Here is a 72,089-nt window from a genome sequence, read left to right as displayed (position 1 = left end):
GACATAGAATGCCCACCCCATATCACACCCTGACCTAACCAAACAGAGAAAAATGGCTCTCTCAGGTCAGGGTGTGAAATTATAGCTGACCTGGAGCCAGTGGGTTTGGCGACGAATATGAAGCGAGGGCCAGCCAACGAGAGCATACAGGTCGCAGTGGTGGGTAGTATATGGGGCTTTGTATATGTATATGGCACTGTGATAGACTGCATCCAATTTGCTGAGTAGAGGGTTGGAGGCTATTTTGTAAATGAAATCGCCGAAGTCAAGGATCGGTAGGATAGTCAGTTTTTTACGAGGGTATGTTTGGCAGCATGAGTGAAGGATGCTTTGTTGCGAAATAGGATGCCGATTCTAGATTTAATGTTGGATTGGAAATGCTTAATGTGAGTTTGGAAGGAGAGTTTACAGTCTAACCAGACACCTAGGTATTTGTAATTGTCCACATATTCTAAGTCAGAACCATCCAGATTTTGATGCTGGACGGGCGGGCAGGTACTGGCAGCGATCGGTTGAAGAGCATGCATTTAGTTTTACTTGCATTTAAGAGCAGTTGTAGGCCACGGAAGGAGAGTTGTATGGCATTGAAGCTCGACTGGAGGTTAGTTAACACAGTGTCCAAAGAAGGGCCAGAAGTATACAGAATGGTGTCGTCTGCGTAGAGGTGGATCAGAGAATCAAGGCTGTTGAGTCTGCCAATAAGAATGTGGTAATTGACAGAGTCGAAAGAATGGGCCAGGTCGATGAATACGGCTGCACAGTATTGTCTTTTATCGATGGCGGTTATGATATCGTTTAGGACCTTGAGCGTGGCTGAGGTGCACCCATGACCAGCTCAGAAACCAGATTGCATAGTGGAGAAGGTACGGTGGGATTCGAAATGGTCGGTGATCTGTTTGTTAACTTGGCATTCGAAGACCTTAGAAAGGCAGGGTAGGATAGATATAGGTCTGTAACAGTTTGGGTCTAGAGTGTCTCCCCCTTTGAAGAGGGGGATGACCGCGGAAGCTTTCCAATCTTTGGGGATCTCAGACAATACAAAAGAGAAGTTGAACAGGCTAGTAATAGGGGTTGCAACAATTGCGGCGGATAATTTTAGAAAGAGAGGGTCCAGATTGTCTAGCCCAGCTGATTTGAATGGGGTCCAGATTTTGCCGCTGTTTCAGAACATTAGCTATTTGGATTTGGGTGAAAGAGAAATGGGGGAGGCTTGGGCAAGTTGCTGTGGGGGGTGCATGGCTGTTGACCGGGGTAGGGGTAGCCAGGTGGAAAGCATGGCCAGCCGTAGAAAAATGTTGGATGTTTTTGTGCAGGTCAAGGGCAGTCTGGTCTGGAGTGAACCAAGGGCTATATCTGTTCCGGGTTCTACATTTTTTGAATGGGGCTTGCTTATTTAAATAAGATGGTGAGGAAAGCACTTTTAAAGAATAACCAGGCATCCTCTACTAACGGAATGAGGTCAATATTCTTCCAGGATACCCGGGCCAGGTCGATTAGAAAGGCCTACTCTCTGAAGTGTTTTAGGGAGCGTTTGACAGTGATGAGAGGTGGTCGTTTGACCGCGGACCCATTACGGACGCAGTCAATGAGGCAGTGATCACTGAGATCCTGGTTGAAAACAGCAGAGGTGTATTTAGAGGGCAGGTTGGTCAGGATGATATCTATGAGGGTGCCCGTGTTTACGGATTTGGGGTTGTACCTTGTAGGTTCATTGATCATTTGTTCGAGATTGAGGGCATCAAGCTTAGATTGTAGGATGACTGGGGTGTTAAGCATATCCAAGTTTAGGTCACCTAACAGTACGAGCTTTGAAGATCAATGGGGGGCAATCAATTCATACATGGTGGCAGGGCACAGCTGGGGGCAGAAGGTGGTCTAAAACAAGTTTCTCGTACACATCACAGACAAACTGAAATGGTCCACCCACACAGACAGCGCGGTGAAGAAGGCGCAGTAGCGCCTCTTAAACCTCAGGAGGCTGAAGAAATTTGGCTTTTCACCAAAAACACACAAACTTTTACAGATGCACAATCGAGAGCATCCTGTCGGGCTGTATCACCGCCTGGTACGGCAACTGCTCCGCCCACAACCGTAAGGCTCTCCAGAGGGTAGTGAGGTCTGCACAACGCATCACCGGGGGCAAACTACCTGCCCTCCAGGACACCTACACCACCCGATGTCACAGGAAGGTCAAAAATATCATCAAGGACAACAACCACCCGAGCCACTGCCTGTTCACCCCGCTATCATCCAGAAGGCGAGGTCAGTACAGGTGCATCAAAGCAGGGACCGAGAGACTGAAAACAGCTTCTATCTCAAGGCCATCAGACTGTTAAACAGCCATCACTAACATTGAGTGGCTGCTGCCAACATACTGACTCAAATCTCTAGCCACTTTAATAATAAAAAATTGGATGTAATAAATGTATCACTAGTCACTTTAATAAACAATGCGACTTTATATAATGTTTACATACCCTACATTACTCATCTCATATGTACAGTGGGGAGAACAAGTATTTGATAGACTGACGATTTTGCAGGTTTTCCTACTTGCAAAGCATGTAGAGGTCTGTAATTTTTATCATAGGTACACTTCAACTGTAAGAGACGGAATCTAAAACAAAAATCCAGAAAATCACATTGTATGATTTTTAAGTAATCAATTTGCATTTTATTGCATGACACTAGTATTTGATCACTGACGTTTAGCTGATCTGAACATTTTAAATTGAATTATTCTCTAGGAGGACTAACATCCATCAGTATCCATGACTACTGTCCACATGCAATTAACCACCAGTTTTCTAATGACCACTACTCCTCAATCAGCATATTGGACACGGAACAACAACGTTTTCTAAGTATTTATTATTAACATTCCCTTTTGTCAATAAAATCTTCTACACATCACGGCAACATGCTTGACTGAACATCTTTAAACATGTCTTTAGACTTTACGGAGGTTATTGGGGGGGTGATGCTGTTGCCCATCAGATTTCATATTTTATTCCAATATGTCAAATTTATCAATTAGGAAGATGGTACTGTTCAAAATACCGTGTTGATGACTGTTGATGTCCACAGGACATGCTATGATCATCATGGATGAAGCAAAGGGGAAAGAAAACAGACAACTTCTCTCTACCTTCACCGAGTCATCCAATATTTGCTTCATGAACAAATGTTGCATCTTCTAAAATAAATACAGAATTCATATTGTTCATTTTGTTAGATGTGAGTAATTTAGCGTGTCTATAATATAATGTATTTGTTTTGAAATGTTTAATAAATATTTATCCAGTCACAAGATTATTGAATGTTTTTAAATGTTAAATGTATTTTTTTTGTATTATTACTTTGCACACGCCTCCTGTGGTGTAACCGTGGCAACGCATGTACAGCTCCTTTATTCCCGCCCCTTGACTTTTTCTACATTTGGATTTAATTGTAATTTATTTGTTAACGATTTACACAAAATATTCTATAATGTCAAAGTGGAAAAACACTTCTATATATATATATTTTTTTACAAATAGAAAATAAAACACTAATTTAACTTGATTAGACAAGTATTCAACCCCCTGAGTGAATACATGTTAGAATTCATGCTTCAGCGGAGGCTTCGTATGGAGAGTGTGACGCAACAGAGCAGAGGCCAAATTGAGCTCTCAAAGTTTGTAACAATGCGGAGGGCTCCGTATAGCTCTGCATGGACATGATTGGTTGACGGTAGGTGGGGGGGGCAGTACGACCTGTATAAACACAAATTCACTTCCTTGACAACTTCCTTCACAATAGCTCTGCTCTGCTAAGTACGAGAAGTATGAAAGCTCCGACGTCTGCAGAGGCTGCATCACAGTAAATGCTGTACAGCAAACTTCAGACATCAGCTTGACCATGCAGAGCCTTTAATTCTCTAACACTTTTTGTACAATATTTGCAGATTATTCTTTTCACAATCCTTCACAAGCTCTGTCAAGTTTGGTTGCTGATCATTGCTAGACAGCCATTTTCAAGTCTTGCCATAGATATTCAAGCAGATTCAAGTCAAAACTGTAACTAGGCCACTCAGGAATATTCAGTGTCGTCTTGGTAACCAACTCCAGTGTATATCTGGCCTTGTGTTTTAGGTTATTGTCTTTCTGAAAGGTGAATTTGTCTCCCAGTGTCTGTTGGAAAGCAGACAAGCAGGTTTTCCTCTAGGATTTTGCCTGTGCTTAGGTCTTTTTTGAATCCTAAACAACTGCCTACTCCTTGCTGATGACGAGCATACCCATAACATGATGCATCCATCAATATGCTTGACAATATGAAGAGTGGTACTCAGTGATGTGTTGTGTTGGATTTGCCCCAAACATAATACTTTGTATTCCGAAAAATATATATTTGTCAATTTGTCATATTTTATGCAGTTTTCCTTTAGTGCCTTGTTTACAAACAGGATACATTTTTTGGAATGTTTTGATTCTGTACAGGCTTCCTTCTTTTCACTCTGTCATTTAGGTTAGTATTGTGGAGTAACTACAATGTTGTTGATCCATCCTCAGTTTTCTCCTATCACAGCCATTAAACTCTATAACTGCTTTAAAATCACCAATGGCCTCATGGTAAAATCCCTGAGCGGTTTCTTTCCTCTCCAGCAACTGAGTTAGGAAGGACGCCTGTATCTTTGTAGTGACTGGGTGTATTGATACATCATCCAAAGTGTAATTAATAACTTCACCATGCTCAAAGGGATATTCAATATATGCTTATATTTTTACCCATCTACCAATAGGTGCCTTGTTTGCGAACCATAGGAAAACCTCCCTGGTCTTTATAGTTGAATCTGTAATTGAAATTCACTGCTCGACTTAGGGACCTTACAGATAATTGTATCTGTTGGGTACAGAGATGGCGTAGTCATTTAAAAATGACACCATACAACTTGTTAAGCATATTTTTACTCCTGAATTTATTTAGGCTTACCATAACAAAGGTGTGGCATACCTATTGGCTCAAGAGATTTCAGCTCTTCACTTTTTATTATTTTGTAAACATTTCTAAAAACATACTTCTATTTTGACATTATGGGGTATTTTGTGTAGATCAGTGAGACAAAATCTCAATTGAATCCATTTTAAATGCAGGCTGTAACACAACAAAATGTGGGAAAAAATCATGGGGTGTGAATAATTTCTGAACATGCTGAAACAGTTTTTATTCATTTTGGGCTAGACTATAATCTATAAAAATTTTACTAACCTTTTTAAAAAGATGTTGAGTGAATATTCGTTTTTTTGATACTGTCTGATGAGGAAGTGGGCAATATGGAATACATCGGAGGAAGGGAGAATTAATGAGTAATCAGTTTATGAATGTATAAACGGAGGGCATCCATTAAAGAACATGGACAACATCAGGGAATAAGCAGGTACATGTAGAGTCTATCAATGCCAAAATAAATGGTACAGAGAAGTAACATTAGCTTGGATAACTTTAGATATTTGCATGTTATGTACTGGAGAGGGGGCTAGCAAACTGTTTTCAAAACATTGGATTGTCAATTTGAGCAATGAGTTCTCAGCTTGCTAGATAGCAAAGCCAATCAAATATTACACCTTAGCAAACAATCATCGCGTAAACTAATGTTAGCTTCAACTAACATGACAAGTACATAGACCTACAGTTGAAGTCAGAAGTTTACTTGGGTCAAACGTTTCGGGTAGTTTTCCACAAGCTTCCCACAATAAGTTAGGTGAATTTTGGCCCATTCCTCCTGACAGAGCTGGTGTAACTGAGTCAGGTTTGTAGGCCTCCTTGCACGCACATGCTTTTTCAGTTCTGCCCACAAATGTTCTATAGGCTTGAGGTCAGGGCTTTGTGATGGCCACTCCAATACCTTGACTTTGTTGTCCTTAAAACATTTTGCCACAACTTTGGAAGTATGCTTGAGGTCATCGTCCATTTGGAAGACCCATTTGCGACCAAGCTTTAACTTCCTGACTGAGATGTCTTGAGATGTTGCTTCAATATATCCACGTAACTTTCCTCCCTCATGATGCCATCTATTTTGTGATGTGCACCAGTCCCTCCTAAAGCAAAGCACCCCCACAACATGATGCTGCTACCCCCATGCTTCACCCCCCATGCTTCACCTGATCTGTGGTGTGGAGACCACTACTGTTAACACATGTACCCGATCTGATCTGTGGTGTGGAGACCACTACTGTTAACAGATCTGATCTGTGGTGTGGAGACCACTACTGTTAACAGATCTGATCTGTGGTGTGGAGACTACTACTGTTAACACGTGTACCTGATCTGATCTGTGGTGTGGAGACCACTACTGTTAACAGATCTGATCTGTGTTGTGGAGACCACTACTGTTAACAGATCTGATCTGTGGTGTGGAGAACACTACTTTTAACAGATCTGATCTGTGGTGTGGAGACCACTACTTTTAACAGATATGATCTGTGTCGTGCCGACCACTACTGTTAACAGATATTATCTGTGTTGTGGAGACCACTACTGTTAACAGATCTGATCTGTGGTGTGGAGATCACTACTGTTAACAGATCTGATCTGTGGTGTGGAGACCTCTACTTTTAACAGATCTGATCTGTGTTGTGGAGACTACTATTGTTAACCGATCTGATCTGTGTTGTGGAGACCACTACTGTTAACAGATCTGATCTGTGGTGTGGAGACCACTACTGTTAACAGATCTGATCTGTGGTGTGGAGACCACTACTGTTCATAGATCTGATCTGTGGTGTGGAGACCACTACTGTTAACAGATCTGATCTGTGGTGTGGAGACCACTACCATTAACAGATCTGATCTGTGGTGTGGAGACCACTACTGTTCACAGTTCTGATCTGTGGTGTGGAGACCACTACCGTTAACAGATCTGATCTGTGTTGTGGTGACCACTACTGTTAACACATGTACCTGATCTGATCTGTGTTGTGGAGACCACTACTGTTCACAGATCTGATCTGTGGTGTGGAGACCACTACCGTTAACAGATCTGATCTGTGGTGTGGAGAACCACTACTGTTATTAACATGTCTACCTGTGGATTAGTGACAGATAGTTTTAGTATTATCTATCCTACGGAGACCACTAAAGCAACTGTACCCACCTGAATGTAGCCTATTGTTTTCTCTCCTCACACTGCGACAGCAGAAGTCATTCCGTTCAAGTTGACATTGGATAATTCCTTTTTTTTTTTTTGAAAATAATTGTAATCCTACGTCATTTGGTTTCTTTCTTCTTTGACCCCCCCCCCCCAACAAAAAAAATCATAATCCCAATTGTAATACAAATAGTAGAGAATTTGTGAGTGACTTTTGGAAGCCCCTTTCTGTGGTATCTTCAGCACCATAGACAGACGGCGCGCGGTAACAGGAGATTATCAACCGTGCTGTCTGCCAGGAGGCGGAGCCACACGGTGCTCAACTTATGAATATTCAACAGGCAAAGAAACTGTATTTTTCTATCAAGGATGCTCTGCCATTTATGTGTCATTTTAAGTCATACGAAAGGTTAAACAAAAAGGGTTAGGGTTTCGTTTCATATTTTTGTTTCCTGTCATCTATTGAGTACAAATAGTGAACAAAAACAATGCACCCAGATCAACGGTGGACTTATTTAATTTCCAAATCATTTCATAAGTTAATACTGAGCATTACAGGCCCTAAAGCTTCATTTAAATGTCAAGATAACATTTCAAGTCGTTTTAATTTGGAGATTTGATTTTGAGAAATCAAAATTCTCACTGATCACCAAATACCAAATTTAAGCTTTATAAAAACAGATTCAAATTAAGTTATTGTCAATGTATGATGTCTGTCACTACATCAACTGAAGAGGCTGATCACACATAAATATATTAATATCCGTGTTAACGTGGTACCTCTCCCCCTACTCATGGTACCTCTCCTCCTGCTCATGGTTCCTCTCCTCCTGCTCATGGTACCTCTCCTCCTACTCATGACACCTCTCCCCCTACTCATGGTACCTCTCCCCTACTCATTGTACCTCTCCTCCTACTCATGGTACCTCTCCTCCTACTCATGGTACCTCTCCCCCTACTCATGATACCTCTCCCCCTACTCATGGTACCTCTCCCCCTACTCATGGTACCTCTCCCCCTACTCATGATACCTCTCCCCCTACTCATGGTACCTCTCCCCCTACTCATGATACCTCTCCTCCTACTCATGGTACCTCTCCCCCTACTCATTGTACCTCTCCCCCTACTCATGGTACCTCTCCTCCTACTCATGGTACCTCTCCCCCTACTCATGGTACCTCTCCTCCTGCTCATGGTACCTCTCCTCCTGCTCATGGTACCTCTCCTTCTGCTCATGGTACCTCTCCTCCTGCTCATGGTACCTCTCCTCCTGCTCATGGTACCTCTCCTCCTGCTCATGGTACCTCTCCTTCTGCTCATGGTACCTCTCCTCCTGCTCATGGTACCTCTCCTCCCGCTCATGGTACCTCTCCTCCCGTTCATGGTACCTCTCCTCCCGCTCATGGTACCTCTCCTCCTACTCATGGTACCTCTCCTCCTGCTCATGGTACCTCTCCTCCTGCTCATGGTACCTCTCCTCCTGCTCATGGTACCTCTCCTCCTGCTCATGGTACCGCTCCTCCTACTCATGGTACCTCTCCTCCTACTCATGATACCTCTCCTCCTACTCATGGTACCTCTCCTCCTACTCATGGTACCTCTCCTCCTACTCATGATACCTCTCCTCCTACTCATGGTACCTCTCCTCCTACTCATGGTACCTCTCCTCCTACTCAGGATACCTCTCCTCCTACTCAGGATACCTCTCCTCCTACTCATGATACCTCTCCTCCTACTCATGATACCTCTCCTCCTACTCATGATACCTCTACTCCTAAAATGTTCGTGTCGAGCCCTGCTCCTAATGCTGCTGCTTGGACCCTGTCACTTAGAGAGGCGTACCAATTACTAACCTCAGAGATGGACTGGAGAGCTCTTCTCCTATCTTTGTAATTGCCGTTTCTGTGATCCTTACTCTAACCCATAGCAAGTCCCGCCCAGTTGACTACTTGTGTATGTCTCACCTAGCTACCTTAAGATGAATGCACTAACTGTAAGTCACTCTGGATAAGACCATCTGCTAAATGACTAAAATGTAAATGTACTTGAAAATAGTGACACCCAATGGTGAATGGTGCTGCCCATGGTAAAACAAAAAAGGTTTTGGGACAATTGTGCCCTCTATCCAACTCTATGTGTAACCTCAGGTAGGTATCATAGTGGTCAGTCCTGAATAGACAGCAAACAGACTTTGTAACATAGACAGTGTAAAAAAAACAGATCAGAATATAGCCTTGGGTTGTTTCCAAAGGAAGTGGGTTGATTCAACAGGTCTACTGTCCAGAGTCTATAGGAGGTGGATTCAACAGGTCTACTGTCCAGAGTCTATAGGGGGTGGGTTCAACAGGTCTACTGTCCAGAGTGTATAGGGGGTGGGTTCAACAGGTCTACTGTCCAGAGTCTATAGGGGGTGGGTTCAACAGGTCTACTGTCCAGAGTCTATAGGGGGTGGGTTCAACAGGTCTACTGTCCAGAGTGTATAGGGGGTGGGTTCAACAGGTCTACTGTCTAGAGTCTATAGGGGGTGGGTTCAACAGGTCTACTGTCCAGAGTCTATAGGGGGTGGGTTCAACAGGTCTACTGTCCAGAGTCTATAGGGGGTGGGTTCAACAGGTCTACTGTCCAGAGTGTATAGGGGGTGGGTTCAACAGGTCTACTGTCTAGAGTCTATAGGGGGTGGGTTCAACAGGTCTACTGTCCAGAGTCTATAGGGGTTGAGTTCAACAGGTCTACTGTCCAGAGTCTATAGGGGGTGGGTTCAACAGGTCTACTGTCTAGAGTCTATAGGAGGTGGGTTCAACAGGTCTACTGTCCAGAGTCTATAGGGGGTGGGTTCAACAGGTCTACTGTCCAGAGTCATGACCGCTGACATGACCACCGCTGACATGACCACTACTGGGAAACCAGGGGAGACTGAAGTACTAACACTAATTTCCTAGTAGAAGGGAAGAGCACACCTCTCTGAACTAATTACTGATTGTCTAGGAGAGGAGAAACCACACCCCCTTCAATACAGCAACTGATTACCATTACAAGTCACAAATTGCCCTGCCCCTTGATCCTGGTTGATGTGTCAGTAATCATCTACAAGTTATGAGCAGGCAGCAGTTCCCACACCAACTAGACTACAGGGAAGACAGGAAGCAGTTCACACACCAACTAGACTACAGGGAAGACAGGAAGCAGTTCACACACCAACTAGACTACAGGGAAGACAGGAAGCAGTTCACACACCAACTAGACTACAGGGAAGACAGGAAGCAGTTCACACACCAACTAGACTACAGGGAAGACAGGAAGTAGTTCACACACCAACTAGACTACAGGGAAGACAGGAAGTAGTTCACACACCAACTAGACTACAGGGAAGACAGGAAGCAGTTCACACACCAACTAGACTACAGGGAAGACAGGAAGCAGTTCACACACCAACTAGGCTACAGGGAAGACAGGAAGTAGTTCACACACCAACTAGACTACAGGGAAGACAGGAAGCAGTTCACACACCAACTAGGCTACAGGGAAGACAGGAAGTAGTTCACACACCAACTAGACTACAGGGAAGACAGGAAGCAGTTCACACACCAACTAGACTACAGGGAAGACAGGAAGTAGTTCACACACCAACTAGACTACAGGGAAGACAGTCAGCAGTTCACACACCAACTAGACTACAGGGAAGACAGGAAGTAGTTCACACACCAACTAGACTACAGGGAAGACAGGAAGTAGTTCACACACCAACTAGACTACAGGGAAGACAGGAAGCAGTTCACACACCAACTAGACTACAGGGAAGACAGGAAGCAGTTCACACACCAACTAGGCTACAGGGAAGACAGGAAGTAGTTCACACACCAACTAGACTACAGGGAAGACAGGAAGCAGTTCACACACCAACTAGGCTACAGGGAAGACAGGAAGTAGTTCACACACCAACTAGACTACAGGGAAGACAGGAAGCAGTTCACACACCAACTAGACTACAGGGAAGACAGGAAGTAGTTCACACACCAACTAGACTACAGGGAAGACAGTCAGCAGTTCACACACCAACTAGACTACAGAGAAGACAGGAAGTAGTTCACGCACCAACTAGGCTACAGGGAAGACAGGAAGCACTTAAAGTAGATGGCCCTAGCTAGCAAAAAGACAGTACTAGACCACAACAGATAAAGGCAAAATTGTGTATGTGTGCCATTCAGAGGGTGAATTGGCAAAACAAAAGATTAAAGTGCCTTTGAATGGGGTATGGTAGTAGGTGCCATGCGAACCGGTGTCCAAGAACTGCAACGCTGCTGGTCTTATACCACAAGTAACAATTCAATGAGTTGAATTCATTAATTCAATGAGTTAACTAAATTACATAATTGCACTTGAGCAGTCGTTCCCAATCACCAGCTGATTACAACTGTGTGTGTGTGTGTGTGTGTGTCTATATAATAGAGGCTTGTGATACTCTGCTTGATTACACTGCTGAGGAGTGATTGGCTTTCCAACCTCTTCACCAATAGAAAGCTTTCCATGTCAGCAGCCAAAGGAGAGCAGAGTAATTATTACACAGCAGTCTATGAACCACTCATTAATCCGAATCCCTACAACAATAACTGCAATCACATTTGAGCAGCTTCATAGTTAATGTCATCACCTAATCCATAAAAAAAAAAAATAATAATAACATTTTGCCATTTTAAAATAAACACACAGTGACACTAATTCCATCGCAATTTTGGGAAAATGGCAGAGGTGGAAAGAGTACTGAAATATATTACTCAAGAAGAATTACAAGTTACTGGTGTAAAAAAAAAAACAACTCAAGTAAAAGTACCTAATTTAAAATGTACATCAGAGTAAAAGTAATTGACTTACTTTAAAAATTAAAAACAATCTTGATAATTAACAGATTTCACTAACATTACCTGAACGTTGTTAACCATGATCTTATTAATGGTTTATGATTGTTTTCTCCCATGAACGTACTGTAGGAACTAAGTCCATTTATTTTATGAGATGCTACAAGGCTACAATCTCAACGCAAAAAAATATACTATTTAATATAAAATTTATATTCGAAAATAAATTAAAGCAATTCATTAATAGAGTACTGAAATATTTTACTCAAGTACAAGTACTGAAAAATACTAGATTCTACTCAAGTAGAAGTACAATTACTGACTTAGAAAAATACTAGATTCTACTGAAGTAGAAGTACAAGTACTGACTTAGAAAAATACTAGATTCTACTCAAGTACAAGTACAATTACTGACTTAGAAAAATATTCAAACAAGTATGAGCACTTGGAAATGTTACTCAATTACAGTAACGAGAGTACAACAGCGAGTCCACAACATCGAGTCCACAACATGGAGGCTGCTAGACACCACACTTCTCACTGTGTAGCGGTTCAGCCTGTTGAAGGAAGGTGTTGTCCCGTGGTAATCTGGTCCTCCAGGAGAGCCAGGTCTTCCTGGTCTACAGGCCAGCTTAGAGAATCCAGAACATGGGTCAGGGAGGCATGATGATCCCCGAAAAACATGGGCTCACCTCCAAACCTCCGGCGGACAAGAGCCAGACAGGCAGGCAGACATTTTCTGTTTACCGTAATCCACCAAAGAATCAGGAATTGGGCAACTCAAGAGTGTATAATCAACAGTCTTTGGGTGCAGAGTTAAAAATACATATTCCAAACCTTATTCCACTAAACAGAACTATTTTAGCCTGGTTGACATCTTTATTGAAAAAGACTGTGATGCTGTCTATCTCCTCCTGTCATAGGCGTCGTAAGGATTGGACCAAAGCGCAGCGGGTAAAGTGCTCATCTTCTTAATTTATTAGAAATAAGACTTAAACAAAAGAAACAAACGACGAAACAGTCCCATAAGGTGCACAGACTATACAGGAAATAACCACCCACAAAACAAAAGTGAAACAAACCTCAACTAAATATGGCCTCCATTTAGAGACAACGACAACCAGCTGACTCTAATTGGAGGTCCTACCAAAAACCCAACATAGAAATAGAAAACTAGATTTAAACATAGAAATAGAAAACATAGAACCTAAACCAAAAACACACAAAACAAACACCCCCTGCCACACCCTGACCAAACTACAATGACAAATAACCCCTTTTACTGGTCAGGACGTGACAGTACCACCCCCCCCCGGGTGCAGAACCCGAATTTATTGAAAAAGATTGTAATGCTGTCTATCACCTCCAGAGTCAACGCTCTCCATACAATACTATGCTGACGTCTGGGGAATAGTCAAAGTACACAGTTATTCTGTTAGGTATTCTGCAAAGCTAGGGATAGTACAGTCATCTGGTATATAATACTGTGGTGGAGGTGGACATACAACGACAGCAGTACTAAACATCTATTTAGCCTGTGACCTTTCATAGGTTACACAGAGAGACTGTGACCTTTCATAGGTTACACAGAGAGACTGTGACCTTTTCATAAATTACACAGAGAGACTGTGACCTTTTCATAGGCTACACAGAGAGACTGTGACCTTTTCATAGGTTACACAGAGCGACTGTGACCTTTCATAGGTTACACAGAGAGACTGTGACCTTTCATAGGTTACACAGAGAGACTGTGACCTTTTCATAAATTACACAGAGAGACTGTGACCTTTTCATAAATTACACAGAGAGACTGTGACCTTTTCATAGGTTACACAGAGAGACTGTGACCTTTACATAAATTACACAGAGAGACTGTGACCTTTTCATAGGTTACACAGAGAGACTGTGACCTTTCATAGGTTACACAGAGAGACTATGACCTTTCATAGGTTACATAGAGAGACTGTGACTTTTCATAGGTTAGCAGAATCTCCTATAGTCTGCTTTTGTTGTCCTCAAGGTTGACTGATCAGAGGACTGACCAGAGGACTGACCAGAGGACTGACCAGAGAATTGATCAGAGGACTGACCAGAGGACTGACCAGAGAATTGATCAGAGGACTGACCAGAGAATTGACCAGAGGACTGACGAGAGAATTCATCAGAGGACTGACCAGAGGACTGACCAGAGAACTGACCAGAGGACTGACCAGAGAATTCATCAGAGGACTGATCAGATGACTGACCAGAGAATTGATCAGAGGACTGACCAGAGGACTGACCAGAGAATTGATCAGAGGACTGATCAGAGGACTGACCAGAGAATTGATCAGAGAATTGATCAGAGGACTGACCAGAGGACTGACCAGAGAATTGATCAGAGGACTGACCAGAGGACTGACCAGAGGACTGACCAGAGAATTGATCAGAGGACTGACCAGAGAATTGATCAGAGGACTGACCAGAGGACTGACCAGAGAATTGACCAGAGGACTGACGAGAGAATTCATCAGAGGACTGACCAGAGGACTGACCTGGTGTGACTGTAAAGTGTTCTGCTACTGATGTGGACCAGGAGAAGAACCTGGGTATGGAAACAAACACATGCATCCAGTAATCACATTACCCATGAACACCTGGAGGTGCGCGTGCTTTTACCTTCTCCTGTTGTGTTCTCAGCAGAACAACAGAAATGAACTCAATGCGTACTCCGGCTGAGTTACCATGGCAGCATCTTTTGTCCTCTCTCCAACCCATTGAGGATAGAGTGGTGTGTTCTCGAACCCACACAATCATCAGCACTCAACATACTCATGTATTGTTTAAAAGCCTTGTTCAGACACACCTCTCGCCTCTGCTTCATTTCTGCCTGAGCTGAATGATAGGCCTGCAGTAGTTTACAATGTACACTATATATATATATATATATATATATATATATATATATATATATATATATATATATATATACTGCGTGCACAATTATTAGGCAAGTGAGTATTCTGATCTTATCATTGTTTCTATTCACATTTTCAAACTCAAAACCATATAAACTTGAATGCTTATTGGATTTAATCATTTTCAGGTGATATGTATTTGTGTAATGAGGGAGGGTGTGGCGAAAGTGAATAACACCTTATATCAAGGTGTGCATAATTATTAGGCAGCCTCATTACCTCAGGTAAAATGGGCCAAAAAAGAGATTTAACTGACACTGAAAAGCCAAAAATGTAAAATGCCTTTCAGACGGATGAGACAGTCTTTAAATAGCTAAACTATTGAGGTGTGACCACTGGACAATCAAACGTTTTGTTGCGAATAGTCAACTGGGGCGCAAAAAAAGCATGGTGAAGAAAAGGCGCAAATTAACTGCAAAAGACTTGAGAAGAATTAAACGTCAGACTACCAGGAACCCATTATCCTCCAGCGCCACCGTATTCCAGAACTGCAACCTACCTGGAGTATTCAGAAGTACAAGGTGTCAAGTGCTCAGAGACATGGCCAAGGTCAAGAAGACTGAAACAAGACCACCACTGATTAAGATTCACAAGTTGAAGCGTCAAGATTGGGCAAAGAAATACCTGAAGACAGATTTTTCAAAGGTTTTATGGACAGATGAAATGAAAGTGACTCTTGATGGACCAAATGGATGGGCACGTGGCTGGATCAGTAATGGACACAGGGCACCACTTTGAGTCAGGTGCCAGCAAGGTGAAGGAGGGGTACTGGTATGGGCTGCTATCATTGAGGATGAGGTAGTTGGACCTTTTCGGGTTGAAGATGGACTGAAACTCAACTCCCAAACCTACTGCCAGTTTCTGGAAGATTCTTTCGTCAAACAGTGGAACAGGAAGAAGTCCTCAGCATTCTAGAAGGCCAGGATCTTTATGCAGGACAATGCTCCATCACATGCATCCAAGTACAACACTGCTTGGCTAGCCAGCAAGGGCCTCAAAGATGCCTGAATAATGACCTGGCCCCCTTCGTCACCTGACTTAAATCCTATTGAGAACTTGTGGGCCCTTCTCAAACGTGAGATTTACAGTGAGGGAAGACAATACACCTCTTTGAACAGCATTTGGGAGGCTGTGGTTGCTGCTTCAGCGAAAATTGATCGTGAACAGATCAAGAAACTGACAGACTCCATGGATGGAAGGCTCATGGCAGTTCTTGAAAATAAGGGTGGCTATATTGGTCACTGAATATTTTTGAAAGGCCAAAAATGTTATATAATTGTCATTTTGTGTTACTTATCTCTTACACTTACTCTAAAAATTGAGAATCAACAAGTGAGTTGAGAGAAATTATTTTTGTAATTTAGTTGCCTAATAATTCTGCACACTAATAGTTGCCTAATAATTGTGCACACATATATTTCCCTGAGTAAGACAAAACTCACTTTTCCTTTGTTAAACATTCAGGTTTGAGGTTCAATAACATTTTGGATTGACTGAGAGCATTGTGTTTGTTCAACAGTAAAATTAATCCCGAGGAATACAATTTGCCTAACAATTGTGCACGCAGTGTGTATATATATATATATATATGTATACATACAGCACTATGTGGACCCACCTTCAAATGAGTGGTTTTCAGTTTTTTCAGCCAAACCCGTTGCTGACAGGTGTATAAAATCTAACACACTGCCATGCAATCTCCATAGACAAACATTGGCAGTAGAATGGCCCGTACTGAAGAGCTCAGTGACTTTCAATATGGCGCCGTCATAGGTTTTCAACAAGTAATTTTGTCAAATTTCTGCCCTGCTAGGAGCAACAACGGTTCAGCAGCAAAGTGGTAGGCCACACAAGCTCACAGAATGGGACCGCTGAGTGCTGATGTACGCGTAGTGCTTAAAAATCGTCTGTCCTTGGGTACAACACACACACACACACACACACACACACACTACTGAGTTCTCAACACAGAAAACAGGAGAGGACAGCCACCGTCGGTCATACTGTATGTAATCAACACAATTACACAGCGTTCAACAAGGGGTCTGCTAATTGAACACAAACACTCACAATAATCAGTACTAGGAGTCCCAACAGTGTATTTATAACCTGGACGTCACTCAGATCATCAGTAAAATCAGTATAGAAGACCACTCCCATTACTGCCAATGATTATTCCCTGATTGGTCAGGTACTGTGTAATCAGTATAGAAGACCACTCTCATTACTGCCAATGATTATTCTCTGATTGGTCAGGTACTGTGTTCTCTTTAAAAACCCTCCTCCGGGGTCTCTCTCCTTGACTCTATAAATCTCTCCCCTTGATATCAAAATTAAAGTTGTGTAAGGTTTCCAGATGAGATTAATAAAGAGTTTCACGGGATCTTAAGCACTTACATATTCGTTAACATATTGTACGAACTGGAATTGGTAACATCGTATAAAGGAGAATAAAGAAGTAGCATATCAAACGATATGGATGACGTTGTCCAACAACGAGCTCAGGAGAGGTGAAGACTGAGTTTAACATGCGTCCTCCGAAACATGCTACTTAACACCCGCCCGCTTAACCCGAAAGCCAGCCGCACCAATGTGTCAGAGGAAACACTGTTCAACTGACGACCGAAGTCAGCTTGCAGGCACCCAGCCCGACACAAGGAGTCGCTAGAGTGCGATGAGCCATGTAAACTCCTGCTGCATCAGGTTCAGGCTGGGTCTAGAGACAGGATGGAGGTCAGGCCCCTGCTGCGTCAGGTTCAGGCTGGGTCTAGAGACAGGATTGAGGTCAGGCCCCTGCTGCATCAGGGTCAGGCTGGGTCTGGAGACAGGATGGAGGTCAGGCCCCTGCTGCATCAGGTTCAGGCTGGGTCTAGAGACAGGATGCTCAGGCCCCTGCTGCCTCAGTTTCAGGCTGGGTCTGGAGACAGGATGGAGGTCAGGCCCCTGCTGCGTCACGTTCAGGCTGGGTCTGGAGACAGGATGGAGGTCAGGCCCCTGCTGCATCAGGTTCAGGCTGGGTCTAGAGACAGGATGGAGGTCAGGCCCCTGCTGCATCAGGTTCAGGCTGGGTCTGGAGACAGGATGGAGGTCAGGCTCCTGCTGCATCAGGTTCAGGCTGGGTCTAGAGACAGGATGGAGGTCAGGCCCCTGCTGCGTCAGGTTCAGGCTGGGTCTAGAGACAGGATGGAGGTCAGGCTCCTGCTGCGTCAGGTTCAGGCTGGGTCTAGAGACAGGATGGAGGTCAGGCACCTGCTGCATCAGGTTCAGGCTGGGTCTAGAGACAGGATGGAGGTCAGGCCCCTGCTGCATCAGGTTCAGGCTGGGTCTAGAGACATGACGGCTTTAACTGGGGTCTCCTGGGGCCCTGGTGGGGCCTGCTGGGCCCTGGTGGGGCCACCCTGGAAAAGCAGTCTGTCCCCCAACACTATGAGATTAACCAATGGATCATTCCTCACAGCCAGATCAATTCAACACTTATGCTTATTATATGCTTATTGGTCATAGAATGGATATAGTTTAGTATGTCAAAAGTTCAACTACATTCGCCAAAATACGAAGCATACAAGCAGTGGACAAAGGTTCGAGGCCAAGATGGCGGCTTGAACAGACGCTTTTTTAACCAAGCTCCGCACCAAACATCCGAAAGATTGTGGAAAAAAAACAAGTTTACAGTCATTACTATTACTGTTTTTATTTGTTCAAGATATAAGAACTGTCCTGTGACTGGAATAAGATCATTTATTTCGGCATGTCCATGCGAAGTCGTTACAAAAAAAGAAAGGAAGAAGCTAGTCGTTCTATTGCTAATCAACAAGAGAGAAAGGTGCTTATAGACACCTGCCATAACTACGCGAATGCTGTTGAAGATGACGAGTTCCCCTCTTTACCGATTACTCCGTGCAAAACCTCCACCCTCCGAAAAACCCAACGTGAACTCTAACATCGTGGCTACCCTCTCCTTACTCATCAACTCCAGCTCTGACGCCATTGAGAAAATGGTTATCGAAGGCTTGAAAAAGACTGTGGAATTTGCATGTGGTGAAATCAAGGATGTGAAAATGAGAGTGGCAAAAGTTGGAAAAAAAGTGTGGAAAAGGTGGAAAAGAATAACAATGTCTACCATAGACGTCTCACTGATCTGGAACAATACACAAGAAGATGGAACCTGAGACTCTACGGCTTGCCAGAGGTGGAGAATGAAGATGTGCGAGGAGAGGCTATCCGCATCTGCCAAGAAGTTATGCCTGCAGAGAAGAACAAAGTTGGTGATACCATCGATGTTGTGCATCGCCTTGGCAAGAAGCAACAGCAAAACGATTCAAGACCAATGGGTATCATCATCCTCTTCACTGCCAGATTCTACAGGGATGCTGTCTGAAAAGCTGCTAGGAAGAACGCCTTCCTTCAGAGCCATGGTCTGCGTTTCGCCGAGCATCTCAGCCCGGAGGACATAGAAAGGAGGAACAAGTTGTGGCTAACGATCAAGAAAGCACGAAATGAGAGAAAGGCTGCTTACTTCGTCGGAGGACAAAGCTTCATCAACGGTTCGGAAATCCATACTCCTCCCTAGAATCTCACCAGAAGGAACAGATTGATGGTTTCAGCCATGGTATTCTCATTTTCCTTGTATTGATTAACGTTACCTAACAAGCATCAGGTGACCTATTTTTCAGAATACTCAGGTACCTCAATGTATTCGTTTGTTCTTGTATGACCAGACCAGAAGGCCTATTTTGTTTACAAACTTACGAAGAATATTTTTTATGTATACAGTAACTAAGATACTGTGTTAAAGGGAATACAGGTCTGCTCTGACTTTACACGGTTCTATTTAACTGGATAATATGGATAATGATCAACTGGATAATATATATAGATTAAATAAACTGGATAATATATGTAAATGAAATAAACTGGATAATATATGTAAATTAAATAAACTGGATAATATATGTAAATTAAATAAACTGGAAAATATATGTAAATTAAATAAACTGTATAATATATGTAAATTAAATAAACTGGATAATATATATATAGATTAAATAAACTGGATAATATATATGGATTACATCAATTGGATAATATATACAGATTAAATCAACTGGATAATATATACAGATTAAATCAACTGGATAATATATATAGATTAAATAAACTGGATAATATATATATATATAGATTAAATAAACTGGATAATATATATAGATTAAATAAACTGGATAATATATATGGATTAAATAAACTGGATATTATATATAGATTAAATAAACTGGATAATATATACAGATTAAATAAACTGGATAATATATACAGATTAAATAAACTGGATAATATATACAGATTAAATCAACTGGATAATATATATATAGATTAAATCAACTGGATAATATATATATAGATTAAATAAACTGGATAATATATAAAGATTAAATAAACTGGATATTATATATAGATTAAATAAACTGAATAATATATATAGATTAAATAAACTGAATAATATATATAGATTAAATAAACTGGATATTATATATAGATTAAATAAACTGGATATTATATATAGATTAAAAGCAGAAGGAGCCTTTATTAGATCTAGGAAAAAAATGTCTTGAGGAGGGAGAACAGAATTCATCCTATTTCTTTAGACTTGAGAAATTTCACTCTACAAATAACACTATCCATAAGTTAAACATTGGTGTTATTACAGATGACCAAAAATGAATCGCTAAATATTGTAGCAATTTTTACAGGAAATTGTTTAGCTCTACGTACTGTGGACTCACTGAATAATGTTCACTCTATCAGTGATATATAATCTAAACAGTGTGATGAACCCATCAAAATTTAAGAGATTATAGAGTCTATCAAACATCCAAAGAACAATAAATCATCAGGTGTTGATGGAATTACTTCAGAATTTTACAAATCATTTTCTGAACAAGTAGCTCCCTTCCTATTTGAAGTCTTTTTAAAAAGAGTATTACAAACAATGTTCTCCCTCCTACAATGAGTCAGGGGTTCATAACACTGATACCTAAGCCTAAAAAAAGAAGTGCTGCTCATTGATAACCGGCGTCCAATTTGTCTTCTTAATAATGACTATAAGATATTAGCCTTACTACTTTCAAAAATAATTAAAGAAGCCCTGGATGCGATCTTTGATGAAACACAGTCTGGCTTTATGAGGAACAGACATATTTCTAACAATGTCAGACTAGTATTAGAAATACTTGACTACTCAGACCTAATAACCGAGGATAGCTTCATATTATTTTTTTATTTTTATAAAGCATTTGACACAGTAGAGCATCAGTTCCTCTTCCACTCCCTTGAGAAATGTGGCTTTGTGGATTTTTGTTCTGTAAGGCTATTAAAACCTGTTTGGGCTAGGCGGCAGTATTGAGAAATTTTGAAAAAAATATGTGCCCATTTTTAACTGCCTCCTACACCAACTCAGAAGCTAGGATATGCATATTATTAACACATTCGGATAGAAAACACTCTGAATTTTCTAAAACAGTTTGAATGGTGTCTGTAAGTATAACAAAACTCATATTGCAGGCAAAAACCTGTGAAAAATAGATAAAACAAAATGTGAATTTTGTGACTGTACTATTTAGTGTCATTGTTTTATAGATACCATAGTGAGAAAGGATTCATTTCGCAACTCCTACGGCTTCCACTAGATGTCAACGATCTTTATAAAGTTGTTTGAAGCGTCTATGATAAACAGAGAGCAAATTAGAATGCTGGGAAGTTGACATGTCGTCACTTAATTTTTTTGCGCCTGCGCATAAATCTGAGAAGCGTGAGTTTGTCATAATTGTTTATCTAGACATAGGATAGGTTGTGTGAAAATATTACTGATGTTTAACGTTAAAAATGGACCAAAAGATTAATGCTAAACAACGTTTGACATGTTTGAACGAACGTAAATAGATTATTTACTAGGTTTTTTTTGCTTTTCGGCGTGATTTTACACCCCCCCCCACCACGTTTTGTGGGAGCATAATGAACGCTAACTACTTGGTGTTATTTGGACATAAATTATGAACTTTGTCAAAAGAAACCACATTTGTTCTGGACCTGGGATTCCTGGCAGTGCCTTCTGATGGAGATAATCAAAGGTAAGGGGATATTTACAATGTTATTATCGATATTAGATGATGCTAACTGTATAGCATAGCTTATTGTTCTTAGCATAGCACCCCGTTTATTGCAAAATGTGATTTCCCAGTAAAGTTATTTTGAGATCTGGCCATTCGGTAGCAATTACGAGATGATAATATATTATTCTTTGAATGACAATATTATAATTTACCAATGTTTTCGAATAGTAATTTTGTTATGTTCACCGGAAGCATTTCAGAGAAGAAAAAATCTGAATTTCACGCTACTGTAAAATGCTGTTTTTGGATATAAATATGAACTTGATGGAACAAAAAATGCATGTATTGTATAACATAATGTCCTAGGAGTGTCATCTGATGGAGATTGTCACAGGTTGGTGCATAATTTTAGCTGGTTTCTGCTTTTGGTGACGCCTGACCTTGAATTGAAACTGGATGTTTGTACTTTTGTGGCTATGTACTGTCCTAACATAATCTAACTTTATGCTTTTGCCGTAAAGCCTCTTTGAAAATCGAACAATGTGGTTAGATTAAGGAGATGTTTATCTTTTTAATTGTGTAAAATAGTTGATTGTTTGAGAAATTGAAATTATTAGATTTTTGATGTTTTGAATTTCCAGCCTTGTTAGCAATCCCGTCTTGGGGTTCATTGCTAACCTGTAGCCCCAACAGGTTATTAAGACTCTCTATACAAATGGTAACCGCTGTACCAAATTGAAATATGGCACCTCACCTAGATTTGAGTTAAACAGAGGAATTAGGCAAGGTTGTCCTATCTCTCCGTACCGGTTTTTATTAATCACCCAACTTCTTACAAATTCTTTAAATAATAATCCTGCACAAGGTATTCCCATAGCTGGTAAAGAAATTATTATAAGCCAGCTGGCTGACGATACTACACTTTTTCTGAAAGACGCTAACCAAAACCTCATCGATCAATGTGATACAATCCTTTTCCAAAGCATCTGGTCTATATCTTAACATTAATAAATGTGAACTAATGGCTGTCAAAAATTGTGTGGCACCTTCATATTGTGGTATTCCAGTAAAAGAAGAACTTACATATTTGGGCATATCCATTACCAAGGATCAGAAGTCTAGAGGCTTACTACATTTTAACCCTCTTATTAAAAAATCCCAGAAGAAGCTAAATCAATGGCTACAGAGGGACTTATCTTTAAAAGTAAGAGTCCTAATAACCAAGGCTGAAGGTATCTCTAGACTAACATATGGTGCTCTATTTTTATATCTTGATGGTAAAATAAGCAAGGAGATAGACCAGATGCTTTTCAACTTTCTGTGGAGAAACCGTACCCATTACATTAGGAAAACTGTTGTACTGAACACTTATGAGTATGGTGGGCTGAATATTCTGGACTTTACTGCCTTATATCATACTTTTAAGATCAATTGGATAAAACAATTCCTAAGAAGACCCACTTCTATGTGGAATTTAATTAGCAAATAAATTCATTAAAAATCCTACAATGTGATTTTCTGGATTTCTTTTTCTCATTTTGTCTGTCATAGTTGAAGTGTACCTATGATGACAATTACAGGCCTCTCTCATCTTTTTAAGTGGGAGAACTTGCACAATTGGTGGCTGACTAAATACTTTTTTGCCCCAATGTACTTGTTAACAAAATTAAGGAAGTTTCCTTTAAAATTATTCATAAATATTATCCTGCCAACCACTATATGAAGAAGTTTAAGGAAAACATAAACTCAAATTGTACCTTTTGTAATTACCACCCAGAAACAGTGTTGCATCTTTTTTGGCATTTGTATTCATGTAAGGAATCTGTGGTAAGACATCAGTAGAATTGAACACATTTATGAAGATTTTACACTATTGTGGAGAGAAGTACTGCTTGGATTCTTTACCTACGATAGAAATAATCTAAAACAATTTTATGTAATTCATTTCATTATTCTTTTGGCCAAATTTCATATTCACAAATGTAAATTGTCCTTTGTATATTATTCGTATATACTTGTGTTCCCACATGTACTTCTTGTATTGATTTGTTAATAAAAAATAAACATAAAAAAATTGAAATAAAAAAAACATACAAGCTGTGGACACTATTTCCCGGCTTTCAGGGCCCATAATGTAATTCGTGGAAAATATGCAGCTGAAGTCCGACGAAAGCGAATATAAATTCATAGCTGTAACTAATTATGACAAATTTAAGAAAATGTTAAGCAATGTAATAAAGTAATGACTTTTCAAAATAAGTTAGGTTACGCTGTCCTTATGAACCGCATAGCTTATTATTACAGCAGTATGTACCGGTATGTTAGCTAGCTACCTAATGTTAGTTGTCTACTAATACATCGGACTTGCCAGTATATTAACTAAATGCTATCTAACTACCCAACGTTTATTGATTATTCATGAAATTCTTAGCTAAGTGGTATAGTCGTTGTGAGTTCTGAATGGACATTGTTAATTCTGTTGCATTCTAAAAAAAATTGCTCTTGCTATCTACAGTCGTAGCCAAAAGTTTTGAGAATGACACAAATATAAATTTTCACAAAGTCTGCTGCCTCTGTCAGGGCTACTCTAAATAGCAGGAGACCGAGGTACGTGAAAAACACACGTTTAATAAATAAGTCCACAAAATGCCAACACAAGGCAGGGTAAACAACACTCCAAAAACAACAGAAACAAAATAATCCTGGAAGGAGTCGGGACGCAGCCCAGCAACCCTAATGCCCAAAATAACAGTGGCAGAGGACGAACAAGTCCCCAACCTACTAAATAGGACGACATGAAAATAATCCCGCACAAACCCCAACAAAAACAGACAGACTAAATACCCCACTAACGACCCCACTAACAACCCCACTAACGACCTAACACAAAGACAGACATAACCAAATGACACAGAAACAGAGATCAGTGGCAGCGAGTAGGCCGGCGACGATGACCGCCAAGCGCCGCCCGACCGGGGAGAGGCGGCACCTTCTGTGGACGTTGTGACAGCCTCAGTGTCTTTAGATATTTTTGTTAGATGTTACTATGAAATACTGAAGTATAATTACAAGCATTTCAAAAGTGTCAAAGGCTTTTGTTGTCAATTACATGAAGTTAATGCAAAGAGTCAATATTTGCAGTGTTGACCCTTCTTTTTCAAGACCTCTACAATCTGCCCTGGCATGCTGTCAATTAACTTCTGGGCCACATCCTGACTGATGGCTGCCCATTCTTGCATAATCAATGCTTGGAGTTTGTCAGAATTTGTGGTTTTGTTTGTCCACCCGCCTCTTTAGGATTGACCACAAGTTCTCAATGGGATTAAGGTCTGGGGAGTTTCCTGGCCATGGACCCAAAATATCGATGTTTTGTTCCCCGAGCCACTTAGTTATCACTTTTGCCTTATGGCAAGGTGCTCCATCATGCTGGAAAAGGCATTGTTCGTCACCAAACTGTTCCTGGATGGTTGGGAGAAGTTGCTCTTGGAGGATGTGTTGGTACCATTCTTTATTCATGGCTGTGTTCTTAGTGTTGGGTTATATTTTCTTAAACTAGTTGTGGTGCATAACTTATGAATACTAATGCTAAACATAAGAGGTTTATATTTTATTAACATAGATTGAGCAACATATAATAGACATGACTAACTGGAGGGTTGCTGGCTAGTAGTGTAGGCTGAGTAGACTCGTGACACACACACACAATGCCTGGTTGTGGGGCCTCTCAAGGACAGGTGTATGTGAGGAACTGATAGAGGGGAGAATGGCTGTGGCATAAGAACAGACACTGTCCTTGAGTGTCTGACACTCGGGTACACACACGAAGATAAGCTAGAAGACAACTGGGACCAGCCTGCACGCCAACGATAGGCTGGAGTAAGTCTAAACCACACCCAATTCTCTACTATGACAGGCCCTCAGGGAGAGGGAACTAAGTCTGTCAAGAAGTATTTAAAGAAAAACTTGTGATGTCATTCCAGTTCTCTGTCTGCCCTGCGTGGTGTTTCAGTGAGCCCGTATATACGAACATCATATTTACCATTCAAGTGTTTACATTAATTAAAGTACAAAGAAATCGGAAGGTACTCTGTGCTGACTATTTTTGTTCTGATACCAGATTCGAATTGACGCGACCCAACATTAGGCAAAATTGTGAGTGAGCCCACTCCCATGGCTGAGAAGCAACCCCACACATGAATGGTCTCAGGATGCCTTACTGTTGGCATGACACAGGACTGATGGTAGCGCTCACCTTTTCTTCTCCAGACAAGCTTTATTCCGGATGCCAGTTGTGGCCAAAAGGTTTTGAGAATGACACAAATATTAATTTTCACAGTCTGCTGCCTCAGTTTGTATTGTAATGACCTGACTAGATCATAAAGGAACAATTGTTCAGACTGAGGCTTGAGTTTACGAATTGACAGTTTATTAACCCAACTTCGCACAGTCTACTGTTTGGCTGTAGCCCATGCCAAAATAAATGAAAGATACCCCACAAACCAACCGTGACCTTCTCTTGTGAAGGCCAGACATAAGAGAGAGAGAACAATGGCTAAACCTGGTCTTAACTTCCAGTGCTCCATCCCCCTGCCCAACCCCCCTCCACGCCACTCCACCAACCACCAGGCTGCCCGGCATCCGAACATTCCAGGCATTCCCGTGATTGGCAGATAGCAGGTTGATTGGCATGTCGGACCCCGCGAACACTGGTAAGTACAACACAACCCACTAATAGCCTAACACATAGATAGTAATTTGTTATGCTAACAAGCTAGCAAGAGGTTGCGTAGCAACAGTATCAACTTCCGGTAAACAGGCGAAGCGCTAGTACGCTAAAACAGATAGGATACCAATACTAAAATGAACTCAGAGTATATTAGTATGGGTATTCAAACACAGCATTTATCCTTGGTCCCTAACTGGCCGCCACACCCAGCATATGGGTCAAATGCTTGTCAAAAAAAATTAAAAAAATACTTCAAATAATTATTTTTACATGTCAAATAACACGATTCTATGTTGTGTGTGTGTGCAAGCCAAAGAGCCACCACTACGATAGCACTGTCAAAAGATGTACAAAATAAACAAGCGCCCACACCGGCCACAATGTGTTGACAATACCACGTTGGTAATAACGCATTATTTGTTCGACCGAATGGGAAAACGTCTGTGTGAGCATTTTAAATAAGATCCGGATCAAAACTGTTTGGGAAATGTGTTTGATACAGATGTTATTAGCAACCTCTGGGGTAGCTAGTTAGATTTAGCTTGGTACCTAGCTAGCAGCAATACAACCAGCCTGAAAGCAATGACCAATAGAAACTGTCGGGTTGCGTCAATTCGAAGCTGGTGTCAGAACAAAGAGAAACTCTGGTCTCTAGTACTGTTTCACAGCTGTTTATTAAGCTAAGTAAATAGTGATAAATGCAATGTTCGTATATACGGGCTCACTGTAACACCTCGCAGGGCAGACAGAGAACTGAGTGACACATCCTTTGCTTTTCATTAAATACTCTGACAGAGATAGTTCCCGCTCACTGCTGGCCTGTCAGAGGGAGGATGAGTGTGGTTTAAACTTACTCATCCTATCGTTGGCGTGCAGGCTGGTCCCAGCCTCTAGACGCATCTTTGTTGCCAAGCATAGTTGTCTTCTAGCTTATCTTCATGTGTGTACCCGAGAGTCAGACACCCAAGGACAGTGCCTGTTCTTGTGCCACAGCCATTCTCCCCTCTATCAGTTCCTTACATACACCTGTCCTTGAGCGGCCCCACGACCAGGCAGTGTGTGTGTGTGTGTCACGAGTCTACTCAGCCTACACTACTAGCCAGCAACCCTCCAGTTAGTCATGTCTATTATATGTCGCTCAATCTATGTTAATACAATATTAACCTCTTATGTTTAGCATTAGTAATCATAAGTTATGCACCACAACTAATTTTATTATATAGGTTTAAATAGTTGTATTATATTGGTTATGCAAACAAATAATTGGTTAAACCCTAACAAAACTGCAGTCATTTTCAGTATTTTTTTTGCAATGATTTAGGAATCCATGTGAGTAAGTACTAGCTAGGTAGCCACTTGTTGTTGCCCTATTGAAATCGAACTTCAATTCATGAAAAATAACTAGCTAGCCAGCTACTTAACCCTGTTGACCAAAACTAACATTATAATAAACCAGCTGGCTTCATCTGGATATGGATGGATTATCCACAATAGTGGAATTTGCAGTTTGCCTTCAAAAGTGACACAGAAGGTTACACAATTGGTGGAATCATGCCGTATTTAGACTAGATAATATTTAACAAGGTAAGAGGGCTGGAATTTATGGAGCAATAAAATAGTGTATCAGTCTGCTCGGTAACACCCACAGAACGCAAATATGAGAGTCGTAGCTCTCATTGTGGGACTTTGACTGTAGGAAAGTCCTCAGAGTTATCAGACTCCAAAACGTACACTTAGTATTGTTTTTTTCCTCTGGAATAGTGTTCAATACACATAGTAGGTACAATAACAGGTACAATAAATGTGGCTCAATTCACAGTGGTTTCAGAGTCCTGCTGTCACATCTGTCGTCATGGAGAGAAGTGGACCAAGGTGCAGCGGAGTTAGTGTTCATAATTTTAATTCAAAAACGATCACTGGAACACTACAAAAACAAGAAAATACCGACAGCTAAACAGTACTGACAGCATATCACACTGAACAGAAACAATTACCCACAACCCCAAAGAAAAACACACACTACTATATAGGACTCCCAATCAAAGGCAACTCAACACACCTGCCTTCAATTGGGAGTCCAATCCCAATTAACTAACACATAACACAAAACTTCTGCCACGTCCTGACCAAAACTAATACAATTACGCCCTCTGCTGGTCAGGATGTGACAGTACCCCCCTCGAGGTGTAGACCCCGGAATGCACCTTAAAAAGGAAAACACAAAAAAATCCCCAATACCCCAACAAAACCAATAAACAATACCCCCTAAACAATAAGGGAGGGAAGGGAGGGTGGCTGCCGTCAACGACGGCACTGTGCTACACCCTCCCTCCCCAACCCACCTATCCTGGAGGTGGCTCAGGTGCGGGACGTGGACCTCTCTCCACCTTCGGCGTCGCCCACTTCGGTGGCGCCGATAGCTGCGCCGGGCAGACGGACCACTCGGGCTGACCCTGGCAGACGGACCACTTGGGCTGGGCCGGAGGACAGGCAGGCCACTCGGGCTGGGCCGGAGGACAGGCGGGCCACTCGGGCTGGGCCGGAGGACAGGCGGGCCACTCGGGCTGGGCCGGAGGACAGGAGGGCCACTCTGGCAGACCCGGGCAGTCGGGCCACTCTGGCAGACCCGGGCAGTCGGGCCACTCTGGCAGACCCGGGCAGTCGGGCCACTCTGGCAGCTCCTGACTGGCGAGGCTGGGCTGACGCACTAGACGCCTGATGTGTGGGGCTGGTACTGGACGTGCCAGCCTGGAGACACGCACCTCCATGCTAGTGCGTATAGCGGGAAACACTGGACTGTAGAGGCGCACTGGCGGTCTTGAGCGCAGGGTTGGCATCACCCTTCAGGCATCGATGCTTACTTCGCCCTGGCACATGCGGGGCGCTGGTACTGTGCCTACCGGCCTGAAAATCCCAGGCCTCACCACAGCCCCAACCCCAAAGCACGGGACCTGTCCAGTCTGTCTCTGCCCTACAAGGGTACGGGGAGCTGGCCTGGGGCTCCAATCTTGCCCCGCAAAACTGCTCTTGTGCCCCCCCCAAAAAAATTATTGGGGCTGCCTCTCGAATTTACTTAACTCTTCCATAGCCCTGGAAACGCTCATCCTCATCTCCGCCCACGTCCATCCTTCTTCCTCGTTCCTCTGCTGCTTGGTCCTTTGGTGGTGGGTAATTCTTTCTGTTCAGTGTGATATGCTGTCAGTACTGTTTAGCTGTCGGTATTTTCTTGTTTTTGTAGTGTTCCAGTGATCGTTTTTGAATTAAAATTATGAACACTAACTCCGCTGCACCTTGGTCCACTTCTCTCCATGACGACAGATGTGACACCTGCAATAAGAGCTACGAAGCTAATGTTCTGTGGGTGTCGCTGGGTAGACTGATACCCCATGTCATTGATCCACCATCCATAGGTAAGGCTGTACAGTGAAATAAGTATGCCCTCGATGCAATTCTAAACTCTAATATATCCACAGTGTGATTTCAACTGATTTTTTTGGTTAAATTAACAAACTATTGTCTTTTGTTGAATTTATATAACAACATTCCAACCTCGTTTAGCATGATCTATTCCATTAAGGCATGATTCCACTATTCGTATTCATTTGTAACACTTTCAATTAGACATAAAAGGGGGCGCACAATTGGTCCAGCGTCGTACGGGTTAGGGTTTGACCGGGGGTAGGTCGTTATTGTAAATACTAATTTGTTCTTAACTGACTTGCCTAGTCAAATAAAGGTTCAATAGAATATATACATTTTTTTTTTTTTTTAACAATTTTTTTTGAAGGCGAACAGCAAATTCCACTATTTAGGCTAATTCTTATTGTGGCTAGCTTCACAAAGGTGGGGTCTGACCATTAATCAAATGTAGAACTGTTTTATGAATAAGGGGTATTTTAGATGATGACACCGAGCTAGATAGTTAGCTAGCTAACTATAGCTACTGAAACAGATCATGTCGTTTTGCTATGTTTCTGGGGAAGAACATTGTTTGTGTCCCATCAACTAGCTAGCCTTTTTGTTTTATAACCACCACCGTCCATAGCTTGGGAAAGTGTGTCTGCGGTCGTGCGGCAGAGCGAGACAAAACTTTACCGGTATCATCATAACACACGTATCAATGAATCGTTGTGACATATGAAATACAAGTGATAGTGTGAAATCAATGTGTAATAATTACATAAACAATGAATGGTCATATTCAGGTCCTGGTTGGTCAACAAGCTTTATTTGACGCTTCAAATAGTGTTAAAACGGCGTTCCGTACCAGCGAGGTAAATCAAGTGCACCCCACCACCACAGACGACTTCTGATTGGTTAAAGAAACCCGGATGGCTGGATAGGGGTTGATGACCCTTCGTGAACGCCGAATATTTTGTGTATATGATGAACAAATAGGGTCAGTAATGTTAAATCTCTATAAGGAACGATTTTTAACTTCCAATTTAAAAAATAAATGAATAATTATATAGCAAAGCGTTAATTTAGAACTGTCTGTGAGAAAATCTTGTGGAAGATTACGGTTGAGCACCCCTAGTTACGTAATGGGTTAGCTTATCATTACTGTACAGCGGAAGGAGGAGGACGTCAATATACAACATCGTATTTATTATCCCAACAGGAGAAATACATACTATGTGGTTACCGAGCTAACTACCAAGTTAAAAATCCACGACACAATGCAAGGTATGTGTACCAACATTTTACAGGTTTATTGCGTGTATATTTTAGAGTATCCGATGCTACTGCATGTTTTGCTGCCATCTTCTGAGATGACAGGTGGTGATGGTTATGGCAGTCTAGCCTAGTGGGCGCAAAATAAATAAATATTCTTATCTTTGGCTCTATGATTGAACGGCCGGGTAATGTAAAAACATTTACATTTACACCACTCCTAAGTGTGTTTTGTAGTCAATGTCCAATACATTATCCTTATCAAGTGTTCATGCTACTGTAGATCAGGTTGTGGTTGAATTAATATCACGGCTTGCCCTAAAGTTAGCCAAAAGGCTGGCAGATGACGATATTGTTGTCGTTTCATCTTACCATTCATTCAATGGGAACGCACCTATCACTCCTGAACCGGGTTGTACATAAAACATTTTCCATTGAGGCTGCAAAGGTGTCGTTTTTCTCCTTAACTAGATTTAATGGTGATAAGGCGTAAAAAATAAAAAACTTTTGTGATATCCAATTGGTAGTTAAGATCTTGTCTCATCGCTGCAACTCTCCAACGGGCTCGGGAGTGGCGAAGGACGCGTCATGCGTCCTCCGAAACATCATCCGCTGAGCCACACTGCTTCTTAACCAGGAAGACAGGCGCACCAATGTGTCGGAGGAAACACTGTTCAACTGATGACGGAAGTCAGCTTGCACGTTCCTGGCCCGCCACAAGGAATCGCTAGAGCGCGATGAGCCAAGGAAAGCCCCCCCGGCAAACCCTCCCCTAACCCAGACGACGCTGGGCCAATTGTGCGCCACCCTATGGGACTCCCGGTCACGGCCGGCTGTGACACAGCCTGGGGTCGAACTCCAGGTTGTAGTGAAGCCTAAACACTGACATGTAGTGGCTTAGACCGCTGCGCCACTCAGGAGACCCCATACTTTCTTTATGAAGAACCAGTTTCCACCACCATGCTAGAGTAGCTAATGTTAGTCCCGGATGTTGCATATCACATTTAGCCAATCAGGTTGTAGCAGTCTGTTTTTTTTTTTCACCCATGGTCTGATTGGCTGAACACGATACGCAACATCAGGAAGTAGCACTAGCCACTTTAGCATGGTGGTGGAAAATAGTGTTTCATAAAAAACTATGCAAATTCCCCGGTTTTTTTTTTTCTTTTTTTTCCCTCAACCTTCTCGCCATTCAATTGAGTTAAGGAGGAAAATTACACATTTACAGCCTGAATGGAGAATGTTTAATGTACAAACCAGTCCATGGGGGATACGAGTGCATAGCCAGCTGCATAGCCAGCTGCATAGCCAGCTGCATAGCCAGCCGCATAGCCAGCCGCATAGCCAGCTGCATAGATTCCATCTGGACGGTAAGATTAAATTACTCAACATCGCCATCTGCCAGCCTTTGGGATACCTTAAACTCTATGTTAGCTACTGACTATGAATTACCTTTCAACATTTTACCTTTATAGGCCAAAAAAACACAATTCCTGGTTGATATCTTTTAACCCAATTTGTAGTTTTAATAAATATTTGTAATCCTTTCTGCAGCATAGATGACAACCCACCCCTCTAAACAGACCAACCACTTCAACTTTAAACAATTCTCTCATCCAACATCCCAGTCGTCTCTTCAATGCCTAACAGTGGGGATAGTTCAGGACCTAATGTATCTGGGAGTCAGCCAGGCGACCAGGCTACGCCCTTGTCCCAGCGACCCCCACCCCCTGACAGAGAGGATGACCAACGCGGCCTGCTGACCACTCACACCCGGGACTCCCTGAGGACCCGGAGAGCCTCCAGCGCTGAGCTCCAGCTCCCATGGACCTGTCCTGTCACTCACTCCAGAGAGAAGTTCTACACGGTCTGCTCAGACTACGCCCTCCTCAACCAGGCTACCTCTCTCTACCGGCTCCCCAGTACCCCCAGAGAGGTGGCCCACAGCAAGCAGGATGGCAGCGGGGCCCCATTAGTGAAGTCCAATACTGTGGACCTGTCTCAGGGTCAGGGGCAGCATGCAGGTGTAGAGGAGGCATCAGACGAAGACTTTGATATGGAGGGGGTGTCCTGCAGCAACACCAAGCCTATCCTGGCTTGGGAGATTGATACCACTAACTTTGACGCTGTGCTAACTCGAAAGCCCAGGACAAGTAAGCAAGATCAATAACCTAAATCATATACAGTGTAAAACAGGGGTTCTGCTTGCTTTTGGAGACATCATTTACAGTATGTTTTAGTCTCATGGATATGCTATGAGTTACTTTAGTATTATTCTCATGCTGATTCATCTGTTACTAAGCAGTATGTGCCAGTAACTGGTGTTCAGACCATCTGTTGTTGGTACAGTGGGTATAGGAAGTATTCACCCCCCTTGGATTTCTTCACATTTTATTGTGTTACAAAGTGGGATTAAACTGTCATTTTGTTGTCAGTGAGCTACACAAAATACTCTGCAATGTCAAAGTAGAAGTAAAATCCTAACATTATTTTAAGATGAATGAAAAATAAAATATTAATATACCTTAATTAGGTAAGTATTCACCCCCCTGAGTAAATACATGTTAGAAACACCTTTGGCAGGGATTACATCTGTGAGTGTTCTTTGGTAAGTCTCTTAAGAGCTTTGCACACCTGGATTGTGCAATATTTACCCAGTATTCTTTTCAAAATACTTCAAGCTCTGTCAAGGTGTTGGGGATCATGACTAGAAAGCAATGTTCAAGTCTTGCCATAGATTTCAAGGAGATTTAAGTCAAAACTGTAACTAGGCCACTCAGGAACATTCACTGTCTTGGTAAGCAACTCCAGTGTAGATTTGGCCTTGTGTTGTAGGTTATTGACCTGCTGAAAGGTGAATTCCTCTCCCATTGTCTGATGTAAAGCATACTGAAGCAGATTTTCCTCTAGGATTTTGTATTTGCTTAGCTCCATCCCATTTATTTTTATCCTGAAAAACACCCCAGTCTTTGCCAATGTCAAGCATACCCATACCATGATGCAGCCAACATCATGCTTGAAAATAAGGAGGCATTTACTCAGTGACATATTGGAATTGCCCCAAACGTTAGGCTTTACATTTACTTTAGGCTTTGCAAAGTGTATTCCTTCGTTTTTTTGTTTGTTGTTGCAGTATTACTTTAGTGCCTTGTTTCATACAGGATGCATGTCTTGGAATATTTTTATTCTGCTTTTCACTCATTTAGGTCGTTCATTATGGAAGACACAATAATGTTGCTGATCCACTCTCAGTTTTCTCCTATCGCAACTTCGTAGCAGTTTAAAAATCACCAGTGGCCTCATTGTGACATCACTGAGCAGTTTCCTTCCTGTTCTGTAGCTGGGTTCAGAAGGACGGCCATCTTTGATGTGTCTGTGTGGTTAAATACATCATCCACAGCATAATTATTAACTTGACCATACGTTAAAAAGATATTCAATATCAGATTTTTGTTATTGTTACTCATCTACCAATCGCCGCCGCCCTTTATGAGGCTTTTGGAAAAAAAAGCTCCCTGGTCTTTGTAGTTGAATCTGTGCTTGAAATTCAATACCTGACTGATGGACATTACAGATGTTGTATGTATGGGGGACAGAAGAAGGGGTTTGTCATAAAAAAATCATATCAACCCCTTGTTATTTCACACAGAGTGAGTCCATGTAACTTATTATGCGATTTGTTAAGCCAAATTGTACTCCTGAACTGATTTTAGGCTTTCCTAAATGAAGAGGGTGAATACTTATGCAACAAACAACTTTTAGTTATTACATTTTTATTAATTTGTAAACATTTCTAGAATAAAATTTTTACTTTGGCATTATGGAGTATTTTATGTAGTAGATTAATGACAACAACAACAAAAAATCACAATTAAATCTATTTCATTCCCACTTTGTAACACAGCAATATTAGAAAAAATCCAAGCGGGGTGAATACTTATGATTAGGGTTGCAAAATTCCAAGAACTTTCAATAAATTCCCTGTTTTACCCGAAATCCCAGTTTGAATATTCCCGGAAACAGGAGGGAATAAGAAGTAGATCTGTAATCCTCCAACCAGGAATTCTGGAAAACCAGGAAATTTGAATGTTCCCCAGAATTTTTCAACCCTACTTATGATAGTCTTTTTCAACACAGGCAGTGAAACCACAGATAGGCATTTGATTACTTTTTTTTTTAAGGATCCGACGGCTAGTCTTACTGGGGTCCGACAAATAATGAACAAGACAATACATCTATCAGTTACACATACATGTCAGTACAAACACTCAACCAGTAGGCCACATGTCAGTACAAACACTCAACCAGTAGGTTACATGTCAGTACATACACTCAACCAGTAGGTCACATGTCAGAACAAACACTCAACCAGTAGGTCACATGTCAGAACAAACACTCAACCAGTAGGTTACATGTCAGTACATGCACTCAACCAGTAGGTCACATGTCAGTACAAACACTCAACCAGTAGGTCACATGTCAGTACAAACACTCAACCAGTAGGTCACATGTCAGTACATACACTCAACCAGTAGGTCACGTCAGTACAAACACTCAACCAGTAGGTTACATGTCAGTACATACACTCAACCAGTAGGTCACATGTCAGAATAAACACTCAACCAGTAGGTCACATGTCAGTACAAACACTCAACCAGTAGGTCACATTTCAGTACAAACACTCAACCAGTAGGTGACATGTCAGTACATACACTCAACCAGTAGGTCACATGTCAGTACATACACTCAACCAGTAGGTCACATGTCACTACATAAACACTCAACCAGTAGGTCACATGTCACTACATAAACACTCAACCAGTAGGTCACATGTCACTACATAAACACTCAACCAGTAGGTCACATGTCAGTACAAACACTCAACCAGTTGGTCACATGTCAGTACAAACACTCAACCAGTTGGTCACATGTCAGTACATAAACACTCAACCAGTAGGTCACATGTCAGTACATAAACACTCAACCAGTAGGTCACATGTCAGTACATAAACACACAACCAGTAGGTCAAATGGTGGGAAGCGTTGGGCCGTGAGGTGTTGCTTTATTTGTTGTTTGAAACCAGGTTTGCTGTTCACTTGCATTATATAAGATGGAAGGGTTGTTCCATGTACTCATGGCTCTGTATAATACTGTACGTTTCCTTGAATTTGTTCTGCTCCTGGGGACTGTGAAAAGACCCCTGGTGGCATGTCTGGTGGGGTAAGTGTGTGTGTGTCAGTGCTGTGTGTAAGTTGACTATGCAAACAAGTTGGAATTTCCAAAACATTAATGTTTCTTATAAAAACAAGAAGCGATGCAGTCAGTCTTTCCTCAACTCTCAGCCTAGAGAGACTGGCATGGTTAGTATTTATATCAGCCCTCTGATTACAAAGAGCAAAACGTGCCACTCTGTTCTGGGCCAGCTGCAGCTTAATTAGGTCCTTTTTTGCAGCACTTGACCATATGACTGGACGATAATCAAGGTCTGATAAAACTCAAGCCTGCAGGACTTGCTTTGTGGAGTGTGGTGTCAAAAAAGCAGAGCATCTCTTTATTATGGCCAGACCTCTCCCCATCTTTACAACCATTGAATCAATATGTTTTGACCTCGACAGTTTACAATCTAAGGTAACGCCAAGTAATTTAGTCTCCTCAACTTGTTCAACAGTCAGATTTAGCTCAGGTCTAGAATTTGGGTAATGATTTGTACCAAATACAATGCCCTTAGTTTTAGAGATGTTCAGGACCAGTTTATTACTGGCTACCCATTCTAAAACTGACTGCAACTCTTTGTTTAGGGTTGCAATGATTTCACTAGCTGTGGTTGGTGACGCGTACAGGGTTGAATCATCAGCATACATGGACACAGAGGCTTTTTATAATGCCAGTGGCAGGTCATTGGTAAAAATAGAAAAGAGTAGAGGGCCTAGAGATTTTGTAACATCATCCACGTAGGAGTCACAGCAACATATTTTGTATGATCTCTTATACACTATTTTAGGCCCAGCTTTTGGAACTTTGTCTTTCCTGGATATAGCCAATATATTGTGATCACTGCATCCAATGGGTACGGATATAGCTTTAGAACAAAGTTCTACAGTATTAGTAAAAATGTGATCAATACATGTGGATGATCTTGTCCCTGTAGTGTTTGTAAACACCCTTGGTAGGTTGATTAATGACCAGATTACAAGCACTGGTTACAGTGAGAAGCTTCCTCTTGAGCGGACAGCTTGATGAAAACCAGTCAATAATCCAGTCACCCAGAAAACAGACGTCTGTTAACATCACATACGCTGTCAAACATTTCACACATGTTATCTAGATACTGACTGTTAGCTCTTGGTGGCCTATAGCAACACCGTTAAAGAATAGGCTTTAGGTGAGGCAGGTGAACCTGTGACCACAACACTTAAATAACACTTGACATGGGATCTTCTCTATGGCTCTGAATATATATATATATTATTTTTTTGAGCAGTGTATATATCTGAAATATATTTCAGATATATACACTGCTCAAAAAAATAAAGGGAACACTAAAATAACACATCCTAGATCTGAATGAATGAAATAATCTTATTAAATACTTTTTTCTTTACATAGTTGAATGTGCTGACAACAAAATCACACAAAAATAAACAATGGAAATCCAATTTATCAACCCATGGAGGTCTGGATTTGGAGTCACAGTCAAAATTAAAGTGGAAAACCACACTACAGGCTGATCCAACTTTGATGTAATGTCCTTAAAACAAGTCAAAATGAGGCTCAGTAGTATGTGTGGCCTCCACGTGCCTGTATGACCTCCCTACAACGCCTGGGCATGCTCCTGATGAGGTGGCGGATGGTCTCCTGAGGGATCTCCTCCCAGACCTGGACTAAAGCATCCGCCAACTCCTGGACAGTCTGTGGTGCAACGTGGCGTTGGTGGATGGAGCGAGACATGATGTCCCAGATGTGCTCAATTGGATTCAGGTCTGGGGAACGGGCGGGCCAGTCCATAGCATCAATGCCTTCCTCTTGCAGGAACTGCTGACACACTCCAGCCACATGAGGTCTAGCATTGTCTTGCATTAGGAGGAACCCAGGGCCAACCGCACCAGCATATGGTCTCACAAGGGGTCTGAGGATCTCATCTCGGTACCTAATGGCAGTCAGGCTACCTCTGGCGAGCACATGGAGGTAGCCCCCCAAAGAAATGCCACCCCACACCATGACTGACCCACCGCCAAACCGGTCATGCTGGAGGATGTTGCAGGCAGCAGAACGTTCTCCACGGCGTCTCCAGACTCTGTCACGTCTGTCACATGTGCTCAGTGTGAACCTGCTTTCATCTGTGAAGAGCACAGGGCGCCAGGGTTGAATTTGCCAATCTTGGTGTTCTCTGGCAAATGCCAAACGTCCTGCACGGTGTTGGGCTGTAAGCACAACCCCCACCTGTGGACGTCGGGCCCTCATACCACCCTCATGGAGTCTGTTTCTGACCGTTTGAGCACACACATGCACATTTGTGGCCTGCTGGAGGTCATTTTGCAGGGCTCTGGCAGTGCTCCTCCTTGCACAAAGGCGGAGGTAGCGGTCCTGCTGCTGGGTTGTTGCCCTCCTACGGCCTCCTCCACATCTCCTGATGTACTGGCCTGTCTCCTGGTAGCGCCTCCATGCTCTGGACACTACGCTGACAGACACAGCAAACCTTCTTGCCACAGCTCGCATTGATGTGCCATCCTGGATGAGCTGCACTACCTGAGCCACTTGTGTGTGTTGTAGACTCCGTCTCATGCTACCACTAGAGTGAAAGCACCGCCAGCATTCAAAAGTGACCAAAACATCAGCCAGGAAGCATAGGAACTGAGAAGTGGTCTATGGTCACCACCTGCAGAACCACTCCTTTATTGGGGGTGTCTTGCTAATTGCCTATAATTTCAACCTGTTGTCTATTCCATTTGCACAACAGCATGTGAAATGTATTGTCAATCAGTGTTGCTTCCTAACTGGACAGTTTGATTTCACAGAAGTGTGATTGACTTGGAGTTACATTGTGTTGTTTAAGTGTTCCCTTTATTTTTTTGAGCAGTATATATATATATATATATATAGAGCAATACCTCCCCATAAGCGTTTCTGTCTCTTCTACTGCTCTATCATCAAATGAATTATGTAAATTAGTTTTAAAAAATGGCTAATTAATAAATGTTATCTGAATTTAGCAAGTTATTGATTTCATGAACCTTATTTCTAAGGCTACATATAATATGGTCTATTTTCAGCCCTTTCCTGTGTAGCTTATCAGAGATAGACATAATATGGAAAAGAACAAACAAAACAAGAACCAAAAAAAATAACATTATTCAGCAGTCCGTCAATCAGTTGGTGTGTTTAAGTGTGTGTGTGTGTGTGTGTGTGTGCTGCGTGGTTTACGCTACGAACCCACAGGCTTTTTGGGAGGGAGGGTGGACAATGAGCCTGTCATAGCGGATGTAAGCAATGTCCCTACGCGCTCTGGCAGATTTCATGTCTGGGATCAGTTCTTTCCTCTTCTGGTGCACAGCTTCAGGATAGTTCTCGTTGATGAAGATGTACGTTCCTTTCAAGTTCTTGGCTCTTTCCAGGACAGCTACCTTTTCCTAGAAACTCTGTAACTTGTCCGCTATCGGCCTGGGCCTGTCACCTGGGCCGGTGGTGGGCTTTGCAGTACTGTGAGCGCCCTCCACCTCAATCTTCCTATGGTCAGCTTTCAGTTTCTTTAGTGATAATTTCCCGCACTTTGTTCTCAGACTCCGTCCTGGTCTCATGTGGAGAGTCCACAACAATGTTGTTTCCGCCTTGATTGTCCCTCGAGAATCTGATTTCGCCGTTAGATTGTCCATACTTTTATTAATTGACTCCACCAGTATTTGGAAACAACGCTTGAAGCTATTTTTGTTGTTGTTGTTGTAACAACTGCTTGTAGAAGTATTTTTGTTCGTTTAAAAGATTCTTCACCTGTGATAGAGAGACACCACTGTCCAGAGTGCTAGTAAGACGGGCAGAGACACCACAGACAGGCAGAGACGCCACGTAAAGAACTGGTGTGCTGTAGGGAGAGGGTGAATGAGGGGACATGTTTATTTCACAGTGACTACAAGAGAGAATACTTATCATAGTGACAAGATTATCCTGCTGAGTTTTATTGTTGTTGAAAGAAATGGAACATTTAAGTACTGTATTGTTCTCAGAAACAATTCAAATTTTTAAGAACTCAACGACAAAGGAAAGCATTAGTACACCACACTGCTTCATTACGTTCGGACCTAGCACCGATGAGCGCTTGACAGGTGCAGCCTACTCTTTGTTTCTGTCTGTATGAGCGCTTGACAGATATAGCCTACTTTTTGTTTCTGTCTGTGTGAGCGCTTGACAGATATATAGCCTACTTTTTGTTTCTGTCTGTGTGAGCGCTTGACAGATATATAGCCTACTTTTTGTTTCTGTCTGTGTGAGCGCTTGACAGATATAGCCTACTCTTTGTTTCTGTCTGTGTGAGCGCTTGACAGATATATAGCCTACTTTTTGTTTCTGTCTGTGTGAGCGCTTGACAGATATAGCCTACTCTTTGTTTCTGTCTGTGTGAACGCTTGACAGATATAGCCTACTCTTTGTTCCTGTCTGTATGAGCGCTTGACAGATATAGCCTACTCTTTGTTTCTGTCTGTATGAGCGGTTGCTTTAAATTTGTGTCCTATTTTCAGGCAACGTAAAGAGGGTCGGTACTAAGAAGATGAAGCCTTCAGGGGCCAGTAGGAACCTGCAGGACATTCCTCTCCACGCCTCGCAGGACGAGATCAAACAGAGAAAAGTCCTGGACCTCAGGAGATGGTAATATAGCACACATCTCATTATACTGTATTAACCACACAGCTCATTATACTGTATTAACTACTATCGAGGTAGAACACAGCTCATTATACTGTATTAACCACACAGCTCATTATACCGTATTAACTACTACCGAGGTAACACACAGCTCATTATACTGTATTAACTACTACCGAGGTAACACACAGCTCATTATACTGTATTAACTACTACCGAGGTAGCACACAGCTCATTATACTGTATTAACTACTACCGAGGTAGCAGACAGCTCATTATACTGTATTAACTACTACCGAGGTAACACACAGCTCATTATACTGTATTAACTACTACCGAGGTAACACACAGCTCATTATACTGTATTAACTACTACCGAGGTAACACACAGCTCATTATACTGTATTAACTACTACCGAGGTAACACACAGCTCATTATACTGTATTAACTACTACCGAGGTAACACACAGCTCATTATACTGTATTAACTACTACCGAGGTAACACACAGCTCATTATACTGTATTAACTACTACCGAGGTAACACACAGCTCATTATACTGTATTAACTACTACCGAGGTAACACACAGCTCATTATACTGTATTAACTACTACCGAGGTAACACACAGCTCATTATACTATATTAACTACTACCGAGGTAACACACAGCTCATTATACTGTATTAACTACTACCGAGGTAACACACAGCTCATTATACTGTATTAACTACTACCGAGGTAACACACAGCTCATTATACTGTATTAACTACTACTGAGGTAGCACACAGCTCATTATACTGTATTAACTACTACCGAGGTAGCACACAGCTCATTATACTGTATTAACTACTACCGAGGTAGCACACAGCTCATTATACTGTATTAACTACTACCGAGGTAGAACACAGCTCATTATACTGTATTAACTACTACCGAGGTAGCACACAGCTCATTATACTGTATTAACTACTACCGAGGTAACACACAGCACATTATACTGTATTAACTACTACCGAGGTAACACACAGCTCATTATACTGTATTAACTACTACCGAGGTAACACACAGCTCATTATACTGTATTAACTACTATCGAGGTAGCACACAGCTCATTATACTGTATTATAAACTGGGTGGTCCCTGCCCTGAATGCTGATTGGCTGACAGCCATTGTATATCAGCCCGTATACCACCGGTATGACAAAACATTATTTTTTTTACTGCTCTAATTACGTTGGTAACCAGTTTGTAATAGCAATAAGGGTTTGTGATATATGACCAATATATCACGGCTAAGGGCTGTGTCCAGGTACTCCGCGATGCGTCGTGCCTAAGAACATCCCTTAGCCGTGGTATATTTGCCATATACCACGCCCCCTCCGTGCTTTATTGCTTAACTATATACTTTATATACATAGTCTTAGCAAGCTCTTTGGCAGCAAGCTAATATCTTTTTTGCTGTAATATTTAGCAACCTAGCTAGCTATTTTAGCCAACGTTAGCCTAGCTAGCTAGTATCAAGTGTAGGAGATACAAAAATGGCCGTAAAAAAACACCTCTAGACCTATCACAGAGCTAGTTATACTGGATTAACTACTGATAGACCTATCACAGAGCTAGTTATACTGTTAACTACTGATAGACCTATCACAGAGCTAGTTATACTGTATTAACTACTGATAGACCTATCACAGAGCTAGTTATACTGGATTAACTACTGATAGACCTATCACAGAGCTAGTTATACTGGATTAACTACTGATAGACCTATCACAGAGCTAATTATACTGGATTAACTACTGATAGACCTATCACAGAGCTAGTTATACTGGATTAACTACTGATAGACCTATCACAGAGCTAGTTATACTGGATTAACTACTGATAGACCTATCACAGAGCTAGTTATACTGGATTAACTACTGATAGACCTATCACAGAGCTAGTTATACTGGATTAACTACTGATAGACCTATCACAGAGCTAGTTATACTGGATTAACTACTGATAGACCTATCACAGAGCTAGTTATACTGGATTAACTACTGATAGACCTATCACAGAGCTAGTTATACTGTATTAACTACTGATAGACCTATCACAGAGCTAGTTATACTGGATTAACTACTGATGGACCTATCACAGAGCTAGTTATACTGGATTAACTACTGATAGACCTATCACAGAGCTAGTTATACTGGATTAACTACTGATAGAACTATCACAGAGCTAGTTATACTGGATTAACTACTGATAGACCTATCACAGAGCTAGTTTTACTGGATTAACTACTGATACACCTATCACAGAGCTAGTTATACTGTATTAACTACTGAGACCTATCACAGAGCTAGTTATACTGTATTAACTACTGATATGATGACAGTGGTTTGCATCCCAAATGGCACCCTATTTCATATGTAGTGCACTGCTACCCGTAGGGCTCTGGTTAAAACAAGTGCACTATATAGGGAATGTGGTGCCATTTCGGACAGAGACAGAAACTACTGCAAGTGGAGGAGGCATTCATTAGTTTCATGCTTTTCTCCCTCTCTCTCTCTCTCTCTCTGATCTCTCTCTCTGATCTCTCTCTCCCTCTCTCTCTCCCTCCCTCTCTCTTTCTCTCCCTCTCTTTCTCTCCCTCTCTCTCTCTTTCTCTCTCTCCCTCTCTCTCTTTCTCTCTCCCTCTCTCTCTCTCGCTCTCTCTGATCTCTCTCGCTCTCTCTCTGATCTCTCTCGCTCTCTCTCTGATCTCTCTCGCTCGCTCTCTGATCTCTCTCCCTCCCTCTCTCCCTCCCTCTCTCTCTCTCCCCCTCTTTCTCTCTCTCTCTCTTTCTGTCTCCCTCTCTCTCTCTTTCTCTCCCTCTGATCTCTCCCCCTCCCTCTCCCTCTTTCTCCCTCCCTCTCTCTCTCTCCCCCTCTTTCTCTCCCTCTCTCTCTCTTTCTCTCCCTCCCTCTCTCTCTCCCTCTCTCTCTCTTTCTCTCCCTCTCTGATCTCTCTCCCTCTCTCTCTCCCCCTCCCTCTGTTCTCTAGGTACTGCATCAGCCGCCCCCAGTACAAGACGTCATGTGGGATATCTTCATTAGTTTCCTGCTGGAACTTTCTGTACAGCACACTAGGAGCAGGGAGGTAGGCAATTTATCGATGTCTGTAGCTCTGTACATGTAGCAATGGGATCATCGCTCGTTGGAGGAACAGACTCCATCTTTTATACTTGTTATTTAGGTAATACAACAGATCTGCACACACCAAGACAAATGTTTCCACCACATTATAGCATGTAGTACATTTTCATTTGCCAGAAATAAAGAGGAATAACAGCTATTTGATTTGTTTTGTGTGTATTTTTAGTCTCCCACCCATGTCCCAGGAAGGGGCTCTTCAGATCCTAGGCTTCCAGCCTCCTTTTGAGGAGATCAAGTTTGGTCCCTTTACAGGCAATGCTACTCTGATGAGGTACAGTACTCAGAAAAATACTTTTTGAGTTTTGACATTAGAAACAAGGTGCACAGCAAATGGCTACAGATTTTTTTTGTAATTTTTAAAAATCTTTGTGAACAGATGGTTCAGGCAAATAAATGACAACTTCCGTGTCCGAGGATGTTCCTATATTCTGTACAAACCCCACGGGAAACACAAGACGGCAGGAGAGACTGGTGAGTTTGTCTACTCTTCTCTCTATTCTACCCTATCTACTAACAAACTGGCTATGATGTAACAAGCTGGCCTCAGCTTGGAAATACAAAAGAGTAAAGTGTGTTCAAATGTCAGTCAATCCAGCAATTATGTCTTGGGGCTGGCCTTGACTTTAGTTCGTCATCCAGTTTGTCTGTTATATAAAGAAATAGCTTTGTTTGACAATGAAACTGAATAGATGAAAAAGCATACAGTAGTACAGACAGTCTGCATGATTCTGTTTTTTTAAAATGGAGCATATTTGAATTGAGTATTTGTTCTCCCTGTTCCAGCTGACGGGGCGTTGTTGAAGTTGACCCAGGGGTTAAGAGATGACACCATGGCCTACATTTACCACTGTCAGAACCACTACTTCTGTCCTGTGGGCTTCGAGGCCACACCTTTCAAAGCAGCCAAGGCCTACAGGTACATCTCTCTCTCATATCCCTGTGTGCATTTACTTTCTAGCAGGTCATCGATTACTAATAATTTTATCTTGCTGTCAACCACGTAACTCCCGCTGTCATCCACGTAACTCCCGCTGTCATCCACGTAACTCCCGCTGTCATCCACGTAACTCCCGCTGTCATCCACTTACCTCCCGCTGTCATCCACTTACCTCCCGCTGTCGTCCACTTACCTCCCGCTGTCGTCCACGTAACTCCCGCTGTCGTCCACCTACCTCTCGCTGTCATCCACCTACCTCCCGCTGTCATCCACTTACCTCCCGCTGTCGTCCACTTACCTCCCGCTGTCGTCCACTTACCTCCCGCTGTCGTCCACTTACCTCCCGCTGTCGTCCACGTAACCCCCGCTGTCGTCCACGTAACCCCCGCTGTCGTCCACGTAACCCCCGCTGTCGTCCACGTAACCCCCGCTGTCGTCCACGTAACCCCCGCTGTCGTCCACGTAACTCCCGCTGTCGTCCACGTAACTCCCGCTGTCGTCCACGTAACTCCCGCTGTCGTCCAGGTAACCCCCGCTGTCGTCCACGTAACCCCCGCTGTCGTCCACGTAACTCCCGCTGTCGTCCACGTAACTCCCGCTGTCGTCCACGTAACTCCCGCTGTCGTCCACGTAACTCCCGCTGTCGTCCACGTAACTCCCGCTGTCGTCCACGTAACCCCCGCTGTCGTCCACGTAACCCCCGCTGTCGTCCACGTAACCCCCGCTGTCGTCCACGTAACCCCCGCTGTCGTCCACGTAACCCCCGCTGTCGTCCACGTAACCCCCGCTGTCGTCCACGTAACCCCCGCTGTCGTCCACGTAACCCCCGCTGTCGTCCACGTAACCCCCGCTGTCAACCACGTAACTCTTGCTGTCGTCCACGTACCTTGTTAACTTGTTCTTGTTTCCTTCTAAGGGGTACATTACCAACTAATGAAATGGAACACTGGATTCTGATTGGTGAACCAAGCAGGAAACACCCTGCTATTCACTGTAAAAAGTATGATTCTTTCTGACTTTTATAATTATATACAGTATTTTTTTGTTCTTGTACCATGTTGTCTTCTTAGTTGATTACTTTTTCACTTCTGTAACTTGGGTTGTTTTTAGGTGGGCTGATATTGTTACAGATCTCAACACACAAAATCCAGAATACCTTGATATTCGTCACACGGAGAGGGGAATTCAGTGCCGCAAAACCAAAAAGGTTTTCATTTTAATTTCAGTTTTATAGTTATGTTAGTTGTTAGGGTACCAGTTATGCTAACAATGGGATGAGGATGAGTTAGAGCCCTGCACGGGCATGAATTTTAAGCCCTACCCATGCCCGTGACATTCAGGCCCTACCCTGCCCAGGCCTGATTGCTTTTGCCAAATTTAAGGCCCTGCCCGAAACCAGAAATCAGAAATAGCTTCCTCTGTAAGTAAATCCATTAGTTGCTCCTCTGTCTGTCACTCGCTTCCTGCGCCGCTGCTCACTCTGCATGCACTCTGCTCATGGTGGCTCTGAGTCTGTGAGTGACCATCGCAACGGCTACGCTTGGGCTGCTCTACTCAGTGACGAGACATGAGAGAGCTGTTTAGTTACTTTTCATCACTCTAAACTCAAACAAACTCAAGGAATTGTATTATTATTATTATTATTATTATTATTATTATTATTATTAGCTGTGAAATAATCTCTCCTGTCTTCTATTTAGTTGAAGCACATCTGGCACCATGTTATAATCTTAGTCAGATATGTCTGTACTGCAGAGCACGAGCAAATGACACAGCTTCAAACTGCTAGTGATACCCAAGCCCTGCCGTACCATACTTTTTGAGGAAAGATTTAACAGGCTCTACCCTAACCCAATGTATAATGTCCGGGGCCCATTGGGCTCAGGTCAGGTAGCAGAGCTCTGGTATTAGTACAGTATTTCTGACGTGAACCTCTCCTCTTCTCAGTTTTTATAGTTATGTTAAAATTAAAAAGAAGGTACCATTCATGGGTTTCTACCGCATTTCTGACATGAACCTCTTCTCTCCTGGCAGGTGGGAGGGAATCTTCACTGCATCATGGCCTTTCAGAGGGTCAACTGGCAGAAGCTAGGCCCCTGGGCCCTCAACCTGGAGAACCTGAGGCATGACCTCCACCACCAGGGGTCTGAGAGGGCCCAGGGGGGCTTAGCAGAGGTCCAGGAGGACAGGGAGAAGACCTCAGGAAAACACCAGGCTTTGGCCCGGCTAGGCCGCTCCAACAGCACAGGTACCAGTAACCAGAAGGACGTAGCTTGGAAACACCTGTCTAACACCACAGAGTATAGACACAGGAGCTCACCTGAGAGCGACGTCGAAGAAGATACCACAGATGACTGAGACTCAATGAGAAAGGCTGTGAAGTCAGTGCTGCTAAAATATACTGGTTAGTATATCAAACGTTCTCATAGTTTTTCACCCAGAAAAAAAGAGAGACAAAGTGTTATTTTACCCCATCTAGCATCATCCAGATTCCATCAAGGATTTTGCTTGATTATTGTAATGAAAAATTAATATAACATACAAGTTGATACACTTTTAGTGTGAAAGCTACGTTTTAATCATCTAGCAATGTATAAAGGACTGCTGCTATTAATCAGAATGTCTGATATCGTTGCATTTAAAAGCCATTTTAAGAAATAGGAGAATAATAATAAAAATCTATTCATTATGCACTTTAAAGTGAGTGTGTTAGTTTGCGAATGTGACTGAAATCCAGTGACTACTGTAAGCCAAGTTTTTCTCAACTCCGCGACGCACATCACGTCAATGGAGTTGAGCGGAGACAACTGTGGGCGGACTGCACCTCCAACTACAACGAGTCGCTGTCAGTCGATAAACCCTTACCTTGTACCTATGTTTGTCCTCTGTAGCTGCCTTTCTTAATTCCTTACCTTGTACCTATGTTTGTCCTCTGTAGCTGCCTTTCTTAATTCCTTACCTTGTACCTATGTTTGTTCTCTGTAGCCGCCTTTCTTAATTTCTTACCTTGTACCTATGTTTGTCCTCTAGCTGCATTTCTTAATTCCTTACCTTGTACCTATGTTTGTTCTCTGTAGCTGCCTTTTTAAATTTCTTACCTTGTACCTATGTTTGTCCTCTGTAGCTGCCTTTTTTAATTCCTTACCTTGTACCTATGTTTGTCCTCTCTAGCTGCCTTTTCTTAAACCCCTACTGTGTACCTATGTTTGTCCTCTGTAGCTGTTTGTATCTGCGTGCCTTTCTTTGTTTGCTGATATCCATACTTTTTAATAAAACCTTTATCCAATACAACCACAGACTGTTTCCTTGTATCGACTGACAGCGACTCCGTCCACAGTTGTCGCAAACAAACTCCACCGAGATGTACATATGGTAGAGTTGAGAAACCCAGCTACAGTAAAACTAACTACAGAAACAACCATGGTAGACTTCAGAAACCCAGCTACAGGAAAACTAACTGCAGAAACAACCATGGTAGAGTTGAGAAACCCAGCTACAGTAAAACTAACTGCAGAAACAACGATGTACATATGGTAGACTTCAGAAACCCAGCTACAGGAAAACTAACTACAGAAACAACCATGGTAGAGTTGAGAAACCCAGCTACAGGAAAACTAACTGTAGAAACAACGATGTACATATGGTAGAGTTGAGAAACCCAGCTACAGGAAAACTAACTACAGAAACAACCATGGTAGACTTCAGAAACCCAGCTACAGGAAAACTAACTACAGAAACAACCATGGTAGAGTTGAGAAACCCAGCTACAGGAAAACTAACTGTAGAAACAACCATGGTAGACTTCAGAAACCCAGCTACAGGAAAACTAACTGCAGAAACAACCATGGTAGAGTTGAGAGACCCAGCTACAGGAAAACTAACTGTAGAAACAACCATGGTAGACTTCAGAAACCCAGCTACAGGAAAACTAACTGCAGAAACAACCATGGTAGAGTTGAGAAACCCAGCTACAGTAAAACTAACTGCAGAAACAACCATGGTAGAGTTGAGAAACCCAGCTACAGGAAAACTAACTGCAGAAACAACCATGGTAGACTTCAGAAACCCAGCTACAGGAAAACTAACTACAGAAACAACCATGGTAGAGTTCAGAAACCCAGCTACAGGAAAACTAACTGTAGAAACAAATATGGTAGACTTCAGAAACCCAGCTACAGGAAAACTAACTGCAGAAACAACGATGTACATATGGTAGAGTTGAGAAACCCAGCTACAGTAAAACTAACTGTAGAAACAACGATGTACATATGGTAGACTTGAGAAACCCAGCTACAGGAAAACTAACTGTAGAAACAACCATGGTAGAGTTGAGAAACCCAGCTACAGTAAAACTAACTGTAGAAACAACGATGTACATATGGTAGAGTTGAGAAACCCAGCTACAGGAAAACTAACTACAGAAACAACCATGGTAGACTTCAGAAACCCAGCTACAGGAAAACTACCTACAGAAACATGCATCGAACAGTACAGTGGGTACAGTTGACATTGTGATGTCCTGTGAAACTATGTTAAGTGTAGACGTACTTTTCCCCAAAGAAAATACCTGAGAAATCAAGTCAAAGGATTCTAATCACCTACCAAGATGTAGAGATTTATCTTTGTGTTGTTATTGATGTCCAACGTGAGAGACAAAGGATAAGGAGTGCATGATTGCTTCCATGTTGTGTCTAAAGGCACAGTTCATTCTCTTGCTTACATCTCACAGATCTGTGGTTTCGTGTGTAGACTTATCCCAACACTACTGTAAAATGTATCATTATTTATTCATGTGAGTTAGATTTACTCCTTTTTTTCTTAATAAATAACAATTTATATCAACGCCTATCAAAAAGTGTCATAATTTTACAAATAATGAGTCCACAGTATGAGTCATAATACCCATAAAACCTAGAGGACAAACAAGGAAATGTTTCCCCCCCCCACCATTTATTTTTCACATAGGGGATTTTAGAAACACTTAAAATAAGGGCTGTGTTTCGTGTAGGCGTACCCTGGGAATCGAACCCACAACCCTGGCGTTGCACACACCATGCTGGCGTTGCAAACACCATGCTCTACCAACTGAGCCACAGGGAAGACCCAAAACACAGCCCTTATTTTAACACAGCCCTTATTTTAACACAGCCCTTATTTTAACACAACGCTTTTGTTTCGTGTACGCTTACCCTGGCGTGATGTTTTGATAACCATGTAAATGTTAATTGTTTCTGAAATTCTCTATGAGAAAAATGTAATGGTGGAAAAACGATCGGGAACCATTTCCCTGTTTGACCGCAAGGTTTTATGGGTATTAGGACACCTCCACTGTGGGGCTCTATTACATGATATTAATGTGGGCTTACAATAACAAGAGTAATAAGAGCTCATACTGAAGATCGCCTTCTCAAAGTCAACAAGACGCGTGACCGTATTTTAACTTACTCTGAGGCATCAGACCCAGGCATATTTCCATGGATCTGTCTCCTGTTGAACCACAATTTATAATAATAGGGTTTGTTCTTAGATGTGCCAACTCAGACAAATGTATTAGAGCATAACATTGACGTTGGGGACTCAGCCCCAATCAAACAAGATGCCTATCGAGTGAATCCTGAAAAGAGAAAGAAACTCCGCAGTGAGGTGGAGTTCATGCTTGAACATGGCATTACACAACATGGCAACAGTCCGATTTTTGGAAACTATGCCGTTACTAAGTCGGACTCGTACCCCTTTCCCAGGGTCGACAATTGTGTTGGCACTGCTCAGTATGTTATCAAATTTAATCTGCTGATTTAAAGAGTGTGCAAAGCTGTCATCAAGGCAAAGAGTGGCTACTTTGAAGAATCTAAAATATATATTTTTATTTGTTTAACACTTTTTTGTTTACTACGTGATTACATTTGTTATTTCATAGTTTGGATTTCTTCACTATTATTCTACAATGTAGTAAACATAAAGAAAAACCCTTGAATGAGTAGGTCCAAACTTTTGACTGGTACTGTAGGTTAGCATAATTAAGAGCCATAGTGCTTAGCTAGCATAATAATTAGCATAATTAGCAGCCATAGTGCTAAGCTAGCATAATAATTAGCATAACTAAGCATAATTAGCAGCCATAGTGCTTTCTCTCTGAAGAGAAAATAGTTGGAGGTTAGTACCAGTTCAGCCAAGTCCACAATACATATTGGTGCTGGGTTGAGCATTAGGGGGCCGCTCATTGAGGTAGAACATGAGGGCTTCTAGGCTGTCCTGGTGGGGGATGTTAGTATATAGACTGGTGACATCAAAATAAAGTCGCACACTCCATGTCGCACACTCCCATGTCCCACACCCCATGTATAAACTCCCAGCAATTTAATGGGTATTTACCAACGTTTACCTTCTTCAGGGTGGGGAACGCACAGTGATGCCGAAACGTTTGGTAAATACCCATTAAATTGCTGGGAGTTTATACATGGAGTGTGCGACATGGAGTGTGCGACTTTCTTTATTTTTATAGTTTATTCGCCGTTACTCAAGCACCTCCACACAAACTTTTTTTCTGGGTGTGCGCCAGCTCATGTTTTTTAGTATATAGACTGGTGTTAGGTATGCGTAACTGGCTGTAAGGGAGTCAGGCGCAGGAGAGCAGAATTTGGGTAGCAACCGGAGCCTTTTATTTCGGCGAACAAAACACACACAGGCACTAAGAACACTAAACACAATACGGGTTGACATAACCCAGCGCAACCAATCTAACGAAACAACAAACAATTCCACACACAGACATGGGGGGGGGTTAAATACACGTCAAATAATGAGGGAATGTAAACCAGGTGTGTGGGAAAACAAAACAAGACAAAACAAATGGAAAAATTGAATGGTGGATCGGCGATGGCTAGAAGACCGGTGACGTCGACCACCGAACGCCGCCCGAACAGGGAGAGGAACCGACTTCAGGGAAGTCGTGACAACTGGTAACATCAAAAGTATACAGAATAGAATTTTCAGGTTTTATGGTCCACAGAGTTCAAAAGATTAATAAAATCAATAGTTTTAGTATACGTGGGGAGGGAGATCGCCCAGAGTTTCACAAAATGGTCTACAAAGGCAGGGGCGGAAATTCCGGGGGGGACACGACCCCCCCATCCTGGGAAAAATATGTGTGTCCCCCAATATATCACTGAAACATAACTATGTAATTTAAATAATATTAATAATACGCAATGAAAGCAATTGTGCTGATTATAGACACTTAATAGCGCATTTTTAAGTTTCAAAAGATTGCAACCCCCCCACCCTTTGCCTCACAATGGTTTGATCCACTGCCAGTTCCTTAGCTTGCTAGGTAACAGAGAGGTCGTATCTACTGTCTGAAAGGCACTCAATGCACGTAACTGACGTGAGGTTAATCCAGTCAATCGCGCACACACACTAGCTGAATATGCAGAGCTAGCGCGCAAATATTAACTATTAAGCTAGCTAGTACCTATTCCATTTATGTGGCGTCGTCAAAGATGGAATCAGCATGCAGATGATGTAAGTTGGTGCTTCAAAGTCCCTGTGATAAGGTTAGCGATAAACTGAAATCCAAACTGAACAGAACTACACTCTCTTCTACCATTGTCTTAAATATATTTAATGGTCTCGTTGCAAAAGCTAAATTGTCGCAAGTTAACTTTTATTTATTTATTTTATTTCACCTTTATTTAACCCGGGTAGCAAAGATTATCGCAAACACCACTGAAAACTGAATTGGTGCTCGCTAGCTTTGCAAATTCAGCTATTGTTGGAAGCCAGCCAATATGAAACAAACTATTAAAATTACAAAAGGTTGCAGCATATGTTGTGTAAATGGTGAACTCATACAGCTGTCAACTCTTGTCATTTTAATCCGTTTCACATTTGCTAGCTACCTTTTAGATCGAAGCCCAAATAGAATGATTGAAGATGATAGAAGTCCATCTCCTACTGTAAATAACCTACACACTGTGTGTGTAGCCAGCCAGCCAGGCAGGTAGAAACATGGCAGAAAAATAAAAGACGGACATCAGAGTATTTTTCAATACACCAAAACGCATAGTAAGAACCCTAAGTAGCCTAATATCTCAAAGACTAGTTGATAAAATGTTCATAAGAAAGAAATGAAATTCTAATGGAAATGTTTCACAATGATGTCATTAGGCAGAGCAGGCAACAGATGGCACACAGACAGCAGAGTTGGGGACAGATATGCAGGGACAGACTGGCAGAGACAGGGAGTCTCAGGTAAGTTTGTTGAGTCTTTGTTTGGCAACATTATGAAAGGTTCTCAATTTTTTTGACTTGTAAAATAGGAACATAATTGGAAAATGCCATGGATACCCCCACTCTCAACTTAAACTGGTGACTGAACTAAGATTTGTTAAAGGCAATGGTATTGCTGTTGTGATTAGTTGTGTAGTTTTGGGTACCGGTAGTTAGGAGTACGGCAAACACCTTATTTCTTTGGTTCCTCAATATACATTTACCTTATTACAATGTAGGCTATGTGTTACAGCACTACTTTTGGTGTCCCCCTCAGGAATTGCTCTTGAGAAAATTTCATGTAATTCTCCCCTCCAAAGTTGATATCAGATTTTCGCCCCTGTACAAAGGGAGATATATTCTCTGTCAGAGATCCGTTACTTCTCACAATGGGCCTGCTTGGTATAGGTGGTGTCATGTCCTTGTGAATTTAGGGTAGAGCGTATATGACAGGTGTGGTTGGGCGGTCAACTTTCATATACTCATATTCTGTCTTTTGTAATTTCCCCTTTCATTCAAAAATTGTAGCCAATTTATCATAGATCAGAGACTTTAATTGTATTAGTAGGGTCCTTTGGGAGTCTTTTGTAAAAATTCATCATCACTAAGTTGTCTCTGAATTTCCTTTTTATAGTCTGCTGCATTTAGTAATCCATGTTGCCCCTCCTTTGTCATTAGTTTTTATAATGATACTGGAGTCATTTTTCAGTTCTATAAGAAATTCTTTCTCTGCTTTGGACATATTGTGGAATACCTTGTATACTTTTTTATTAGCCAGGAGATTATGTACATCTTTCTCAACTAGGCGGCAATATGTTTCAAGAGAGGGATTTATTCTGGGTGGTAGAAATGTGCTTTTCCTCTTTAAAATATGTATTTTCCCTTGTCATGTCCTCAGTCCGAGAGTCAGGTTCATTATCATTCAGGTTATCAATGGTGAAAAACATTAGCACTATTTCCTGTCTGGTTACTAATATCGATCAATAGATTAACATTGGCAGGTGCATAGGGAGCAACCCCATTATAAAAAAAAACTACATTTAATCTCAAACTGCAGGAAAACTTTTGAAAGTCTATAACTGTATCAAATTCATTGGCCTGTGATGTTGGGACAAATGATAGCCCCTTACCTAGGGCAGATGAACATGTATCAGATATAGACCTGTTGGACAAGTTAATTACTGTGTCTTTCTCCGTGTATGTGTCTGCTGGGCTATTAACAAAGCTGTCACCCTGTCCGTCCCTCTGTCCACAGGTGAGTCTGTTGGACTATAGAACTCTAGAGCAACACATTAACAAAGCTGTCACCCTGTCCGTCCCTCTGTCCACAGGTGAGTCTGTTGGACTATAGAACTCAAGAGCAACACATATACAAAGCTGTCACCCTGTTGTCAGCTATCTGCAGACTTTCTTTGGCCATATTATTTGGGGAATGACCAAATTCAATAAAGTTTTGTATAAACAAGTCATTATTATTTTTTTATTTTAAGATTATACAAAACAACTTTTTCACAGCATGTTTGTCATGTTGGTCATTTTTACTAGCTTCTGTCTGTGATAACTTACACATCCAAACAAATACACTTAGTCTAAAATAAATACAAGTCTAATGCCCAGAGTGAATATATTTGTATTCATGTATGTCATACAGGTGTCTCAACTAAAACATATATCACAGACAAGGTTAAAGAATGGCACAAAGTAAATACAAGTCAGTGATTGCATCCGTAGTAGTTTGTATGAATTGAAGTGGTTACATACAATGAATGTTGACAGAATGGCTGTGAGACAGACTGTTGCTGTACTCTCAGGTAAGGCCCTTGCTTCTGGATACATGTTGACAGAATGGCTGTGAGACAGAGAGACTGTTGCTGTACTCTCAGGTAAGGCCCTTGCTTCTGTATACATTTTGACAGAATGGCTGTGAGACAGAGAGACTGTTGCTGTACTCTCAGGTAAGGCCCTTGCTTCTGTATACATTTTGACAGAATGGCTGTGAGACAGACTGTTGCTGTACTCTCAGGTAAGGACCTTGCTTCTGTATACATTTTGACAGAATGGCTGTGAGACAGAGACTGTTGCTGTACTCTCAGGTAAGGCCCTTGTTTCTGGATACATGTTGACAGAATGGCTGTGAGACAGAGACTGTTGCTGTACTCTCAGGTAAGGACCTTGCTTCTGGAACCCCTGAAGACAATTTTTTTTAAATCAACTTTATCAATCAGATGGATAGCTTAGCAAATACAGCTATTTGTTTTCCCCTCGCATGTAAAGATGCCTGATACAGCTTGCCAGTAGCTAGTAAAGTAGCATGAACTAGTAAGAAACCAGCTAGAAATGACAAGTTAATGCCTTTCACCAAAACATGTACAGTGCATCCGGGAAAGTATTCAGACCTCTTGACTTTTTCCACATTTTTGTTAGGTAACAGCCTTATTCTAAAATGGATTTAATAGTTTTTCCCCCCTTCTCAATCAATATACACACAATACCCTATATTGTGTGTGATGAGGGAAAAATAATTTACAACATTTTAGAATTAAGTTGTAACGTAACAAAATGTGGAAAAAGGGAAGGGGTCTGAATACTTTCCGATTGCACTGTACATGTATAAAAGAGGCAATTACATTCAAGCAGATCATTTGTTTTATTCAAGGACTTCAGGCCAAGGAGTAATAGCTATTTGTTCGTAGAACCTGCGTCTTCACCAGAGTCTTCTGCCTCGTTCACAAAAAACTGGACTCTCGGAAGAAAAAAAATCTATTTGAATGGTCGTTCACATCGGAATCCGAACTCGGGCAGAGCTTGAGTTTCAGAGCTCCGACCTGTAGATCACTGACGTCATGACGTCGTAATATTCCGCGTTCCCAGTTGTTTGAAACGCGGCATTAACCAGCTACAAAAAAAGACACTTCCGGTTGTAGCTGTACTCCAGTCTAGTCACAACTAGAGAGGAAGAGGAGGAAGACAGAGAGGAACCAACTCGGCGGAAAATATGTCTCCGTCCAGCAGGTGGCGTTTTTTTCCTTGTTTCGCCTTCCCAGGCAAGGAGTTTTTGTAATGGAGGTCCATGAGAAAGTGTCGAATTTGGTCAACAACAAAACAATTAATGTCTCATTTTTGCTACGTGAGGTTTATTTGATCTAATAGAAGGTTCGTAATGCTTAAGTTGTAACGAGAGTGTACTGATTTAAGAAAAAAACACTTTATATTGGTTGTTTCGAGATGACTGCATATTCATCACATGAGGCTAGTAAGCATATTATCTTACTAACTGCTTTGCTTTATCTTGGCCAGGTCGCAGTTGTAAATGAGAACTTGTTCTCAACTTGCCTACCTGGTTAAATAAAGGTGAAATCAAAAATAAAACATTTAAAAAAAATCTCTATCCTTTGAATACAGGCGGGTGACCTCAACTACCCTCATTGAATATTCAAATAAGGATTACAATAATGAGAATAATGAGATGTATCCAACAATTCAAAGAAAGGAAAAGGCTGAAGCTAGATTGCCCGCTATGTTGCTTTGTGGACTTCCATTGTTAGGGCGGAGATAAATGTATCTTGTCAGTATATCAATATATCTATATATATATTTCTACTTTACACACTCGTCTACTGTCAAATCTACCATTAGCGAAGTGAACTGCTATAGACTGACATTCACTCTTGACTCTCAATTGTGTGGTTGAGGAAGATACAGACGGGGTGTAATTTGGTTGTTATTGTGACATCCAACAACCTAGAGAAAGTAGCTTAGTCAGTTGACATAGTTGGCTAGCTACGTTAGACTAAATTGCTTGATATCATTGGTTCCCCTACCGACAGATGGTGTGTTTCCCCCACAATGCGCTTGCCCAGGATGTATGATGGTCAGAAATAAAAAAGAGTGGAGGCATGTTTGTTTTATTAATTAGATTGTCTATTTCTAACTAAAGTCGAACAATATTCATCCTCTATAACCACCATGAAGGCATCTGTGAGGAGAGGATGGTTTCAGGGCAATTCCATGTTAACAGAATGATGCAGATTACAGATTTTTCACTTTTTAAAATGTATGCCAAACCAAAAAATTATCATTGCAAAGTTAAATCAACCATTCAACTCTGTTCACAAGGATGACTTTTAACATACATTTTAAAGTGAAACATCTGAGTCTCAGCAGCATTCTGTTACCATGGAATTTTGTCTTTCATATTATTTTCCATGGCTGGCCTCATCCTTCCATGTCCAACTGGGAGATCAGTACAGTAAGTACGACACAGTTTGAGATAAACTGAATTAAAATTAGGCTTGCCTGTGTGATAACGCACTGACTGTATCAAATACAACAGGTGTGTTTAGTGTGAAATCCTTACTAACGAGCTCTTCCCAACAATGCAGTTAAACAAAATAAATAATAATAAGACATTACTAAAATACACAGAAATCTAGATATATACAGGGAGTACCAGATCAATGTGCTGAGGTATGAGCTATATACAGTTGAAGTTGGAAGTTTACTTACACCTTAGCCAAATACATTTAAACTCAGTTTTTCACAATTCCTGACATTTAATCCTAGTAAAAATTCCCTGTTTTAGGTCAGTTAGGATCACCACTTTATTTTAAGAATGTGAAATGTCAGAATAATAGTAGAGAGAATGATTTATTTCAGCTTTTATTTCTTTCATTACATTCCCAGTGGGTCAGAAGTTTACATACACTCAAGTAGTATTTGGTAGCATTGCCTTTAAATTGTTTAACTTGGGTCAAACGTTTCGGGTAGCCTTCCACAAGCTTCGCATAATAAGTTGGGTGAATTTTGGCCCATTCCTCCTGACAGAGCTGGTGTAACTGAGTCAGGTTTGTAGACCTCCTTGCTCGCACACGCTTTTTCAGTTCTACCCACAAATTTTCTATAGGATTGAGATCAGGGCTTTCTGATGGCCACTCCAATATCTTGACTTTGTTGTCCGTAAGCCATTTTGCCACAACTTTGGAAGTATGCTTTGGGTCATTGTCCATTTGGAAGACCCATTTGTGACCAAGCTTTAACTTCCTGACTAATGTCTTGAGATGCTGCTTCAATATATCCACAGAATTTTCCTCCCTCATAATGCCATCTATTTTGTGAAGTGCACCAGTCTCTCCTGCAGCAAAGCACCCCCACAACATGATGCTGCCACCCCCGTGCTTCACGGTTGGGATGGTGTTCTTCGGCTTGCAAGCCTCCCCCTTTTCTTCCAAAAATAACGATGGTCATTATGGCCAAACAGTTCTATTTTTGTTTCATCAGACCAGAGGACATTTCTCCAAGAAGTATGATCTTTGTCCCCATGTGCAGTTGCAAACTGTAGACTGGCTTTTTTTGGCGGTGGCTTCTTCCTTGCTGAGCGGCCTTTCAGGTTATGTTGATATAGGACTTGTTTTACTGTGGATATAGATACTTTTGTACCTGTTTCCTCCAGCATCTTCACAAGGTCCTTTGCTGTTGTTCTGGGATTGATTTGCACTTTTCGCACCAAAGCACGTTCATCTCTAGGAGACAGAACGTATCTCCTTCCTGAGCGGTATGACGGCTGCGTGGTCCCATGGTGTTTATACTTGCGTACTATTGTTTGTACAGATGAACGTGGTACCAACAGGCATTTTGAAATTGCTCCCAAGGATGAACCAGACTTGTGGAGGTCTACAATTCTTTTTCTGCGGTCTTGGCTGATTTCTTTTGATTTTCCCATGATGTCAAGCAAAGGCACTGAGTTTGAAGGTGAGGCCTTGAAATACATCCACAGGTACACCTCCAATTGACTCAAATTATGTCAATTAGCCTATCAGAAGGTTCTAAAGCCATGACATCATTTTCTGTAATTTTCCAAGCTGTTTAAAGGCACAGTCAACTTAGTGTATGTAAACTTCAGAACCACTGGAATTGTGATACAGTGAATTATAAGTGAAATAATCTGTCTGTAAACAATTGTTGGAAAAATGACTTGTGTCATGCTCAAAGTAGATGTCCTAACCGACTTGCCAAAACTATAGTTTGTTAACAAGACATTTGTGGACTGGTTGAAAAACGAGTTTTAATGACTCCAACCTAAGTGTATGTAAACTTCTGACTTCAACTGTATGTACATGAAGGCAGGGTAAAGTGACTAGGCATCAGGATAGATAATAATAAGGTATTTGATGTAGATATGTAGATGAAGGCAGGGTAATGACGTGTTCTTCAGGTTTGGGTTGGCGCCCCCCCTTGGGTTGTGCCGTGGCGGAGATCTTTGTGGGCTATACTCGGCCTTGTCTTAGGACGGTAAGTTGGTGGTTGGAGACATCCCTCTAGTAGTGTGGGGGCTGTGCTTTGGCAAAGTGGGTGGGGTTATATCCTGCCTGTTTGGCACTGTCCTGGGGTTTCATCGGATGGGGCCACAGTGTCTCCTGATCCCTCCTGTCTCAGCCTCCAGTATTTATGCTGCAGTAGTTTATGTGTCGGGGGGCTAGGGTCAGTCTGTTACATCTGGAGTATTTCTCTTGTCTTATCCGGTGTCCTGTGTGAATTTAAATATGCTCTCTCTAATTCTCTCTTTCTTTCTTTCTTTCTTTCTCTCGGAGGACCTGAGCCCTAGGACCATGCCTCAGGACTACCTGGCATGATGACTCCTTGCTGTCCCCAGTCCACCTGGCCGTGCTGCTGCTCCAGTTTCAACTGTTCTGCCTGCAGCTATGGAACCCTGACCTGTTCACCGGACGTGCTTGTCGCACCCTCGACAACTACTATGATTATTATTATTTGACCATGCTGGTCATTTATGAACATTTTAACATCTTGACCATGTTCTGTTATAATATCCACCCGGCACAGCCAGAAGAGGACTAGCCACCCCTCATAGCCTGGTTCCTCTCTAGGTTTCTTCCTAGGTTTTTGGCCTTTCTAGGGAGTTTTTCCTAGGGAGTTTTTCCTAGCCACCGTGCTTCTTTCACATGCATTGCTTGCTGTTTGGGGTTTTAGGCTGGGTTTCTGTACAGCACTTTGAGATATCAGCTGATGTACGAAGGGCTATATAAATAAATTTGATTTGATTTGATTAATGTGTGTGAGTGGTGTGTGTGAGTGGACAAAACATTAAGAGCACCTTCAGAATATTGAGTTGCCCTCAGACTAGCCTCAATTTGTCAGGGGATGGACTCTACAAGGTGTTCAATCAATAAATCAAATGTATTTATAAAGCCCTTCATACATCAGCTGATGTCACAAAGTGCTGTACAGTAACCTAAAACCCCAAACAGCAAACAATGCAGGTGTAGAAGCAAAATGTTTTAATTGTTCCACAAGGATAGTGGCCCATGTTGACTCCACTGCTTCCCACAGTTGTGTCAAGTTGGCTGGATGTCCTTTGGGTGGTGGATCATTTTTGATACACACGGGAAACTGTTGAGAGTGAATCCCAGCAGCGTTGCAGTTCTTGACACAGTCCCCTTTTTTCTTTTATTTTCTACGTAGTGGCGCAGCCAGTCCACAAGGTGGCGCAGTGCCCCTCTTACATTCTTTGTGGAGCTCTGTGCCTGATATAGAGGTCATGGATGGCAGGGAGCTCGGTCCCAATGATTTACTGTTCCTTCCGCACGGCACCACCCTCTTTGCGATCGAGGGTGGTAACAGTTGCCATACCAAGTGTTGATGCAGCCAGTCAAGATTCTTTCAATGGTGCAGCTGTAGAAACTTTTTGAGGATCTGAGGGCCCATGCCAAATGGAGGGGGGAAAGAGGCACTGTTGTGCTCTCTTCACGACTGCGGAGGTGTGGACCATGTTAAGTCCTTAGCGTTGCCAAGGAAAGTGAAGCTCTCCACTACAACTCGTCAATGTGGATGGGGGCGTGCTCTCCCCGTTTCCTGTAGTCCACTCCTTGGTCTTACTGATGTTGAGGGAGAGGTTGTCCTGGCACCACAGGCCATGTCTCCTGCCTCGCTGTAGGCTGTCTCATCGCCGTTGGTGATCAGGTCTACCACCGTCGTGCCGTCAGGAACTTGATGATGGTGTTGGAGTCGTGCGTTGCCACGAAGTCGTGGGTGAACGGGGAGTATGAGAGGGTGTATGCCAGGATGATTGTAGACTAGCTCAGAAGCACGTTGACACACTAATGAATATGCTCACAGTGGCCCAGATTCACAAAGTGTCTCGGAGTACTGAGCTGGCCCAGATTCACAAAGTGTCTCGGAGTAGGAGTACTGAGCTGGCCCAGATTCACAAAGCGTCTCGGAGTAGGAGTACTGAGCTGGTCCAGATTCACAAAGTGTCTCGGAGTAGGAGTACTGAGCTGGCCCATATTCACAAAGCGTCTCGGAGTAGGAGTACTGAGCTGGCCCAGATTCACAAAGTGTCTCGGAGTACTGAGCTGGCCCATATTCACAAAGTGTCTCGGAGTACTGAGTTGGCCCAGATTCACAAAGTGTCTCGGAGTACTGAGCTGGCCCATATTCACAAAGTGTCTCGGAGTACTGAGCTGGCCCAGATTCACAAAGTGTCTCAGAGTACTGAGCTGGCCCATATTCACAAAGCGTCTCGGAGTAGGAGTACTGAGCTGGCCCAGATTCACAAAGTGTCTCGGAGTACTGAGCTGGCCCATATTCACAAAGCGTCTCGGAGTAGGAGTACTGAGCTGGCCCATATTCACAAAGTGTCTCGGAGTAGGACTACTGAGCTGGCCCAGATTCACAAAGTGTCTCGGAGTACTGAGCTGGCCCATATTCACAAAGTGTCTCGGAGTACTGAGCTGGCCCATATTCACAAAGCGTCTCGGAGTAGGAGTACTGAGCTGGCCCATATTCACAAAGTGTCTTGGAGTAGGAGTACTGAGCTGGCCCAGATTCACAAAGCGTCTCAGAGTACTGAGCTGGCCCAGATTCACAAAGTGTCTCGGAGTACTGAGCTGGCCCAGATTCACAAAGTGTCTCAGAGTACTGAGCTGGCCCATATTCACAAAGCGTCTCGGAGTAGGAGTACTGAGCTGGCCCAGATTCACAAAGTGTCTCGGAGTACTGAGCTGGCCCATATTCACAAAGCGTCTCGGAGTAGGAGTACTGAGCTGGCCCATATTCACAAAGTGTCTCGGAGTAGGACTACTGAGCTGGCCCAGATTCACAAAGTGTCTCGGAGTACTGAGCTGGCCCATATTCACAAAGTGTCTCGGAGTACTGAGCTGGCCCATATTCACAAAGCGTCTCGGAGTAGGAGTACTGAGCTGGCCCATATTCACAAAGTGTCTTGGAGTAGGAGTACTGAGCTGGCCCAGATTCACAAAGCGTCTCGGAGTAGGAGTACTGAGCTGGCCCATATTCACAAAGTGTCTTGGAGTAGGAGTACTGAGCTGGCCCAGATTCACAAAGCGTCTCGGAGTAGGATTACTGAGCTGGCCCATATTCACAAAGTGTCTCAGAGTACTGAGCTGGCCCATATTCACAAAGTGTCTTGGAGTAGGAGTACTGAGCTGGCCCAGATTCACAAAGTGTCTCGGAGTAGGAGTACTGAGCTGGCCCAGATTCACAAAGTGTCTCGGAGTAGGAGTACTGAGCTGGCCCAGATTCACAGTGTCTCGGAGTAGGAGTACTGAGCTGGCCCAGATTCACAAAGAGTCTCTGAGTACTGAGCTGGCCCATATTCACAAAGTGTCTCGGAGTAGGAGTACTTAGCTGGCCCAGATTCACAAAGTGTCTCAGAGTACTGAGCTGGCCCAGATTCACAAAGTGTCTCGGAGTACTGAGCTGGCCCAGATTCACAAAGCGTCTCGGAGTACTGAGCTGGCCCAGATTCACAAAGCGTCTCGGAGTACTGAGCTGGCCCAGATTCACAAAGTGTCTCGGAGTACTGAGCTGGCCCAGATTCACAAAGTGTCTCGGAGTACTGAGCTGGCCCAGATTCACAAAGCGTCTCGGAGTACTGAGCTGGCCCAGATTCACAAAGTGTCTCGGAGTAGGAGTACTGAGCTGCGATCAAGTTGGCATTTTAGCTTATAATGAGACGCTTTGTGACCTCAGACCAATATCATTTTCTAAAACAAGTTTATTTGCTCCACTGCCATGATATAAGCAGCATTTTGTATTACTTGACTGTGTAACAATTGTTGCCTATTGCCTCACTGTACGTGATTCATTATGTGAGGAATATTGATCTGCTTTAGTTTAGTGCAGGCAGCAACAGGAGATGTTTCCATTTATAGTACTGTGGGACAGCAGGTGTCTGAGATGAAGGCCCTGCTCTGCGTGGCTGCCGACCACATGGATCTAGTGATCAGAACTTGGCCTGGCTAGCACAGCTGTTTAGTTTTAGTTCAGTGATTCAGTTTGGAGAGGACACACAGGCCTACAAAATCCATACATTCTGTAAAGTCATTGATCCTGTCAATTCAATAGCTCTAGTTATGATTAATTAGTCAGTGATGATTCACTGTTTTGAACACAAAGGCTATCTTCAGTGTTATGTTAGCAGGTACTTTGACCCAATCTGAAGGAAATTACAGATTTTAATCGAATGCCTTGAACTGTGTAACCTGTGGGCCATAAAGCAGATTACATTCACTACACTAGCATCTCATATTTATGATCCCAACAAATGGAACATTTTTATCAAATCCAGTCCTGTGACTTCTGCCATATTTTTACTCCCTCTGCCATAACTTCATTTGTCTCCCTCTGCCATAGTAAAACCAAGGATAGATAGATTGTGTCCTTGGATAAACTCTCCCCTGTGTGAGGCATGGATTATTTATTTTTTTTCTACCCCCAATCTCGAAATCTTGTCTCATCGCTGCAACTCCCCAACGTCTCGGTAGGTGAAGGTTGAGTCATGTGTCCTCCGAAACCGCGCTTCTTAACACCCGCCCGCTTAACCAGGAAGCCAGCCGCACCAATATGTCGGAGGAAACACCGTTCAACTGACGACTGAGGCAGCCTGAAGGTGCCCAGCCCGCCACAAGGAGTCACTAGAGCGCTATGAACCAAGTCAAGCCCCCCTGGCCAAACCCTCCCCTAACCCGGACGACACTGGGCCAACTGTGCGCTGCCCTATGGGACTCCCGATCACGGCCGGTTGTGATACAGCCCGGGATCAAACCCGGGTCTGTAGTGGCGCCTCTAGCACTGCGATGCAGTGCCTTAGACCGCTGCGCCACTCGGGAGTCCAGAGGAACGGATTCTTGATCTACCTAATGTTTGAAAGCGATTCGATGTTCCAAACATATTGTTCATCATGTCTGCTGCAGAGGGACAAGATAGAGCAATGAGAAAGCACAGTTTGATCAGTCATGGAAATGAATGATGAAAACATGTTGTCTCAGCAGCTAAAAACAAGATGGAGAACAAGGTAGAGTGAGAAAAATCGGAGCTTTGGCAGAGTCACAGCCGACCAGCACTAGCTCATGTATTCATAGTCACTTTAACCATATCTACATGTACATACTACCTCAATCAGCCTGACTAACCGGTGTCTGTATGTAGCCTCGCTACTTTTATAGCCTCACTACAGTATATAGCCTGTCTTTTTACTGTTGTTTTATTTCTTTACTTACCTATTGTTCACCTAATACCTTTTTGCACTATTGGTTAGAGCCTGTCAGTAAGCATTTCACTGTAAGGTCTACACCTGTTTGTATTCGGCGCACGTGACAAATAAACTTTGATTTGATGTTAATTACCTTTTTTTTTTCAGAGAGAGAATCGATACTTGATGTCAAAAAATGGATATATCCGTCACAAATAATATATACTGTATCAATTTCCCACATCACTAGATATTACCTGCACTTCCTATTCAGCCTTCAAATGTCATAGCTTAGCAGCTTTCCAAATGCAAGGGTTGATATTACTTTGGTGTATAGTGACAGAGATGATGGCTTCCAGACTGTGTTTGTAAAGAGGACCTTTTTTTTTTTTTTGGCAGCTGAGCTCTGTCACCACCATGCTGATGATGGCAAGGGTAAAAATAGCCTCCCCAACTCTATTTGTCCTCTCAAGACAAAAACAAGACTAACAATGATGGCTAAACACTGAATGTACGAAAGACAAATACTGTATAGTGGACCATCTTGAATAATTGAACATTGTCGTGATAGACCTTCATTTGTAATTCTTCAAGCTAAACAGATTTAATGATCTATAAGCATGGCCTAAAATTAACGTTTTGGTTCCCCCCGACCACTCTCTTAATAAATTATGAATAGATCCACCATTGAGCACAACAACAACACTTGTTACAGAATATTTTACAAAGAAATAATAGTCATAATAATGACTATTAGTCATTTAACCAAAAGATCGCAGACGAGACCAAAAAAATGTTTCAACATCCCCTTTTTTTTTTTTTTAAGGGTGGGAGATTACCGTGGTAACGCTCTTCGGACCGATACGCCGGAAGGGAGAGGAAATATGGCGGAAGTGGATGAGTTCAAATCAAGCAGCGCCTCAAGTAAAGTTGGCGAAGACGACGAATGTTCTGAATGGACAACAGTAGTATCGAATACAGAAAGGAAATTGTGTAAAATTGGAGTGGAGGATATGTGTAATGAATGCTAATGAATCACTTGTTGGGATTTGTTTGTTGAGTAAAGATGCATATCTGGGAGACCCGTTTGAGGTGTCAAATGGAGAAGTATGCACTGGGAAAAGTAGAGTCTGTCAGAGTGACCAGGAGTGGTCTTTTATTTTTGATTCATTGTATTTCTGAAGAACTGAGAAAGATTGCAATGGGCCTCAAAAGAATCCGTACAACAGAAGTTTTATGTTTTGAACTTCAGCGGGGTAGAGACACCCGTCAAAGGAGTCATTCTCAAGGGTGACGACGGATGTTCAGGTTGAATCCCTGAAAATATTTCCTGGTGTGGTTGGTGTCTGGCGTCTGACCCGCTGGGTGACCGGAGGAAAAGAAGAAAGTCTGTCGGTCCTGTTTGTTTGTTGATAAAGAACAAATAACTGCACATGTGAAGCTTAGTTATGTAAGATACACTGTAAGAGTTTATGTCCCCAAACCACTGCAGTGTAAGAACTGTAAAGGATTTGGTCGTGTTTCAAGTGTGTGCAGACGGACAGAGCATAATGAAGAACGGTGTGTAGAAGGACGACAGTGTTGTAATTGTGGTGGGGATCATGATCCCAGAGTTCCTGGAGTGCCCTGTAAGGGTGAAGGACATTGAGGTGACAAATGTTAGAGCGGTCAATTGAATCTCCTAGGCGGAGGTGATTTTAAAAGAATTGAGAAAAGAAGTGATGCAAGTGAAGATATGGTAGTACCACAGCCTCTAGTAAATGTTTGCTGTCAGTCAAAAGATACCCTGTGTGTTAAAAAGGTGGATTTTGTGGCGTTCATTGCCACAGTTGTAAACTGTACGGAACAAGTCTCAAAGAAATCTAAGAAACTGGAGATTATTGTGTCTTTGCGGACAGAAAAGTTTTTTTTAGGGACTTAAGGATTTTACATCTTGCAAGACTTACAATGGGTACTGGCGCCTGAAGACCCGCCAGGTTTACCTTGAGCCCGTAGGGATCAGATTTGCTTGATTTAGTTTTGTTATTACATTTTTTTTGCTTGGTCGTTTTTTGGGGGTATTTTGTTCCATTTTTGGGTTTCTATCCCGCACAGTATGTGGCGGAATACTCATTAAATTGTGCGATCGCCAATATACCATAGAAGAAGGTAACGCGACTCGAGTCATGTTTTTTTGCTTGAGTCTGACTAGTAGCTGCATTGTCTTCTTTCACTCAGCTCTTCAGATGCTTACAGCCCCCAGCCAGGCAGTGTTGCAGCGCGTAGTAGGATAGGCTATAGGATTGGTAGTTCTTTGACTTTGTGCGATTTCATTTACCAGCTATGAAACAAAACAACAGAAATACTTTGAAAACATCTACTGTAGCATTTATTTTACTATAAATGTGATCATACTTAACTTTTTATTCACAAATGCGAGTGAAATGCCCTGACGATCCGCAACGTGGTTGGTAAAATAGACATCTTTACCCACCAATTCCAAAATCTACCCGCATTTGACAGGTGTTAATTTTAGGCCCTGTCTATAAGGTCAGTTGAGTGTCCTCCTGCACAGTTGTACCATAAACTGTTTACCTATGTTAGTGTCCTGTACCCTAAACCCTTGTACCCTGTGTTAGATCACTGTCTTGTTTCTCTCAGGAGGAGCTGTTTTCCTTCCTGGCAGAGTGATATGACTCAAGTATTGCTCTCCTGAGTCGTTATCAGCTGCTGTTCTACCAGAAAGATGGCTCTGTGGAGATGTTAAGCATTAGGCAAGATAATCACATGACCCATGGGAGTAGGCAGGCCAGGGGCTGAATGTGGGGAGGATACTGATACAAGAGGATGTTTTGACAATTGTGAGCACCAAAAGTGTCTTTTGGCCTTTTCTACTTGCCCTTTTTTTCAATCTCGACTACATATTGTCCTCTAAATTGTCCTCTAAATATTTCCTGTCTGAGCTTCAGCCGTGTACGATTTATAAACTGTGTAAAGTGTACTCTGAAGTTACTTTAAAGAGTAACCGAAGGAAAACTTCTCTGGTGGAAAACGGCCTGTGACATCGACATTAGTCACATTTATTCTAATGTCAAAATTTACTACAAACTGTAAATAGGATAATTTTCAGTCTCATCCAAAATTTTGATTTGCAAGATTATTTGGAAAACATGGTATGTCACAGAATGAAGGGTACCGTAACAGTTTTCCTTGGCTTGGGTTTGTTTCAATCTTGCCTACAGTTGACAGCATCCAAGTAATCATCAATTCTGAGCACAGCTGCACGCGACCAGATCGTAATGCCCATGGTCAATTTGGTTTGACATTCAATATCCCTTCGGGGATAGTTGGGGACCATCAGTAAATTACAAAATGTACAGGCGGACAATATTTTTTACATGTCAATAGTTCCAAATTTCAATGACTTAACCTCAAACCAACTATAAATAGTAGAAATTAATATACAATTATTGATAACATTTAAGAACTCAAATATGTGCAACGTAAAACGTGACAATATTTTTATATTGTGTAATTTATTGACGGTCCCTAACTAGCTCCAGTGCTAGGCTCTCCAAGGTAAAACCAACTGTGCCACGGTCGCACTCCGGCCGGCTGAAGCTAATTGGTGAAAGAAGTTGACTAGCTAATCTAGGCTACTTTCAGACAAGACCTGGTTAGACTGTTTCAAGTCATCTAGAGGGGTGAGTGACTGTATACTGTTTTGCCATGTTCACACACACACACACACACACACACACACACACACACACACACACACACACACACACACACACACACACACACGAGACACCTCCAAGACCCAAATCTCATTCTGTCGCATTTCCTAATAAGGGGAATTGAAACAGAGGCTAAATCGGGAAGTTCAGCCCCCCTTTAAATACATAAAAGTGAATAGTAACATAAAAAAAGTAGCCTTTTTTTCTGACAATGTAGCAGGGTCCAGGGAACAAACCAGGGTATCACGTCCAGATACATGTAAACGCACCGAAGTTGTCCCTTCAACTTGATGTTGATAGGCGTTTACATGTTGCAACACTGATGCTGAAGGGACAACGTTTACATGTAACATACAAAGTGCATGTCCGTCTTGTTTACAAGATATCCCCATTTTGATAGATTCCTCTGAGAAAACTAGTGGCTCAATAATGTCTCTGTATTTTTCCTCAGTGAATGCTCAGGTCTTGTGTTACTTTTTTTTGGGGGGGGAATTTGCTAGAAATGTGGGTTTTGTTTTCTTTCCAGTTTGATGTGAAAAAACCAGCGCACCTTCTTGAGGAGGACCAAATGCCATGACCTTCACCAGGAGGACCTCTTTCTGGGGGGAACTGTGTGAATGTGTTCTCCCACCAGCTCAATCTAATTGTATATGGGGGACCAGTATACAGGAAACAAGCTCGGCAGCAAGAAAGACAGGTATGTGTGGTTCAATGCTTCCCATCTAAAAGGCTGAGAAAGATAGCATGCTGTTTAACTTTCCATCTATTTTGTGTGTGTGTGTGTGTGTGTGTGTGTGTGTGTGTGTGTGTGTGTGTGTGTGTGTGTGTGTGTGTGTGTGTGTGTGTTCTCTCTGCTCCTCTGATAGATGGACGGACCATGAGAACACATTGATTTGACCTCTAACCTGCTCACCCAGGGGCTGCAGTGGTCATGAGACAGAGAGATCATTCATATGCACTGTACAGTTCAGTTTGGACGTTCGTGTTTCTACTGCTGATTGACACAGAAGTGAATATATGCTTTCTTCAATGTCTTTAAATCAAGTTATACGTCTCAAAGATCCATTCAAATTACAGGGATTTTTCGGGAAATTATTTAGACCCCTTGACTTTTCCAACATTTTGTTAACGTTACAGACTTATTCTAAAATGGATTAAATAAAACATTCCGTCTACACACAATATCCTATAATGACAAAGCAAAAACAGGTTTTGAAATTTCTGCAAACGCATAAAAAAAACCACATACCTTATTTACATAAATATTCTGACCCTTTGCTATGAGACTTGAAATTAAGCTCAGGTGCATCCTGTTTCCATTGATTATCGTTAAGATGTTTCTACAACTTGATTGGAGTCCACCTGTGGTAAATTCAATTGATTGGACATGATTTGGAAAGGCACAAACCTGTCTATATAAGGTTCCACAGTTGACAGTGCATGTCGGAACAAAAACCAAGCCATGAGGTCGAAGGAATTGTCTGTAGGGCTCTGAGACAGGATTTTGTCGAGGCACAGATCTGGGGAAGGGTACCAAAAAATGTCTGCAGCATTGAAGTTCCCAAAGAACAGAGTGGCCTCCATCATTCTTAAATGGAAGAAGTTTGGAACCACCAAGACTCTTCCTAGAGCTGGCCGCCCGGCCAAACTGAGAAATCGGGGGAGAAGGGCCTTGGTGAGGGAGGTGACCAAGAACCCGATGGTCAATCAGATGGGAGAACCTTCCAGAAGGACAACCATCTCTGCAGCACTCCACCAATCAGGCCTTTCTGGTAGAGTGGCCAGACAGAAGCCACTCCTCAGTAAAAGGCATGTGATAGCCAGCTTGGAGTTTGCCAAAAAGCACCTAAAGGACTCTCAGACCATGAGGAACAAGATTCTCTGGTCTGATGAAATAGAACTATTTGGCCTGTATGCCAAGCGTCACGTATATAGGAAACCTGGCACCATCCCTACGGTGAAGCATGGTGGTGGCAGCAAAGTACAGAGATCCTTGATGAAAACCCTGCTCGGGACCTCAGACTGGGGTGACGGTTCACCTTCCAACAGGACAACGACCCTAAGCACACAGCCAAGACAATACAGGAGTGGCTTTAGGACAAGTCTCTGAATGTCCTTGAGTGGCCCAGCCAGAGCCTGGACTTGAAACCGATTGATCAACTCTGGAGAAAACTGAAAATAGCTGTGGAGCGACGCTCCCCATCTAACCTGACAAAGCTTGAGAGGATCTGCAGAGAAGAATGGGAGAAACTCCCCAAATACAGGTGTGCCAAGCTTGTATCATCATACCCAAGAAGACTCAAGGCTGTAATCACTGCCAAAGGTGCTTCAACAAAGTACTAAGTATAGGGTCTGAATACTTATGCTAAATAGGGCTGCTAGAATCCTGACCAGAACCAAAAAATATGATCATATTACTCCAGTGCTAGCCTCCCTACACTGGCTTCCTGTTAAGGCAAGGGCTGATTTCAAGGTTTTACTGCTAACCTACAAAGCATTACATGGGCTTGCTCCTACCTATCTTTCCGATTTGGTCCTGCCGTACATACCTACACGTACGTTACGGTCACAAGACGCGGGCCTCCTAATTGTTCCTAGAATTTCTAAGCAAACAGCTGGAGGCAGGGCTTTCTCCTATAGAGCTCAATTTTTATGGAATAGTCTGCCTACCCATGTGAGAGACGCAGACTCAGTCTCAACCTTTAAGTCTTTACTGAAGACACATCTCTTCAGTAGGTCCTATGATTAAGTGTAGTCTGGCCCAGGGGTGTGAAGGTGAACGGAAAGGCTGGAGCAACGAACCGCCCTTGCTGTCTCTGCCTGGCCTTTTTCCCCTCTCTCCACTGGGATTCTCTGCCTCTACCCCTATTACGGGGGCTGAGTCACTGGCTTGCTGGTGTTCTTCCATGCCGTCCCTGGGAGGGGTGCGTCACTTGAGTGGGTTGAGTCACTGACGTGGTCTTCCTGTCTGGGTTGGCGCCCCCCCTTGGGCTGTGCCGTGGCGGAGATCTTTGTGGGCTATACTCGGCCTTGTTCCGGGATGGTATGTTGGTGGTTGGAGATATCCCTCCAGTGGTGTGGAGGCTGTGCTTTGGCAAAGTGGGTGGGGTTATATCCTACCTGTTTGGCCCTGTCCGGGGGTTTCATCGGATGGGGCCACAGTGTC

General features: G+C 42.4%; 1 protein-coding gene across 3 annotated transcripts; it reads left to right on the top strand.

The window, feature by feature from the left end:
• Nucleotides 1–31,059: 31,059 nt before the first annotated feature.
• Nucleotides 31,060–58,131, top strand: LOC106560637 (basic immunoglobulin-like variable motif-containing protein). Of its 3 annotated transcripts, XM_014123705.2 has the most exons (12): nt 31,179–31,457; nt 33,000–33,598; nt 41,178–41,304; nt 44,339–44,434; nt 44,657–44,761; nt 44,867–44,961; nt 45,274–45,406; nt 46,344–46,427; nt 46,538–46,634; nt 47,462–47,675; nt 53,594–53,677; nt 54,951–58,131. In XM_014123705.2, the coding sequence occupies exons 2-12, from the start codon at nt 33,085–33,087 to the stop codon at nt 54,968–54,970; spliced, it is 1,569 nt and encodes a 522-aa protein (XP_013979180.1). In that variant the 5' UTR covers nt 31,179–31,457; nt 33,000–33,084; the 3' UTR covers nt 54,971–58,131. The 3 variants fall into 3 exon arrangements, with proteins under 3 accessions (XP_013979178.1, XP_013979175.1, XP_013979180.1); XM_014123703.2 differs by lacking the exons at nt 53,594–53,677; nt 54,951–58,131 and adding an exon at nt 31,060–31,170 and having other exon boundaries at nt 31,393–31,457; nt 47,462–50,269; XM_014123700.2 differs by lacking the exons at nt 53,594–53,677; nt 54,951–58,131 and having other exon boundaries at nt 31,170–31,457; nt 47,462–50,269.
• Nucleotides 58,132–72,089: the final 13,958 nt, after the last annotated feature.

The sequence above is a fragment of the Salmo salar genome, chromosome ssa10, assembly GCF_905237065.1.
Source record: "Salmo salar chromosome ssa10, Ssal_v3.1, whole genome shotgun sequence".
Taxonomy (NCBI): Eukaryota; Metazoa; Chordata; class Actinopteri; order Salmoniformes; family Salmonidae; genus Salmo; species Salmo salar.
The sequence above is the reverse complement of the archived record's forward strand: the minus strand, read 5'-3'. Positions and strand labels throughout refer to the sequence as shown.

What these genes read in the sequence shown, in the direction of transcription:
- LOC106560637 (XM_014123703.2), top strand. Translation starts at nt 33,085, where the DNA reads ATGCCTAACAGTGGGGATAGTTCAGGACCTAATGTATCTGGGAGTCAG. An exon ending in GTCCTGGACCTCAGGAGATG is followed by an intron (nt 41,305 to 44,338) that starts GTAATATAGCAC and finishes TCTGTTCTCTAG; the next exon opens with GTACTGCATCAGCCGCCCCC. An exon ending in CCTGCTATTCACTGTAAAAA is followed by an intron (nt 46,428 to 46,537) that starts GTATGATTCTTT and finishes GGTTGTTTTTAG; the next exon opens with GTGGGCTGATATTGTTACAG.